The 72,089-nt window shown below is 35.0% G+C and overlaps 2 protein-coding genes across 3 annotated transcripts; one reads left to right on the top strand and one right to left on the bottom strand.

The window, feature by feature from the left end:
• Positions 1 to 12,749: 12,749 nt before the first annotated feature.
• Positions 12,750 to 16,692, bottom strand: LOC123527372 (uncharacterized). The gene is made up of 2 exons (XM_045306769.2): positions 16,603 to 16,692; positions 12,750 to 16,004 (listed from the first exon to the last, which is right to left on the bottom strand). Exons 1-2 carry the CDS (start codon positions 16,609 to 16,611, stop codon positions 15,123 to 15,125), a joined length of 891 nt encoding a protein of 296 aa, XP_045162704.2. The 5' UTR covers positions 16,612 to 16,692; the 3' UTR covers positions 12,750 to 15,122.
• A 4,403-nt stretch (positions 16,693 to 21,095) lies between these two features.
• On the top strand, positions 21,096 to 59,472 carry LOC123563772 (protein phosphatase 1 regulatory subunit 21-like). Of its 2 annotated transcripts, XM_053519980.1 has the most exons (21): positions 21,096 to 21,237; positions 23,990 to 24,058; positions 25,334 to 25,477; positions 25,809 to 25,910; positions 27,000 to 27,164; positions 35,591 to 35,649; positions 38,520 to 38,614; positions 38,850 to 39,052; positions 39,278 to 39,379; positions 39,824 to 39,912; positions 40,416 to 40,552; positions 42,236 to 42,328; positions 42,877 to 43,004; positions 43,885 to 44,052; positions 44,499 to 44,591; positions 45,221 to 45,322; positions 51,962 to 52,096; positions 53,113 to 53,259; positions 54,521 to 54,619; positions 55,115 to 55,279; positions 58,504 to 59,472. In XM_053519980.1, the coding sequence occupies exons 1-21, from the start codon at positions 21,187 to 21,189 to the stop codon at positions 58,528 to 58,530; spliced, it is 2,373 nt and encodes a 790-aa protein (XP_053375955.1). In that variant the 5' UTR covers positions 21,096 to 21,186; the 3' UTR covers positions 58,531 to 59,472. The 2 variants fall into 2 exon arrangements, with proteins under 2 accessions (XP_053375955.1, XP_053375964.1); XM_053519989.1 differs by lacking the exon at positions 27,000 to 27,164.
• The last annotated feature ends 12,617 nt before the right edge of the window (positions 59,473 to 72,089 follow it).

The following is a 72,089-nucleotide window of genomic DNA, read 5'->3' as shown; positions in this document are numbered from 1 at the left end:
ACCTTATAATGATGCTCCAGACCAAGTATGACAAAGATCCACCAAGCTGTTCATGAGACGCTGTATAAAGGCATTTCTAGTTTTAGCTCTAGCAGCCCCTAAAAGGTGTAACACAATGATAGCTCGCAGGTCAGTTTTCAGTTAATTAATCATTGTGTTTATTAGTCCCCTACTGGTTGAAAACCAGTTTCGGGGACTATAGGAATGCACTTTTCCGTCATTCCGTCCGTCCGTCCGCCCGTCTGTCCGTCCGGCCGTCCGTCCGCAATTTCGTGTCCAGTCTATAACTCTGTCATCCATGAAGGGATTTTAATATTACTTAGCACAAATGTTCCCCATGATGAGAAGACGTGTTATGCGCAAAACCTGGACCCCTAGCTCAAAGGTCAAGGTCACAATTGGAGGTCAAAGGTCAACAGGGCTTTTTTCCTGTCCGGTCCATAACTCTCCCATCCATGAAGAGATTTTAATATTACTTGGCACAAATGTTCCCCATGATGAGAGGATGTGTCATGCGCAAATCTCGGACCCCTAGCTTAAAGGTCAAGGTCACAATTGGAGGTCAAAGGTCAACAGGGCTTTTTTCCTGTCCGGTCCATAACTCTCCCATCCATGAAGAGATTTTAATATTACTTGGCACAAATGTTCCCCATGAGGAGACGACGTGTCATGCGCAAAACCTGGACCCCTAGCTTAAAGGTCAAGGTCACAATTGGAGGTCAAAGGTCAACAAGGCCTTTTTCCTGTCCGGTCCATAACTCTCCCATCTATGAAGGGATTTTAATATTACTTGGCACAAATGTACCTCATAATAAGACGATGTGTCATGCACAACTTTCAGACCCCTAGTTCAAAGGTCAAGGTCACACTTAGCAGTCAAATGTTAACATAGCATGAACAGGGTCTGTTTCGTGTCCGGTCCATAACTCTGACATTCATTAAGGGATTTTAATATCACTTAGCACAGGTGTTCCCCATGATGAGACGACGTGTCATGCGCAAATCCCGGATCCCTAGCTCAAAGGTCAAGGTCACAATTGGGGGTCAAAGGTCAACAGAGTTTTTTTTTCCTGTCCCGTCCATAACTCTGCCATCCATGAAGGGATTTTAATATTACTTGGCACAAATGTTCCCCATGATGAGACAACATGTCATGCGCAAAGCGCAGACCCTTAGCTCAAAGGTCAAGGTCACAATTGGAGGTCAAAGGTCAATAAGGTGTTTTCCCTGTCCGATCCGGAACTCTGTCATCCATCAAGGGATTACAATATTACTTGGCATAAATGTTTCCCATGGTGAGACGACGTGTCATGCGCAACACCCAGTACCCTAGCTTAAAGGTCAAGGTCACACTTTGAGATCAAAGGTCAAGAGGATTTTTTTCCTGTCCGGTCTATAACTTTGTCATGCAAAGCAGGATTTAGATATCAGTTGGCACAAAAATTCCCCTGGATGAGACAATATGTCATGCGCAAGAACCAGGTCCCTAGGTCTAAGGTCAAGGTCATATTTAGAGGTCAAAGGTCAAATTCAAGACTGACTTTGTAACGAACATTTCTTCTTCATGCATGGAGGGATTTTGATGTAACTTGGACCAAATGTTTACCACCATGAGGCAACCTTGTTTTTAGAATTACGTCCTTTGTTGTTACTATAAATAGATTTTATTGTAACTTTTTTATAACTGGCGGTAGAGAAAAATCGAGACCACTTTTCTGTGGTACAGCATGCATGTTACATCCAATTTTTAGGTGTATTTTGACCTATCTCTACCTGGTAAAGAGTTTCTTGTGGACTTATATTATATAGATTTTTTTTTTAAAGATTAATTTCCCTTTGTTGTTACTATAAATAACTTACATGACAACATTTTTATAATCAGCCAAAAAAATTCAATATGAAAACAACTGTGGGTTTTTATATATGCACATTTTAATCCAAGTGTGTTGTTATCACATATTGTATATGTAGTACAATATTGTTTATACATCATTGACAGATATCAGTTCATTATGTTATACTGCAGTAGAGAAAATTAGGTGCCTTCCAGTAGGGGACTTTGTATTGCATGGCAATACTTCATTCACTTGTTTTATCTATTATTGATTTTGGTAGATAATCCTGATAATTCTTACAAATGATACGCATTCTGTTTATATGCGTAGGTCATTGTTGGTATTTACTACTCAAGCAAATTTCGTAACATCGGAGTGTTTTATCCATTACGTTTTGGCCTAAATGACTTTGTTTACTATTATTACCGATCAGATATTGCGAAATTCTCAAAAGAAATTGATTTGGTCAGCCTTAATTACTTTATTTTTGTTTTCGATGGAATTTTCATTAATTGACCAGAAATGTTAATTACTTTGTTTACCTGTTCAGCATATTGTTGTTGTTTACAATTTATACAAAATGAATCACCGTTGAATGTTTTATCTATTAGATTTGACCCTAATTATTTTGTTTGTTTCGGTAACAGTCATTTATTTACGAAAATACACAATGGTGATTGATTCTACATCTGTTGTTTACTATTATATGAGTACAAAATGGACGTTTTGATTGACATGTTTTGAAATTGCTTCGAATATTTTGAAATACTTGTAAACATGTTATTGCGTTGTAGTTCGTAAAAAAGGTATAAATACTCAGAGAATTAAGAGAAGATAGGAGAATGGGGAGAGGAGGACTGAGTCAAGAAAAGAGAGGACGGAGTTAAGGAGAGAGAGACAGAATCAGGAAGTTAGAAATGTTTTACAAAAAAGGGATCGGATAATTGGAGTTCGGATCGGTTCAGATCAGCTCGGTTAAGTTCGATTTTTGGGCTCCGGTTTAAGAGCGGGTTAAAAATAACTGTGGAAGTTTTAGGACTGACTATTATGTTATAGAACTTTTGGACTGAAGAATAAAAATTAATTAAAAGTTTGATCTGGGAAAATACTATTTAAAAAGCTGATGTATTTATACCTGAATTGACTGTTAGTATAGTCGACGTCTGTATAACCTTGTAAATAAAACCGAGTGTGAAAAAACTGCTGACTTTCTCAATCTATGCAACCAGTGTGGTGTTTCAAAGGGGTTAAATGTCCCAGCTGAACAAAGTTGGCTGCAGGCCTAATAAAGATGCTACAAATCAAGTTTGATTAGAATACATGAGAAAAAAATCAATTAATCGATTTTTTTATTTACTATTTTTATTTATTTCTAAAATAGGCCAACTGATCCCGCTTTAACAAATGCATATTCGCTATTCATGAATCTTTGGACAATGACGTCACACCTATAAAAAAGTGAAGGTCAAGCAAAACATACAATTGTAATTATTTCAATATTTCTGTTTCATAAGCAAAGTTTGACCGTAGTCATATCACATAGATAAACTGTATGCAGCGTACCTTCATTTCAGAGTAATGAGATTCAGTCATTATATAGCATATATATAATAAAACAGATTTCAACTGAGTTCAATATTTGCATACCATACTAAAGAAAATATTCATATATAATAAATCAGTTAAATAATTTATAACAAATATATCAAAGCAAACAAGTACTCATTTTAATATGCAATCTGAATAAGTCACAAAAGCAAGAAACCTTTTCATGTACAGACGACAATTGTAACAAGGAAAATCTTTTAAAAAGCACTTCTCTACATAAAAGACTCTTATCACACCCTTAGTCATGTGATACGCAGACCGTATTCAGTTCTTTCTTTAATTTGATATATGTTGGTATTTGAACAGGTTTATCATATTTATTAAACTTACTTATCATTTTGAGATATATCAATATTCTTGCTAAATATACTGAGCCAAAGTTAGCTTTAAAACTGTAAACAGCGTCGTTTAGGATAAACGCTTTGTCTACATTTCACTCTGCGTAGCACAATCAACAGAGTGAAAGAAATTGACACTCTCGTCCAATCAGGCAGAGTGTTGCATAAATCTTCCATTTTGATAAATTATCTATAATGCGTTATTAAGTAGTTTGATTTGCAAACTGAAGTCACGTGGCTTAAGTAACGAAAACGAATTTAGACGGCGCCGCCGAAAAGAGGTTTTATGGATAAAAAGCGTTGAGTGCATGGTATAAAGGTTTATGATACATTCTACTTCATTTGCACGAACTCAGCCTGCTAAACTCTTGACCTATGGTCCTTATAAAACCTCTATCTTCATACGGTATACAATTCATGTGATTTTTTTTTTTTTTTTTTTTGAATAAGGATAAAACTGTAATTCATAGCATTTCCATACTTTCTTTAGTCAATTGCTTAGTAAGATATGCAGTACATCATGTTTCTCTAGTAAGTCTTACCTAATTATATTTGAAATTCAGTTGGTTCGGACTACCTATGGCTCGAATAAATTTGAGGATTTTTTTTCCGAGTAGTGAGTTTTGAGTTAAAAAGTGAGTTTTGAGTTTAAAAAAGTGAGTTTCGAGTTAGAAAAGTGAGTTTCGAGTTAAATTTTAAACTCGCCCCTGTGGGTTGGAAACCTTGCTTGTGGTGCAGAACTCTCGGGTGAGGAAGCCATCTATCTTGATGGTTGTGCTTGAAACAAATTAGAGGGCTGGTTCTTAACCATGATGAGGATGGGTCTTCTTAAACCAGTGGAATCTTCCTTTAATACCATGCATGGAGGGACAACCAACTGATGAGCCTGATCTCTTTAATACCATGCATGGAGGGACACCGCTTCTAACATGCATGGGGCAGGGAATCTTCCTTTATACCATGCATGGAGGGGCACCTGGATTCCTTATACCTGCTGGAGGCACCTGACCTTAATACCAGCATGGGGGACCTGAGTCTCTTGTACATGCATGGGGGCACTGGGGTCTTCTTAGTACCATGCATGGAGGGGCACCTGGTGTGTTCCTCTTGCATGGAGGGGCAGGGCCGTAGGAACAGGGTGGGGGCGCCCTTTTGACAACGAGTCAATTTTAGCTGTGCCCTGCAGTTTTGTAGTTGTTTTTGATGTTTTAACAACCAAAAAAATAAAAAATAAAAAACGTTGTTTAACATTTCATGGAACTGGGTTTGTTATATGTCGGCTGACTTTCAAAATGTGTGCCGCCCTCCCGCCCCCAATCTAAAAATGCTTCCTACGTGCCTAACGGGCACCTGGATTCTTCCTCTAGTACCAGAAAGGCTAGAAAATCATCAAATGACACATTTTCCTGTCAATGTTATGTTAATCAAAAACACAAAATATGTAACTGTCCAATGAAAACCTTAATGCATGAATATTTGTTCACCACCCGTAAGAAAATGCACCTACCTTCCAATGAAAATTTAACAGTGACTTAATGTTAATGAACATTTAGTGGAGACCAAATGCAATTGGTATTAGAAAACTTATTTTCCGTGAAAAGATCAAAAACCCAAAATTTTTATGCAGCTTCTTCAAGCCACGTCCTTTAACAAGTGCATGTACTTATTTCACATCTGCCAAATAAGTATTATTATTATTATACCATATTTATATAGCGCCCTTTTCATGATCAATTTCACGTTCAAAGGCGCTTTACATAGTTCAAATGCAGCCACACAGGGTGCATAATTCATCCTCTACTAGTACAGACACAGAGCGATCTGACCAGAGGGACAGAGTGAGACAAAGCCCCCACGACAGAGAGATCAGAAATCAGATACAGGCTTGTCCGGCTAACTTAGCCTAGCTCGTTGCGAATAGACAGCCTGGTTCTTTAACGTGCCCAGTGTATAGCACTGATACACGCAAGGATTGCCTGGGTTCCTGGCCAGTACACCTCTAGTTGGGTGGGAAACACTGAAAAGCGTTTCTGAAAATTCCCAAGTAGCTGCCGGGGATCGAATTCACCCAGATTTTCCCCTTTTCAATAAAAACATATGACAATGTACTCAGAATGTGAAACCTCTTATCTAATGCATTGTTTTATAAGAAGACTTATAATATTTTCTACATGTTCGCAAGCACATACAGTAATTGTGGTCTAAACTGAAGTAAAACTCTTAAAAAGAAACCTTGAAAAATTAAATAAATTCCTTGAAAAACAGTACAAACTATTATCTGATGAATTGTTCTTCCACCGCTATAAACCATTTACTAGTATCTACCTGGTACTAACAACATACCCGACCGCTTAGCTTAGTAGGTAGAGCGTTGGTCTACGGATCGCGGGGTCGTGAGTTCGATCCTCGGGCGGGACGTATGTTCTCCGTGACTATTTGATAAACGACATTGTGTCTGAAATTATTAGTCCTCCACCTCTGATTCATGTGGGGAAGTTGGCAGTTACTTGCGGAGAACAGGTTTGTACTGGTACAGAATCCAGGAACACTGGTTAGGTTAACTGCCCGCCGTTACATGACTGAAATACTGTTGAAAAACGGCGTTAACCCAAAACAAACAAACAACATACCGGTAACTATTGGTTTTTAAAGGTCCATTACTAAGGGAAAGTGAGTTGGCAATTTTTTTCATAGCCAGTGCATAGACTTCTGCAAGACACTAAATAATGAAGATTGGCAGGTCAAAATTTACAGAAGGTCTTTGGAACTCAAAGAAATGTATGTGTATTATGTTGAAATTTCAATGAATCGACAGAATGACCCCCAGGTCTTTTTAACTTTCTTCATACTTCATAGAAAAATAATTGTACATATACTGCGATTTATTTCGAATTTCTACATACCAACTTTCATTTTCCAATAAAATGAAATAGTTTCTGTGCTTTTTAAAAGAAATTAAAATGTTCACTTTCCTTAGTATTGGACCATTAACCGATATTTGCGCTAAGTTCAGTGATTTGAATATTACTTTCCTTTCTTTAAAACAATGCAAAAAAACACTTACATATCTTAAAGATGATTATCTCTAAGTGAACTGAAAAAATAAGGCAATTAATTTGGATGGCAAGATATGGGAACCACAAACTGTGGTTTGAAATGAAATGGTATGGTACGGCCTGAAATACATAGTTTGACGTGATATGCGTTCTAAATCCAGTTAGACCTCAGATTTTTCTGTTATTTCTCTTTTTTATGTTGTTACATTTGTGTATTTTTGGATATTTTGTTTGTTGGTTAGAACACGACAGATACGCTATGTTCATTTATAATACTTTTTAGCAATGAATTATAAAAGTTAATAGGTAAGGGTAGATTTCTTGGAAGCACAGCACCACAAACACAGCCTCAAAGCCACGCCTCAAAGCCACGCATTTGCAAAGTAAGCCCATAACAAATAGAAGCTGTAACGGAAAAAATATTACAGACAGGTTTCTTCAAAACTTCAACAAGTATAGAATGCTTAATGAGTTTACAATATATAACGATATAAAACAAGAGGGCCATGATGGCCCTATATATCGCTCACTGGAGTTGATCTGGCCTACTGACCTAGTTTTTGACCCCACATGACCAAGAGTTCAACTTGACCTAAAGATCATCAAGACAAACATTCTGACTAAATTTCATAAAGATTTGGTTACAACTGTGAGAGTGTTCACAAGCTTTTCCTTTGATTTGACCGATGACCTAGTTTTTGACCCCACATGAACCAGTTTCGAACTTGACCTATAGATTATCAAAACAAACAATCTGACTAATTCTCATGAGTTTCAAACTTAAATCGTGGTCTTAGAGTGTTGAAAAAAAATTCCTATGATCTGGCCTAGTGACCTAGTTTTTGACCCCATATGACCAAGATTCAAACTTTACCTAGAAATGATTAAGACAAACATTCTGACCCAGGTTAATAAAGATTGAGTCACAAATGTTCACAAGCTTTTCCTTTGATTTGACGAGGTGAGCTAGTTTTTGACCCCACATGACCCAGATTCAAACTTGACCTAGAAATCATCAAGCCAAACTTTCTAAATTTCATAAATATTGGGTACGACCGTGGCCTCTAGAGTGTTCACAAGCTTTTCCATTGGTTTGACCTACTGACCTAGTTTTTAATTCAACATGACCCAGTTTTCAACTTGACCTAGAGATCATCAAGACTAACATTCTGACCATTTTTCATAAAGATTGGGTCATAAATGTGGTCTCTTAGAGTGTTCACAAGCTTTTCAATTAATCTGAACTACTGACCTAGTTTTTCACCCAGTATGACCCAGATTCAAACTTGACCTAGAGATCATCAATACTAATATTCTGATCAAGTTTCATAAAGATTGGGGCACAAATGTGGTCTCTAGAGTGTCCGCAAGCTTTTCATTTGATCTGATTTAATGACCTAGTTTTTGACACCGTATAATCCAGTTTCGAACTTGACCTAGAGATCATCAAGACTAACATTCTGAACCAGTTTCATAAAGATTAGGTCACAAATGTGACCTGTAGAGTGTTCACAAGGCAAATGTTGACGGACGACGCACGACGGACGACGGACGCCGGACAATGACCGGTCACAATAGCTCACCTTGAGCACCTCGTGCTCTGGTGAGCTAAAAAATAAATAATTTTTTAACACGAATATCATTTAGTGCTGATTTGTGACGCATTTACACTTTTGACACAGCAATATATACCGTCATATTTTACGCGGATGCCAAGCATGTTCAAGCTAATAGAACTGTTTTGAAGCACTAATAAGACATTATTACATCATCTATCAAAACAAATCTTTTAACCCTTACACTGCTAAATTTCTATAATGAACTTGTCCATCTTTCAATTAGAACAATACCATTAACTGTTAAAAGGGATGTTTATCAAAAATATACTGGCTGAATGGCGAACAGTGCAGATCATGATTAGGCAGCACGAATATGCAGGCTGATCATGATCTACACTGGTCGCAAAGGCAGAATTAATCGTGTCCAGCCTGATACATGGCCGAGCAAGTTGGAGCACTTGATCAAAGTTGGACTGTACTATATTTCGCTGAACAATTATTAAGTTATATATAAATATTTATTGGTACATCTCAATATCAAAACTTTAAAACAGCAACATCTTAATTAAAGATACATGTTTTTTTTTCTTCAAAATCATGTAAATTACGCAAATGATTTGAATTCGCTCATCTGACTTTGACTGTTTTCACCTTAATTGTGTGCGACACGTTAATTCATAAATAGTTAGATCTGTAGGTTAGTGCCTTTAATACTTTTTCAATAAATGAGCCTGAAACACTGTTAAAACTAAATCGCTTTCTCAAAGGGACTAGACTCAAGATTTTGGCGTAAAATGATTTTCTATTAAAACTGAAGGTTTTGTCATAATACCACTTTTATAACATGAATGTTTATTTCCATTTTTTTAAAATCCACATGATGCTCTATATGCATTTGATCTTGGTCATGCAGTTTAATTAGGAAATAGAATATGGAAATTCATGTAAATAGTACTCTTTATAATATTATATTCAGATGATATAGAATATCAAACTCGGGGCTTAATTAGAAAATACAAAATGCTTAAGATATATAATAATTTTACTTGACGTTTTTCATTTGCCACAATTGTAAACACATCTTTTGAAATAAATTTCACAATATTGAATTATAAATAACACAGACTTCCTTTTGTAATAGATTCAAGCTATAACAATACATGTACAGATCAAAATGATCCAGATACAAATACACACAATAAATCACTATTGTGAGGCATGTTCTAATCTCTGACCTGGCTTGGCCTGGCCCGATGAGCCCAATTTCCGACTGAGCCGGGCCAGGCCAGGCCAGGCCAGGCCAGGCCATAGATTTCAATTTCGTGAAAGTGATTTCTATAGCATCTTTAAAATCTGACTTTTGGAATAAGTTTGGATATTTCAGACATTATATAAATACATATTGAACTCCCACTCTGTAAAATTATACACCTGGGAATAAGCCTGTAGCTAACATAACTATTATGTCTAATTTAAAGGTGATGCCTGATTAATTGTTATGACTATTATCAGGGGATCTCCACCTCAATTGACCCTTGACTGGTGGTTTGGTTTTCCCCAAATTGAATAACCTAACTAATTTTATTATTTTGTCTATTGAGGATTATTTAGTATTGTCCGAAATTATTGAACTAGCACTCAAGAATATATTTTGTATGCTTCCGTAAAAAAAATTGTGCCCAAACATAAATAAAAATATAAATATTGAAAACCAAATAAAATATAAACATTTCTTTACTGCCTGGTCGTACATGCAGATAAAGTTGTGCTGACAAAACGTTCAGCTACCAATCTCGGGACTGTAAGTTCGAAACACCTGTTTGACCATTTTCATTATCATTTTTTTTTAAATTTCCTCTGTAAACTTAGAATGCAGGAAAATTATCACTTATCGTGATTTATTGTTCATTTATTGAAAGAAATACACAAGTATTTGACATTCTTCTACATAGTAGATTATTACCATAAAATGTTGTAAGAATAAAACCAGTATCAGTAAAATGACATTATATTGATTTAATGAAAACAATCTGAACTGAAATCGAACCCACGGTAACATGTGTGAAAGTCGGAGAACTTATCACTACGCCACTGTGCCATTGGTAAACTTTGAATGTTATTTTGGTCAATTTAGATATTTTCAGGTTACAAATGTGATGTAAAATAAAGAGTGGCACCTGTCAATACTAACGGACAACAACTTTCAATTTCTAAAATAATGCTACCTCCGTTCTAGAACCTGGGATAGTATGGTGCGGGGAAGCGATATATAAATTTTGTAGTTTAGGTTATACACATACTGAATATTTTGTAAGATTGTTTTTATATTGATCTAAGTATGTGGAAAAAAATCATACAAAGTCTTGTGAAACAGGCTCAAGAGCATCTTTTAGCATGAAATATATCTCTTAGAAATAACATAAACACAATGCACCATTATTTTTTGTGCAAGAAAAATATCAATAATCTAAAATGCCAACACCCTGACAATGAGTTAGAGGTCCCACAATTAATGAATATTATTTTCATTACTCTTCCATAAATTGAACATCAGCTAATCCAAACACATTAAAAGTTCAACTGAACAGTTAAAAGGTCAGCTAAGGATAGTCGGGACACAACCTGTAATTACAAATCCCAAAGAGATGTGTTCTCAGTGCATGTAAATATTCAGTTATATTGCAGCAGGTAAACTTATCAATGAAATTAGCCATTAGTTTTAAAACTAAGTGTTAAAGTTGACTTTAAATAATTTGATTACAGAAAAAATGGGTAGTTATCATTTAGTTACACCATTTTCTTCAGTGCAAATCTGTATTTCAAATAAGATGAATGACGGCTAATTAATGATTCTCCAGAGGACTGGTTGACATGCAGCAAGTAAACAATGCAGGTTAATACTGCCTGCTATTGTAATTGTATATTTAGATTTTATGCCATTCATTTCTCTATGTATAATAAAATCTGGCCTGGCCTGGCCTGGCCTGGCCCGGCCCAGTCGAAAATAGAGCTCATCGGGCCAGGCCAGGCCAGGCCAGGCCGGGCCAGGCCAGGCCAGAGATTAGAACATGCCCAATTGTGATGACCTGTTGTCCCATAACTCTACATGGGCCAAGAATTTTACTGCTATAGTGATAAGGTTAATTGCTTCACAAGTAAGCAGGGCCCTAGTAGTTTCTACTAAGAAAACTGGGCAGAAAGAACATACTGATATGTAGAATATGTGCGTTCTTCTTTTTTTACTGTTTATTTGCCCATGCGCGTGCGCCCATGTGTCTATCCGTCAGACAGTCACACAATGTGAGTCCTACAATAAGTGAGGGAAATCAGTTGTGAGTTGACCGGCGCCTACAATTTTTGGAGAAGAAATTCTCAGAATTCTCATAACTTTTTGGTGCATGTGAATAAGATATACCTTTGCAAGACCGATAATGTTGCAACCGAAATACTTTTTTTGAAAAGAAAACATTAATGAAAGAAAAAAGTCTACAATTCGGTACTACATTTGATCCATTTCCTGTCTTTGTACAGTTTGATTACTACTTCAGTTAAGAAAACACGATTCCTTTTAACAAAAGTTTCAGAATGCTTACAATGAAAAACAAAAAGGGAAACTGGATTTTTGATTCGGAAAATCCAAGGTCTTCATTCACGCACAAAATGAGTGAAGTAATTTTTCTTCTAAGCAGTAAAAAAATCCATTAAAACGAAACTTGCTTCATAGAATCTGTAGTATACATTTCCATATTATATGAAATTGAAAAATGAAGAAAACGTTTAAAAGCTTATACAAATCGTAACTGTTTCTGCATTTTCGACCAGTGCAAAACAAGATTAGCCTGCACATCTGTGCAGGCTGATCATGGTCTGCAGTCCATTAATTTTCAGTGAACGTCACTTCGAATAATAAATGGTATCGACCAAATTGAAGGATGGACTAGTCCATTTAAGAAATTTAGCAGGGTAAAGGGTAATATACTTTTGGACTGCAATGGTATATTATTAAAAAATGTTACCACATTGATAATTATTTCAGTAAAGATAAAAATATTGAAACGGTACACATTCTTTTGAATCTAATACAATATGTTTTAACGTATCGCTTTGTTGTCCTACATTTTAGTGAGCTTTGTTTTAATCGCCGCCTCTGGTAATATTAGTGGCCAATGTCAGAAGCAGATACCATTTTTTGCACTTAAACACGGGGCTGTATTATCCCAATGTTAGTAATTTCATAGTCCGGCAGTGTTACTTGTGCACCTACATTGACTGTCTTTCAGGCATATTCTACGATGCTACATTCCTTTATAATATAATAATTATTATTATTTTCACAGATGACTCAAAAAAGAAAACAATAAGTGAAATGTTTATTTACATTTGTATTTTATTCTATTGTATGTTTGCAAAACATTTTGGAATTATACAACGAAATATATGTAAATGCATGCACAATAAACTACCAACTAAAAAGTAAATTAGGTTTACAAAAAAAAACCTTCTCGCTTTTAGCGCCATTTAAAAACCGCTGAAAAATGATGGAAAAATCGTTTAAGAAACAATCATAAATCTTAAATACATTCACATTATATGTACACATTTTAATTTACTGTGTGCGTGAGCACGGGTGGTAAACGCGCAATCCAGTTCCCGCTGGGAATACGCTTAAAATGGGTTGCGCAACGTCCGGTGCTAGTGTTGCGCGTAAAAAAAGACGAAATTTCGGTATAGGAAGTTGTCATTTTGCTTAGTATGAGACAAGAATAAATTTTCTCGAAAAAAGCAAAATGCTATTCGACACAAATATGATAATACATCATATGTGTAAAATATCTGGTTTGTAAGTTATGATTCGGCTCTATTATCATAAAAACTCGGGCGACAAGAAGCGTGAAAAAGTATGAAATCAACAAAAATGGACGTTTCTGACCTCATTTGCCTTACCTGAGGACATTTGATGCTTTTTATGATAACTCAACTATTACAAAGTAACGAATATCAAAATTATTTGCTTCAAATCCTGCTTACGGGGACATAATTGACAAAAAATAATCGGGAATGGGGTTGCGCACCGGGAATGGAGTTGCTCATATACATCATAATGTATATAATGTATACGCGCAACTCCATTCCCGGGGCGCAACCCCATTCCCGGTTATTTTTTGCCAATATTTCCCCCAAAAGCAACATTTCATTCAAGTGTATGTAATATTCATGACTGTTTAACACGTGTTTGATCATTAGAAGCGTCACATTTCCAGAAAGAAGGCACAAGAGTTAGAAAATTGACATTTTTCATTATTTCATGCTTTTTTGACAGTTCGAGCCAGCTGAGTTTTCGTGATAGCAGAGCTGATTCTTAAATAAATAACTTGGTATTTCACACATATGATCTTTATTCATTTTTGTGTCGAATAGCATTTTGCTTTTTTCGAAAACATTCGTAAATGTGTCATTATTTACAAAAACAAAAACCCACCTACCTCGATTTTGTATATATTGATGCGCAACTCCAGCACCGGAAGTCGCGCAACCCATTTTTAGCGTATTCCCTGTGGGAATTGGATTGCGCGTTTACCACCCGTGGTGAGTGCGTATGCACATGTGTTTTCAGAATGGCATGTCTTCATTCAGTGTGTAATAAAGGAATAGATAAAGAACTAAAGAAGCGAGCATGCTCAATATCAGATAAAAGTGGTCGGAATATCGTCAGTTAGCCCCACCCCCCACCCCCAAAGCGTAATATATGTACATATACAAACCACATTTATTACCAGTTTTTTGCGATATATTATGTTATGTGTGTAAAACGAATATTTTACTGTCTACCGTTAGTGTTGTCAATTACAAATTAAAAAAAAAATAACAATAGTCCAATATCGGCCAAATGTCGTTGACATTGATATCTATCCGATATACAAAAGATATGGATATGGTGATGGCTAGACATGGGTTTGCTGGCTGGACTGCATTTGATACTTGTAAAAATCAATGAAGAATCTCAGAAGGCTTACTTCACACACACACACACACACACACACACACACACATACACACACAAACAACAAAAAAAACACAAATACACAAGTATACATTGTCAATAAAGTTTTTGTCTTATGTCCAATTTTCGTAAAACATCTTAAATAGTTTTTGAGAGCAATTCACTTTTACCAGAAATAAAAGAATATGAAAAAAGTTGCTTAGAGAGAGCGCCAGTGTTTTTACTCGTCAATATCCATGATATCTATAGCTATCATTCTACATTTTTCAGCATGCCTTAAGTCGGTATCTTGTAGAAAAATCGCAGTTATATCATTAAAAGCTGCATTTTTAGATTTTATTTAGCTGATAATTATACTGTTAAATTTTATGAAAAGTACAGTATTGAAGTTCGTCATGCTAAATAATTCTTTAATCACATGTAAATTATAAATACATGTATAGGTAAAAAAGATAAAGATGATCCTGTACACAACGTGAGTAAGACTGAAGTAGAAAAAAAAACTTTGAAATAGTGAGGTAGTCATGTTATTTTCGGTAATTGCACTGATATAGAGTAAAATAAAAGCAAACTAAGTTCAAAGCATTGAATGTACAAAAAAATGTAGCTCATTTTCACCTGATGATGATGCTTCATATATGAAAACCAAGGCATTTTGTCTTGGTGGCCTAGATTCTGTATTCTACATATAAGTCATAAGCACCATGCGTAAAGGTTTTTCAGTTTCAATACGGTTTGAATACCACATGCCTACTGTCAAAATATCCATCGAAACGTTTAACATTTTCTTCTGCAGAAAAGAACTCTTCGGCCATTTCTTCGTATTTTTTCAAACACTCCTTGACATACATTTTGTCTTCATTGGCATATCTAAATAGGTACCTTTCTTCGATATCTAACCATTTCTTTACGTTAAATTCCGGATCTTTAGCAAGAACCCTCTCTCCGCGCGCGGCTAGCATGTCAATTATACTTTCATCGACAAAATCTTTGCCATTTTCAGGGTCTAGTTTCAACATTGGCACGCTCTTGTCCCTTTTACCATCTTCTAGTAGAGGATAGAAATATTCCGGATGATGGGGATTACCGGCGTAGTGATTATGAAGGGTATTATCCCATTCTATCTTTTCTGCTTCTATTTCTAACTGCCTCCAGTCGATCGAACCATCTCCAAACATGACAGCATACCCGAGCACTTCCCTGTGAGTGTATTTACTCAAATCGTGCCTCCTAACAAGGTCAGACATTTTGTCAGAAAACCTGACACCTATTTTCAGTAAAAGTTCATACGTGAGTCGTAACCATCTTCGGTGGGAAGTTGCCACCTTTAAATGTCCCGGTACTTTTATTTTCACCATTTCATCGTAAACACATTTTGATTCTTCATCTAGAATCTTGTCCTGTATGTCACCATTAACTGCACTGTTCACTTCAGAAACATCACCTCTTACTGTTTCTTCTGTTGGAGCGCCTATGCCGACCTTTCCTTTCAGCCAGTCTGCGATCATACAAAATAGAGCTGTCTGAAATACGCTGTATCTAACTTTCAGCAAGGGAACCTCGGACCGCTTGCTGAACTCGACCCCTTCTCTAGGCTCATACAGCAACTGCAAAAGTAAAACCACGGGTGAACAAAATGCATTTTGTAAGGTAAACATATTAACGATATAAATTAATGAAATTGTGAAATTATGATATATGTAGTTTGGCCCTTTAAAGACACCTTCAATATCAACGACTATATAAAGGAATAGCTGGATCGCGGATCGCGCCGCGCGGCCCCACTCTTTATTAAGCCAGGGGGAATAAACAAAATGCTACTGACCGACATTTTTAAAATAATACATATTTGTAGTAAAACTATGATAAAAGTGTTTGTTCAGAGAAGTAATTAAATGAAGTAAATGTGAATGTAACAGTAAATAAAATACGTAAATAATAGTAAATATTTCAATTAAAGCAATTTCACACTATAATGCCATTGCATATACATAATTACATGCACAAATTCCTGAAATATTTCTGTTAATCATGACATAACTATTCATGCCTTATATATATTGTTTCTAAAAAATATCTATTTAACATCTTTTATTAAAAAACATACATTATCTTTAACAAAAAAAAGTCAGTCCTATTTAAGCAAATCCGGAATGCGAAATAAAATATGATTATCATAATTATGATTTATAATTGTAAATGTACCGAATTCATATTTTTCTGTAAACCAGTTTAGAGATAATTAACTTTTCCCCCAAGTTACTGATGTATCGGTGATACTGACATCTGACTCCGGTACGGGATATTTATATATATATATATATATGTGCAAATAGAAACTAAAAATAGCCTTGAAAACGAAAGTAGGGAAATTCCTATTAGTCGGCGGACGTCCCGTGTCCAAATCCGCTGGGATACCCTAATAAATTTTTTTACCCGTAATCTAAGCAGAATAAGCTAGCAGTCATGGTTATCATTAGTAGCTATTAGTAGCTACAGAACATTAATGTTACTCTGTACGTACTACATAGTAACGCAAACATGTTTTGTACTTTTAATAATTGTTTAGGTAAGGCCTAAAAAAATTCGTTGTTTCCGGTAACATGCTAAAAAAAATAGGGTAGGTAGGTCGGAGTTTATTAACAATAGCGCCAACAATATTACACCAGTTTTGTATCACATGTGGCAGTAACGTACATAGGATACAGTATGGGCCCATGAGCCATATACACTTAAATATATTACAATTATAATGTTTTCTTAGAAAAAATATGCCAAAAAGTGATTTTGATTTCTTTCTACCTCTGTGACAATGAGTCATCATTTTGAATTTATTGCCCCTGTGACAATGAGCCACAGGGCTAAAAAAAATTCTTGACTAAGTACTGTATTTGTCTGGATGGTCCAGTCATAGTATGTCGTCTTGAATTTTGACATTAAATACTTTTTCTTACACCAAATAAATACTAAAGTATTGACTTACTGTATTAAGGAGTTCAATGGCCAGTATTATGTAAGTATTTTTACTGTCCCCACGGAAAGTACTTTTCTACAGATAAACCTACATATTATGAATAAAAAAAAATATTGTCATGTTGTTATCAATGATGTAACCTGACTGGAAAAAGAAAATAATGTGTTATTGTTGTTGTTGTTGTGGTTGTTTTTGTGTTAATTAAGAAGCTCAAAACGTGACTTACTTTATTATCTTTTTCTCATTAATGAGCAGAAACATTATGTTTGTGATTCAAGACTTTTCTTTGATCATGAAACAGTCATGTTTTGTCATAATTTTAGCATGTTTTAAAACTTCACTTTACTGTCAATTTTATAAATCAGAGCATTGTTGGTAAAAGTACATTTAAAAAAAAAAAAAAAAAAAAAATAGGGACAAAAGTACCCGTTACATTAAGTTATATCCCCATTAAAAATATGTATTATTGTGTGCTTTTAAATGTAACTTTTATTACCACTCTTTAATACGAAAGCATTTAGAAGGCGAAATATTTCTTTAATTGCGATGTATGTCTTAGTTTTACAGAAAAAAAATTACATTTGACAGAATTTGATATCAAATATTTTAACAAAGTGAAGGCCTAAGACTGTGTGTATCTCACGAAATTCTAACGTAGACAAAGGGAGGTAATAATAAGTTTGCAAACTTGCATTTCTTGTGAATTTGAAACTGACTTGTTAATACATTTTTTCGTATAGTAATATCCTTCCAAGAAAAAGTAGTTTGATCAAATTTATACTTGTGCTATTGTGGTGGGGGCAACCAGGAGCTCCAGTGAACGTGTAATTTATGTATTAAGCGTGAAATGAACAGAAATAGATGTAGGTCTGATTTTAACATTTCGAATAAATCCATTAAATGACCAAAATCTGATTAAAACTACGGTGTTCCGTTAGGGCCAGCGCTTGCTCAATGTGAACGTGAAGCGCGAAGGTACGATGGCGAAGCGCGACAGTACGATGACGAAGCGCGACAGTACGACGGTGACAACACGACAATGCGATGCCGAAGCGTACTGTCACGCTTCACCATCGTGCTGTCGCGTTTCATTATCTTTTCTCTGTTTACTTATGGGCCGACTTTAATTAAACTCTGTATTGTATAGTATTGTCAACTCTGATCAAATAATTGGAACTCTTTTCGGCACGGGTATTATTGAAATGAATATCACCAGACCTGATGTTACTCAAATGAAAATTCCCCGGCAGAGCGTCACTCAAATGAATATCATCTGGCATGATGATATAAAAAAATATACCCTAATGTATCATTCCAAAATAGGCTCCGTTGATCTATGGCTTTTTTACATTGTTTACTTGTGGGATAATTAAAACGAATATCACCCAACCGAGTGTTATTTATGAACAAAATAACATTGTATTCAATATTAACCTCTCTGTGGAAATATAAATGATATTGTATTTACATGTAATTAATTGTTTTGTGAGAAAATGTTGTTTTATCAGCTCATAAATTTCAAGTCATGAAACGTTAAAAGTATATATTGTCAGCTAAAGATAATAAAAATACACTGTTATATATGCTTTTGGGTACATTTTATGCAAAAGTGTGAATAAGGTCTAGAATACAGTTGTTTGTTTCCGCTTATTCGACCGACCTTGTCTTTTTTCCACTGACCCTATAAAGTTTTAATTGAAGAAACGTATTGGATAAAAATGTAGATTTATGTTAAACAAGATTATTAGTAGGTAAATCCAAAGCACGTCCCTCCGTCTGACCGTACATTTCTATACATTAAAGTCGGCCCTTAAGTAAACAGAGAAAAGTTGGTGAAGCGCGACAGTACAATGGCGAAGCGCGACAGTACGATGGTGGCCCTACAATGGTGAAACACGACAGTGCAATGGCGAAGCGTGACAGTACGATGGCGAAGCGTGACAGTCAGTGACACTGACTGTCGCGCTTCGCCATCGTACAGTAGCGCTTCGCCATCGTACTTAGCGCTTCGCCATCGCACTGTCATGTTGTCACCATCGTACTGTCGCGCATCGCCATCGCCATTCGCCATCGTACCGTCGTACCTTCGCATTTCGCGTTCACAGGGAGCAGACGCTGGCCCTAACTGAACACCGTAAAAAACCGCCTCAAATATTGACTTAATGAGGCCTTACGTGCAATTATGTATGAAATTTAATACAATATGAAGTGATAAAATGAAAAGCTTAGTTATGATGACAGTATGACAAATATAAATTACACATTCAAGTTGTAGTATCAATCAATTATTTGCCTATTTTTGAGAATCACGGGAAATTCTGATGATATGAAAACTGAAGTGTTTTGAAAGATGTATTTTCCTTATAATATACATGTAGGCCTATTAGACCTCTCTTTTTCATTGCACAATTTTATTTAGCAACGTAATGATCTCACTTAATCAAAATAATGATGTTACTGGAATCACAAGCGGGTTTTTATGTACTGTTTACAAGTAAATGAAAAGTTGAAACCCCGCTGTATTTTCAGTTATATACATGGTGTAGCTCAATCATTCAGAAGGATATGTAGGCCCCACTATGGCGTCATATTTTATACACGGAAAGTTCGTATCCAGTTCATTTGCTGGTCTGTTACTAATGTAGGCCTATTTATATACACTGTGTCAAGTATTCAAACTTCAAAGGTAACTGGCACATGAATATGACCGGATGTAAGGACACAGACTATTAGCCGCTTTCAAGAAAAAAAATCACACAATGGTATAAATGGGTTAGCCTTATTTTTTGACAAAATTGGGCCTAATGTATGCCAAAAAATGTGTTGTTCTTTTAAATATATAACCGTATATATAGTTCTTCAACATAGATTAAAAGGATGGTCACTTTGTCACTACCAAATTAAATCACGAGCAGTCTATGAATAAAAATTCCAAATCTTTCTTCTTTCCTTTCTGTCAGTCTTTTATTTCACATACTACGTTTCACTAGTCTGTACGTTTCACATGTGTCAGTATGTATTTGTACCATCCTATCGAAATCTGCATTCTCCTATAGCATACTTGATAAAATTGGTGGCGAAAGAAGAAGTGAAAAGGAGTAATTTCAGAGGGTTGTATTTTGTTTTTGATGAAAGGGTGAATGAGGTCGCCCAGTGGCAACGAAACTAAAAGTCGTGAATTCGAGCCCCCACTCCTCCCAGCTAAAATTATTAATATTGGGATAAGAGTCCTGTGTATGGCTGCCGCTGTTTACATCTGGCAGGCTTAAGAATCGGGAATGCATCTGGAGTAGGTGTTAAAGTTTATTTTAGCGTACACTAAAATTAACAATTAACATTTTGCAGTTGCGTAGGAGCGACTAACTAAAGCTACCCAGATTTTCCCTGAAAATTTTTAAAACAACAAAAAGTTCTCCACCCTTAGTGACATCACATCAAATCCATATCAAATCCATATCAGTACGTCTAATGCTCTCCCATTTTTTTGGCCTTTATCTACTTTTTTCCGAGAAAAATCAGTTATGGGTGTTTAAAAGTTGGGGGACCAAACCATATGCTCCCCCCCACCCCTCCCCGCCACAAAAAGAAAGTTCAAAGCTTAAATTTTTTATATAAAAGCTAACACCTATTTTCTTTATTTCCTGTTATAGAGACATAGTTCTTTATGTAAGTCTCTGAAAATTTATATTCTAGAAAATCGAGATTTAGCGGTGTTCAATCTTACGCTATCAAAAGTATTTAACACGATTAGATGATATAACACCAACCCGGAAGCAGTGGAATGTGATTTCCGGCGGTTTTTGTTTTGTTAAGAAATGTCAAGTTCTGAAGAAAAATACCGAAAACTAGCCACAGAATATGCAAAAGTATATTTCTAAATCCATTAGATAACATATATCTTTCGTACTTCCCTGCTGACAAATGTGTATAAAGTCTGAACTTTCCAATAACTAACCACAAATTTAAAAGACATTTAGCTCCTCCCACCTAGTAATTACCAATTTTATGTATTAATCAGAAAAGTCTTGCTGGTTTTTTCTCAAATCTGTAGTGTTTCATAGAAATAATTGATGTGAAAGACATATTGATCATAACAGTTCGGCTTACTCATTTGGTTTATCGGGATGACATTTTATGATCTGATATTTTATAGTTGTCATCCCTTTACGCCTTATCTGATAGGAAAATGAAGACATTAAAAAAGAAAATATACTGGTCAGACTTACTTGCTCTAATAAATCAGGGCGTCTGCTGGGATTTTAAAAGTTGGAGCCACCAGTTTAGCCAAGTTCAAAATTTTAGAGCCACGTTGGAGCCAATCCATTTTTTTGAAGCCGTGGTCTGTTTTGTATGCATAAAGAAGGGATATGTGTATAAAATAAACAACATAATACTTGTTACACTTACTATCTATGTAAATGTCATATCTTTTGTGTTTTATATTTTCTTATAACAAATAAATAAATAACAATTTTAAGTCTTTTTATCAATGATGATACAAAATTAAATTAGCATGCTTATTAACAACACAATCTCATATTCATCATATATCAACTTTCAACTATCAACAGACTCTTTTAAACAGAAAGATGTGCGTTTATAGGGATTTTTCGAGAGCTCTTAAAAGGGCAGGGTACTGTTAAAAATGGGACAGGGTGCATTTTGCGCATTGCACACCTTTGTCTACAACAAACAAAATGTATATTTCCATGGTTTTTGGTTATAAATGTCTCTTTTGTAAGTTAGGCCTAAAAAAGAAATTCTTTGTTTCCGGTAACATGCTAAAAAAAATTAGGGTAAGTAGGTCGGAAAATTTTTTTTTTGGAATTTTTTTTTTTGTTAAGGGAGACTTTTCGGAAATTATTTTTGTGTCAAAAAATGATTTCAAATAAGGGGGTTATGCCTTTTGAGCATCAGTAAGTTGATTTCTAACATCACTGGCCATGTTTAAAGCATAAAAAGTGCAGTTTTGCAACTTTTTGTTATAAAGTTGAAAAAAATATTCTCCAAGGCATTTACTATGATTTAGGGTCTGGCCAAAAATTTAGGGTAGGTCGGGATACCGTAAACAAACAATTTTTTTTACACCTTACTGCATTGTTTACTACATGGTGTGCAATACAATCTTTAAGCAGAACCTAACATTTTATGATATTTCTAATAAAGAAAACTTTCAAGACAAAAAAAAATGACTGCAATCATAAATCAGACAGTATGTATTTATTAATCATAAGCATGTTATATAAACAAACAGGAATAATGTTCTGTTTCTTTGTTTTTCATTTGAATTCATAGCAAGTTTCTTCTAGTGCAAGTCTGAATACATTTTCAATAAATGTCATTATACTTTCATCATATTACTGAACATACCGTTGAAGTGTGCAGATTTATGACCTCCGGGACCACCCCCGAATCGTGAGTGCGTAGTAGTCACAGGTATACACAATTTTTCAACTTCAAGGTAAGTTTATTTACAATTTTCGCTGTTTCGGTAAAGGGAAACTACTCTCCGCACTAATTGTCTAAGCTAAAATTTAAGATTGCGTTACATTCCGTAAAAGGTAGAGTGTTTGTTCGTTGTTGATTTTTTCCTTATAGTTACAATTTTAATTTCATATAAATTTAACATTATTTTGCTGAAAGAAATATAAAAATCATAGTCTATAGATATTACGATACTAAGTAATTAAATATTGAGTATCAACTCCAACCAAGATCAAACTGTGAACAACAAAACTAACACAAGGTGTCGTGCTAAAATTACAAAATACGGCGGAAATTGAAAGAAAAGTTTGAAATTATTTAAAAATGTCGGATAATTACCGCAATTTCCGTAAATATTATCTGATTAAGTTAATCTCGTACAAAGAACCGAAAAATTCATCGACAAAACAGTGTGGAAAACAGCCATTTAAAACAAATGGGTCGCCGCTCATTGATCAATAAAATTGGTTTGGTCATCGATAATTGAATCAATTAAAATAAACATCAACGGATACTTCAAACATTTCCATTGAAAACGTGCTTTCTTTAATAATTGATCGCATCCGTCTCCCCCGCTCCAGTTAACTCGCACACACATGTCACAATATTATGTAATATACACACCTGTCAAAACATGCGTCATTGCATCACCTGATTACTTGCTATCGGTTTTATCTACCCGGGAGAATATCCGAGAGGCGCAAAACGGGAACCACGCTTCCGGATAAAATACACAATAACAACGTGGGGGAAAAAATGAAAATATATGTGGAGCCAAAATGTTTCGCCACTCGAGCTTTTTTTGAGCCACTTTAGTCAAAGTTTGAGCCAGTGGCTCCAAATGCGATAGGCAGCGGACGCCCTGATAAATTAAACATTAATATTCATGTAGAAACTTCAAATGGGTTGAATACCACTCATAATTTTTTAATGCTTGTTCTTTTCTAATCACACTTACCATGCAAACATTCTTTTAGTCTATTCTCACCTTAGCTGATGTTGGACCCATTAATCTTTTCAAACTGTTTTTCACCTTGACTAAAAAGTTGATGCACACCCCGTGTCTATAACACTCGAGAGAGGAGTTGACATTATTTTATAGATAGATAGATAAATTTCATGTTTTTCTCACAGCTAAAAGCCCAGATACCTGTACTGAAGAAAGCATATTTAGATGAACAAGCTGCTCACAATGAGTTAAAGGTTGGTACTGTTTAGGCTAACTTTGTTTTAAGTAATTTGATGGTTGTGGTAGTTAAAATGTGCAGAAGTAAAAATAGTATTAGGTACTTGGCTGTTAATTTAAACTAATCTGTTATTAAGACTTAAAGTTATGATACAGTAACAGATAATATGGCAATCTTTTGTTAACAGAAGATACCAGCACTGTGGGAGTGACATAATCTCATTTTTCAGTCTCCATAGTAAATACAAAAAATGTATATAAAGGTCAGTTGTGGATCTGACCATCAAAATTTAAACATCTGTTGAACAGCCAATATATATTGTGTTATTAAGTCTTCCTTAAGTATATAACAGCTGAATTCATGAACTTTTTAGCTCACCTGAGCACTAAGTGCTGAAGGTGAGCTATTGTGATCGCCCTGTGTCCGTCATCAACAGTTTGACTGTTAACACTCTAGAGGTCACAATTTTAGCCTAATCTTAATGAAACTTGGTCAGAATGTTACCCTCCATAAAAGTCTTGGATAAATTTGATATTGGGTCATCTGGAGTAAAAAACTAGGTCACCAGGTCAAATCAAAGGAAAAGCTTGTTAACACTATAGGCCACATTTATGACAATATCTCTATGAAACTTAGTCAGAATGTTATTCTTGGTGATCTTTAGGTCAAGTTCGAATCTGGGTCATGTGGGATCAAAAACTAGGACACCAGGTCAAATCAAAGGAAAAGCTAGTTAAAACTCTAGAGGCTACATTTATGACCGTATCTTAATGAAACTTGGTCAGAATGTTAATCTTGGATATCTTTAGGTCAAGTTCCAATCTGGGTCAGGTGGGGTGAAAAAATTGGTCACCAGGTCAAATCAAAGGTAGAACTTGTTAATTTTAAGTTTGAAACTCATGTGAATTGATCAGAATGTTTTATCATGATGACCTCTAGGTCAAGTTCGAATCTGGGTCATGTGGGGTCAAAAACTAGGTCACCAGGTCAAATCAAAGGAAAAGCTTGTAAAGTCTCTAGAGGCCACATTTATGACTGTATCTTCATGGAACTTGGTCAGAATGTTAATCTTGGTGATCTTTAGGTCAAGTTCGAATCTGGGTCATGTGAGGTCAAAAACTAGGTCACCACTCAAATCATTGGAAAAGCTTGTTTACACTGTACAGGCCACATTTATAAACCTATCTTCATGAAACTTTGTCAGAATGTTTATCTTGATGATTTCAAGGCCAAGTTTAACAGGTGAGCGATATAGGGTCATCATGACCCTCTTGTTTATGTCTTGTTGCAGAATGAATTCAAGGAGCGAGAGCAAACTGTAAGAAAGTTTGAACAGGAAGTTGACAGTTTAAGTTTCCGCAACCAGCAACTGTCATCAAGATGTAGCTTCTTACAAGACGAGCTTGAAGCTGCAGACTCAAAGAAAAAACATAAGGTATTTAACAATTAATTTTTTATGAACATATGATTTTAATGTTTTAAGCCTGTTCGAATGAGTATCTTGAAAGTATTTTTCTAGTTTAGGGTTGTCAGTAACTTTGACACATTATTGATTCTGCCTTATATTTGCATCAGACTCATTATAATTGTTTACCATGATATTATAGAATTAGGAAAATTTGATAGAAATCTTTGTCATCAAAAAGGAATTTCTAAAGTTCTTGCGAAAGTAAATACTGCCCTTAATTTTAATACAGATGAGTAGATTACATGAAGCTTATATGTAATATCTTATATCAAAGGTACAGTATTAAATTGTTTTACAGCATAAAGAGAGCCCTTCCCACCATGCAGCGCCAGTGTCACCGGGAATATTTAGTGAGGAACTACAAAATAAGATTGAGGAAAATGCACGCTTACACCAGCAGGTACTTGTTTATATAGTTACAATATGAATCAGTTTTGATATATATGTATAAGCAAGAGCATTTATAAACCTTCTAATGAAATGAAGTTTTGCAGTAATGAAGCAGAGTAAAGTCAGTGCAATAACTTAATTCATTATAAGGTATGTAAATGATCTGTAAGTTGGTAATAGTCAATAATTTAACAAGTAAATCTTCAGGTAACTGTTAGCAGCCCCCATTTTTGCCAACTAAACGTCAACTAATAGGAACTGCATATAAGTGGTATAATAAATAATGAATGAGTCAAAAATTCGAAAATCTTTGGTTGTTGATGGGATGTTTAGACGGGTGCGACACCTTATGTACCAGTCACATGTAGTTCAACTATAAATGTTGCTTTGTTCTTCCTTTTGTGTTCACTCTGCTGAATAATGGCTTAATTTAAACTTTATGTGTTAACATTGATTTAATTGAAAGTTCACACAACTTTACGAGTGTATATCAAAATCCCCTTGATCAAAATCCCCTCCACTGAAAAATGACAGGGTGTTACAAAATCCCCTTCATACTTTTGCAGGGGGTATCATAATCCCCTCTGTGATTAACATTATAGATATATAGATATCAGTGCTCCAAATTATATTATGTTTGCTGAAGGCATTGTATTTACATGCTTTATGCAACAGACTTTGAAGTTGTATATAGTTGTATTTGAACTTGATGAAATAAGTAAAAATCGCAGAGGGGATTATGATACCCCCTGCAAAAGTATGAAGGGGATTTTGTAACACCCTGTCATTTTTCAGTGTAGGGGATTTTGATTGTCTCCCAACTTGAGTTAGCATAACAATTGTGGAGATTACAGCCATGTTTCGGTTTCATCAACCTTGAGGTCTCAGGTTTATGAGCTAGATGTTGTATCTATAGCTTCTGTCTGAATTTCCCTTCTGTAGCAGTCTGCTATCAATAATATTTTTAAGCAAAACTCAAAATTGTTTTTAATATTGTATGTCAGATTTACAAAAGCAGTTTGCCCTTTCCAGTGAAATGAAATAAGCCTGTCTCTGCTTTATTGATAAATCTAGACTTGCATGAACTATGATGTTTCAGCTTAGCGAAGGTGAAGCTAAATATTCTGCCGAGCTAGACGAACTGAAACAGAAACTGAAACATTTCGAGCGACAGTGTGACCAGCATGAAGCTGTCCTCAATGCTACAGTACAGAAAAATAAGACACAGATTGATAAGCTACAAGAGGAGAAAGCTATGCTTGAGGTCTGACTATGTCTTCTTGTACACTCTAAATGTGGTACAATATCATGTACTTGTCCATCTGTCTGTCTGTCTGTATGTCCAAGGAATGATTTGGTCAGGGACAAAAAAAGCCTCAATCGCTGAGGGATTAATGTCATGCAGATCTTTATATTCTTCAACATTCAGGGTGCATGTGCTTCGATTTGAGGAGGCCATTTCAAGGGTTTAAAGTGAAAGAAAATTATCTACTTCTTTTATACACTTTTAGATCTCTTTTGCTCTTGCCGCTCGATCTGCAAGATTTGTGGTTTTACCTAGGTCCCGTGATAGGCACAGGGTAAAACGCAGACCACAAAGGGAAAGAGGAGTGCAGACCAGTTGAGTTATATAGGGGATCTGCAAAATGCAGACCACAAAGAATATAATAGGTATTGGAAAACGCAGACCACATAGAATGTGTGAAAATTTGGAAATAGCTGTTATGACACTTGTGTTTTATAAGTGGACATGATATGATGACATTGGAATGTCAGTTAATTATAAGTTATTGTGAATTTGTAGAGCTTCATTGAATATATAGACTCATTTTTTTGTTGTTATTTTTTTACAAAATTTATCTGCATACATTATTAAAATTCAAGATAGTCTAATAATCATTTGGGAGACTTTTATAATATCAGAAGTCGAATCTTTAACTAAGATACTAAAATATCAATAGTTGAATATTAAATATATAATTTATGCAATTTCTCAAAACTTGTATAATTTATTAACTGTCCATATTTTGTGCAAGATAACAATAAGTCATGTAGCGAGTCTGTGAATAAGATTACGGATAAAGTTGATAATTTAGAGATAGCTCTTGCCCAAGCACACAGTCAAATCTCACAGTTACAAAGAGAAAAATCAGACATGCAAAACACTGTTAACTATGTGCAGTCGCAGACCATGCGAAATAATTTGGTATTTTCCGGAATAGAGGAAGTGGGCAATGAGAAACCGGAGGAGTCTGAAGAAATTTTACGTACATTCTTAGTTGAAAAAATGAAACTTGCGCAGACTCTAGTAAATACGTTAAATATTGAACGAGTTCATCGTACTGGAGATAAGCCTACAAACCCACCTGGAACAAAATATCCAAAGTACCGTAACATTATTGCGAAATTTACGTATTTCAAGGATAGAGAGATGGTGCGACGTGCAAGTCCGGTATTGAAAAAAACTGGTTTTTATGTAAATGAGCAATTCCCTAAAGATGTGGCAGACCGCCGTAGGGCTTTTCTGCCGAAATTACGCGAGGCGCGCACTGCCGGCAAGAAGGCCTGGTTAAGTTACGATACGCTCTACATAGATGGTGTACCCGTGCGGCCGAAAGAACCATTTGACAGCAGTGATAAGGGGGACAAGACCAGAAATGTGAGTGTCGCCAGGGACAAGTCTAGGTAGGGGATTTCGGAGGCTGATCTCAAAGTACTTTCTTGGAACATTAATGATTTAACGAGACCAAAAATCAGCGATCTTGACTTTGTAAATAATATTTGTGAAAATGACGTGATTTTTTTGTATGAATCCTGGACAAATGAGCACTCACAGTTAGACATAAATGGTTATAAGTGTTTTAATTTCTATAGGAAATTCCAACATAAGAACTCAAAACGTTGTAGCGGTGGAATTGTTTTATATATAAAAGAGACATTAAGCAAAGGTATTTCTATTGTAAAAAATCATTATGATACTATTATATGGGTAAAACTTGATAAACATTTTTTTAGTTTAGATGCTGATATTTTTCTTTCTGGTGTATATATTTGGGTGGAAAATTCACCTGCTTATAATTTCATAAATATAGACTTATTTGAGTTGTTGCAACAGGATATAAACCATTTTCAAACACATGGTAAAGTACTATTGACAGGTGATTGGAATGCACGTGTTGGGACAAGGAGAGATTATATAGTATGTGATCAGGTCACGGATTTTATAGACGATGACAGTTATATACCCGATTTTCAGTGTGAGCGAAAATCAAATGATACTGTTACTAACTCGCATGGATTAAAATTGATTGATTTATGTAAATCTATGTCATTACGAATTGCAAACGGTAGACTGGCAAATGACCTTGACGGGTCATTTACTTTTGTTAACAGTCAAGGATCAAGTACCATAGATTATTTGCTATTAAATGATCAACACTTTTATTGCATTGATAACTTCAATGTCGAACCATTATGTGAATGGTCAGATCATTGTGCATTGTCATTTACCATTTTGTGTAATTATGTCACACAAGCTGAAAAGTCGCCTTATGAAAAAACGACTATTAAATGGTCAGATGATAACAAAGCTGCTTTTAGGAGAAATATAATCGGAAGTTTACCGATTTTGAATAATGTTGTTTATGAATGTAATAGTAATAGTGACAGTGAAACTATAAATTGCTGTATTGAACTATTTACAGAGGTAATAAATGATGCTGCAAAGCCACTTTTTTGTAAGGTAACTACTGTCGATCCAGTTAAATCACGGGTTGATAATAAAATATGCAAAAAGGCTGAATGGTTTGATAACGACTGTCGTCAAGCTAAATGTGAATATTTTGATGCTCTTACATTATTTAATAGAATCAAAACAGATGAAAATAGGTTAAATATGGTTAGACTGAAATCGATTTATAAACGTTTAGTCAAAATGAAGAGAAAAAAGTTTGAATATGGTAAAGTGAAAGAATTAGAAAATTTACGTCATTCAAAACCAAGGGATTTTTGGAGACTGTTTCGCAAAAATAAAAAGAAATCAAATAATTCCATCTCTGTAGATGATTTTTATAAATATTTTTCAGGCTTACAAAATGATATACAAAATGTTGTTAATAATGAAGCTGAGCGCTTTTGTTCGGAAAATAATTTCGAAGACAACGCTTGTAGATTCGAGGAATTAGATAGTCCAATTACTGTATTAGAAATTGAATATGTTATTAAAAGGTTGAAAAGAAATAAAGCTCATGGTAATGATAATCTGATAAATGAATACTTCATAGAGTGTTTTGATATCTTGTCATCTCATTTAGTTGATATATTCAATGCTGTATTGAGTTCTGGACATTTTCCTGTGGAATGGTCCAGGGGTATAATTGTGCCTGTATTTAAAAAGAACGATCCCTGCGATGTTCAGAATTACAGAGGCGTAACGCTTGTGAGTTGTTTATCAAAAATATTCACTGGAATTTTAAATAAGCGTATTAGCGACTGGGTAGAAATTAATGATATTTTGAGCGATGTGCAGTTTGGATTTCGCAAGGGTCGTTCCACTGTTGATGCTGCGTTTGTGTTAAATGCTATTATACAGAAGATTTTAAACGAAAAAAATCGTTTGTATTGTTGTATGGTAGATATGAAAAGGGCGTTTGACTCTGTTTATTTAAATGGTCTTTGGCTAAAGTTGTTTAAATTAGGCATTGACGGAAAATTACTAAGAATTGTTAGAGATATGTATTCACAAGTAAAGGTTTGTGTTAAAGGTTGTAGTTCCTATTCTGAGTATTTTGAATGTGCTGTAGGATTAAAACAAGGGGAGGTAATGTCTCCTTTGCTGTTTTCATTATTTGTTGATGATCTTGAACTGTTTTTACAACAACAGCCCGACAGTGGCTTAAGCTTAGATGATATCACATTTATACTTATGTTGTTTGCAGATGACATGGTCATTTTAGGAGATACTGTGGTCGATTTGCAAAATAGTCTAGATCTTTTAAGTACATACTGTAACAAATGGGGACTTGAAGTAAATACTCTAAAGACAAAGATTATGGTTTTTAGAAAGCGGGGTCCAGTTAAAAATAATGAAAAGTGGTATTACAATAATCAGGAACTGGATATTGTTGATAATTTTAATTACCTTGGGATAGTTTTTAATTATACAGGTACTTTTGTGTTAAATCAAGAAACATTGGCTGGTAAAGGGCTCAAAGCTTTAAATGTTTTAATGAATAATATTAAAGGTTTAAGTTTAAAACCCAGTGTTATATGTCAGTTATTTGATGCTTTTGTTGGTTCTACTCTTAATTATGGTTGTGAAATATGGGGGTTTGGAAAATCGAAAGAAATTGAACGTATTCACCTTAAGTTCTGCAAATCTTTACTGAATGTCAAAACATCGTCTAGCAATATAGGTGTATATGGAGAACTAGGGCGTTACCCGTTATATATAAATAGATATGTACGAATAATAAAGTACTGGGGTAAAATTGTTTCATCTTCAAATATTTTATTAGTCAAATTGAATGAATGTTTTCTTGTTAGTAAAACTAATAGAAATAACTGGGCTTATCAGGTGAAATGTCTTTTAGACAATTTTGGCTTTTCCTATGTATGGAATAATCCAACGTTGGTAGACTTAGATAAGTTCCACCTAGCCTTTAAAGAACGTGTAATAGATACTTTTAAGCAGAATTGGTGCCAACGTATGAACGATTGTGGAACATTAGATATGTACAAAAATTTTAAAACTAGTTTTCTATTTGAAAAATATTTAGATTTATTACCGTTTAAATACAGGAGTGCTTTAGCTAGGTTAAGACTATCCTCGCATAAATTAGCAATTGAAACAGGTCGTTACTCTAGAAATAGAACAGATAGAAATCTGCGTTACTGCATATTTTGTCAGAACAGAGATATAGAAGACGAATACCATTTTATCATAGTGTGCCCATTGTATGAGAATATAAGAAAAACATATTTAAAATCATATTATTACAGAAGGCCAAATGTAATGAAATTTATTGAACTTCTCAATAGTGATAAACAAGTTATTATTAAAAATTTGTCTAAATTCATTTATCATGCATTTATACTGAGAAAATCTTTATTGTAAATAGTGGTATACTTTTAGCTCTACGTATCCAGATGATACTTCCATGTATAATTGTTAAATGTATAAGACTCATCCTCCATAACAATCTATGTTACATGTAAATTCAATTATTTCATTCAAAAATGCTTACGCTTTTTGTTATTTGTATAAAATCACATGACAATATTTTGATGTATGTGTATATATTGTATGTATGACAAAAAACTGTACAGTTTACGTCAATAAAATATTCTGTCTGTCTGTCTGTCTGTCTGTCTGTCTGTCCATAATCACAAAGAAAAGAAACACAAATTGTAAATATAGACATACATTTAATTTAGTAATAAATTATGAATAAACTTTCCATGACCACAAGTTTAAAAAAAAAAATTATATCTATTATACATCTAATTTAACAATAATTACACCTTCAGTGAACTGCAAAAAAACACACATTAATTCTAAAATGAATAATAATTTTCTCAATCTGTACATGAATTTAGTATCTAAAATAATAATAAATATTGTTGGTATTAAGGAAAAAGCAATGGCATAAGCATAGTGCTCTTTGAAGCTGAATTCTGCAAATATTATTTTGAAGAATCATTTGTTTGAAATTTGAAAAGATATATATTTCAGTATATTTTGTCTGAAGACACATCTTTGCATGGCTCAACTCATAGGTTTTATGACCTCAAAAGTAAACTGTAATTGTTGATCTGTTTCATGGTTAACTGACAGAAACTGTGGTACTTAGTCTGCTTTTAAAATATTTGTTTTAAATTTAAATTTATGATTAATTTGAGAAAAATACCAGTCTAAAGTCTAAAGCTGCATCAACACATTACAATGACTGCATTTATAATATTGACTGAACATAACATGATAAAATTTAATAAATAAGGTATATGAAAAAAAGATTTGAAATTAAAAGGCTTAGGCTGATTAAATCATTGACATATTAGTTGCATCTGATTATAGTTTTTAAGCCTCCAATCAAAGAGTTCTGTTGTTACAAAATGTTCAAATAAACAAATACAAGATAGAAAGATTATCTAATCTACTAACTGATTAGAGGTGCTATTTCTCATTTATTCATTATTGAATAATCCAGGAAGTCTACTGAATAATGCTTTTCATAATGTATTAATTTATCCCCTGTAACAATCTAGCATTGTTTAATTTTTTAATCAACATCTACAACTGATGACAGCTTTATCACTTACTGGAGTGCTAAAAGGATTAAAATATTGAACTAACAACATATTTGTTGTCACATCTTGATGTTTTATTCATAACGTGTATTAGAAAAAATATCAGCTTTGATACATTTTAGCAATCCAGTTTAGTTTAAAAAGAAATACACTAGTATTTTGTGAAAGTTTTACCTTTGTAGCTATATAATACAACTATATTTATAAATTATAACATTTTGGGTACATTTTAACTTATTACTTGGGTATGTCTTAAAAGGCCTAGATGGGCTACTATATAAGTGCCCACCCACCTCCAATCCAATAAACAACTCCCGTCTTATCTGCTGCTTATCAGCAATTATGCAACAGTATAATTTCTTTGTACTAACAAACAGTATCTGCCAATATATCTCATGCTTTATAACACGGAAATGCACATTGGGTTTTCAATCTTATAAACTCTTGATGCACTTTTTATTTGGTTTTACTCATACTTGTACAATATAGTATGTACACATAGGTGAGACTCAATAATTAAAAAATTACATATTTAAAACTTGAAAGACACTGATTTATCTAATCTATTTATTTCATAATCTAATTCAACTGTCCCAGCCTTTTGAGTAGTAAGCTGGATGATTGTGTGACCAATTAACACCTACAGTCAGCGTGCTAGAATTTAATCCCCTTATCTACATGTTAATAAGACTGTGGATCATGAAGCCTTTTTTGATGTGTCATGCTGCTTACTGACCAATCACAAAAGTAGGAGGGTCACAAACATGCAAATGTACTGACAATTTACTGTATAAGATGATAATAAATAAATTATTTATGTTTTATTTGTTTGTTGGAACATTGCTTCTATCAGCTATGTAAATGAACACAATTTTCTTGCGGAGAAGGGGTACGCACATGGAACTTTATTAGGGCAAAGGAATCTTTAAGAGCTTATAAACTCACAATCCAAGAAAACATGCATTAAAGGCTTACTTTTTTATTTTTCAAGTAGAGTTGAAAAACAAGAATATTATATAACTGTTTATAGATCCTTTTTCAGATTTGTTTAATGGATACCATCAGATCTATTTATCAAAATGAAACTGAAGATGATAATGCATTTATTGTTAAGACTTGCATCATCAAAAGTAAGTCTTTCCTTATCTGCCAAAGTTAAATGTGAAATCAAAGAACAACAGAAAGTGCAAAATTTGTCATTGAATTTCAAGTGAATGTGGCCATCAGTGGATGATGGATTTCCTGGTATTTTGTGAAACTGCATTGAAAGTTGACAGACACTATGATATATAGGTCATGAGTACCTTATGTACTGGTGAGGTGATTGCAGAATTTTCCATATATATAATGATTTCTACATGAGAGTAACAGCTTACTTATTCTTATGTAGTGACATAGAATCTAAGGCAAAACCCTTTATGTGGCCAGGGTACTGGCTTGCCTAGGATAAAACTTAGCAAACACATTAGTTCTATACACTAGAAATACGGTCAAATTGCCAGATTTTCTTGTATCCGCCTGTTGTCCCCCCAGTTTGTTTAAATGTCTAAATGTTTGTAATGTATTTTGGGAACAGTTTGTAATTAAACCTTCAACATTTAAAGATCTTTGGTTCTTTTTATGTCTTTTCAATCCATTTTGATATGTTTTTGCAGTGCTTGTTGACTTTTGTGACAAGGTTTTTTATTTTTTTCTTCAAATCGCTCCTCGCCCGTTCCAAAAGTAGGTGAAATCCAAAAACAAATATTTTTATTTTTATTTCGCTCGCTCGCTCCTAAATTTTTTAGAAGAAATCAGGTGACCAAGAAATTAATTTGGTGTGGCCTAACAAAAAAAAAAAGAGTTTCTTTATTCAATGAAGTTCTACAAAGTCACAATAATTTGTAACTAACTGAATTTCCAATGTCATCATATCATGTCCACTTATAAAACACAAGTGTCATAACAGCTATTTCCAAATTTTCACACATTCTATGTGGTCTGCGTTTTCCAATACCTAGTATATTCTTTGTGGTCTGCATTTTGCAGATCCCCTATATAACTCAACTGGTCTGCACTCCTCTTTCCCTTTGTGGTCTGCATTTTACACCTTCCCGGTGTGATACTGTTTTAAGAGGCACCTTTGTGTCTGCACCATTGCAGGTGCAAAGTCACCATGAAACAAGATCAAAATGAATGATTGCCTTTATAAAATGTGTGTAGCTGACTAGGGATAATTATGGTCATTATCATTGGTGCCTGACGTAAGGTAATACACCTTGTACAGTTCCTCTGGCATTTTGAGGTAAACTTATTGCATGATTTACAGTGTTGCAATGCCTTTTACATAATAAATCAGTAAATGATGTCTTTACAAATATAAAAACTGTAAATGCATTACAGGTGAAACTACAAACAATAGAAACTGAAATTAAGAACTACAAAAGTAGAACAGAAAAGGCGTAAGTATAAATATATATAAGCCCCTTAATGAAATATTCAAGTACAGTTTAAATTCATACCTTCATGCTTGCAGAACTTGAACACATCTTCAATCAAACAATGTCAGTCCCTACAAAAGCTGTGCACATTTCAGAATGCTGACCTTAAGAAATTGAAAGTCATGCATTGAAAAACCATTGAACCATAGAGTGAAAAAACATTGAAAGCCATTGAGTCACCTCCTCTCAAGTCTGGCATGTCCAGTATTTAATGTGTATCACACCTTTTCACAGAGAAAGAACTTGTTGACAATAATTAACACCTATAATTGCAGCTGTGCTTTTATGATGAGTAATTTTTTATATAATGAGGAGAATTATCCTGGTTTATGGCTATTATAATTGTTCATGTTGCATTGTAAAGTTGGCTAAATGATGATTTAATAGCTCATAATTGATCAATTTGTTAATTATTCAGTTAGATTTTATTTAATTGCAGATTGTAATTGATTCATTTTTAGCTCACATGAGTACAAAGTGCTCAAGGTGAGCTTTTGTGATCGCCCTGTGTCCATCATCAGTCGTCCGTTGACATCAACAATGTGACTGTTAACACTCTAGAGGTCACAATTTTGGCTCAATCTTAATGAAACGTGGTCAGAATGTTACCCTCAATAAAATCTTGGACGAGTTCGATATTGGGTCATCTGGGGTCAAAAACTAGGTCACAAGGTCAAATCAAAAGAAAAGCTTGTTAACACTCTAGAGGTCACAATTTTGGCCCAATCTTAATGAAACTTGGTCAGAAAGTTACCCTCAATAAAATCTTGGATGAGTTTGATATTGGGTCATTTGGGGTCAAAAACTAGGTCACCAGGTCAAATCAAAGGAAAAGCTTGTTAACACTCTAGAAGTCACAATTTTGGCCCAGTATTAATGAAACTTGGTCAGAATGTTACCCTTAATGAAATCTTGGAGGAGTTCGATATTGGGTCATTTGGGGCTAAAAACTAGGTCACCAGGTCAAATCAAAGAAAAAGCTTGTTAACACTCTAGAGGTCACAATTTTGGCCCAATTTTAATGAAACTTGGTCAGAATGTTACTCTCAATAAAGTCTTAGACAAGTTCGATATTGGGTCATCCAGGGTCAAAAACTAGGTCACCAGGACAAATCATAGGAAAAGCTTGTTAACACTGTAGAGGCCACATTTATGACTGTATCTTCATGAAACTTGGTCAGAATGTTAATCTTGATGATCTCAAGGTCCAGTTTGAATGTGGGTCATGTAGGATTAAAAACTAGGTCACCAGGTCAAATCAAAGGAAAAGCTAGTTAACACTGTAGAGGCCACATTTATGACCATATCTTAATGAAACTTGTTCAGAATGTTAATCTTGATGATCTATGGGTCAAGTTTGAATCTGGGTCAGGTAGGGTCAAAAACTAGGTCACCAGGTCAAATCAAAGGAAAAGCTTGTTAACACTCTAGAGGTCACAATTTTGGCCCAATCTTAATGAAACTTGGTCAGAAAGTTACCCTCAATAAAATCTTGCACGAGTTTGATATTGGATCATTTGGGGTCAAAAACTAGGTCACTAGGTCAAATCAAAGGAAAAGCTTGTTAACACACTAGAAGTCTTAATTTTGGCCCAATCTTAATGAAACTTGGTCAGAATGTTACCCTCAATGAAATCTTGGATGAGTTCGATATTGGGTCATCTAGGATCAAAAACTAGGTCACCAGGTCAAATCAAAGAAAGAGCTTGTTAACACTCTAGAGGTCACAATTTTGGCCCAATTTTAATGAAACTTGGTCAGAATGTTACTCTCAATAAAATCTTAGATAAGCTTGATATTGGGTCATCCGGGGTCAAAAACTAGGTCACCAGGTCAAATCATAGGAAAAGCTTGTTAACACTGTAGAGGCCCGATTATGATTATATCTTCATGAAACTTGGTCAGAATGTTAATCTTGATGATCTCAAGGTCCGGTTTGAATCTGGGTCATGTAGGATGAAAAACTAGGTCACCAGGTCAAATCAAAGGAAAAGCTAGTTAACACTGTAGAGGCCACATTTATGACCATATCTTAATAAAACTTGTTCAGAATGGTAATCTTGATGATCTATAGGTCAAGTTTGAATCTGGGTCAGGTAGGGTCAAAAACTAGGTCACTAGGTCAAATCAAAGGAAAAACTTATTAACATTCTGGAGGCCACATTTACAACTGTATCTTCATGAAACTTAGTCCGAATATTAATCTTGATGATCTTTAGGTCAAGTTTGAATCTGGGTCATGTGGGGTCAAAAACTAGGTCACCAGGTGAAATCAAAGGAAAAGCTAGTTAACACTTTAGAGGCTACATTTATGACCATAATCTTAATGAAACTTGGTCAGAATGTTAATCTTGATAATCTTTAGGTCAATAGGTCAGGTGAGCGATACAGGGCCTTCATGACCCTCTTGTTCAGTTAATTATAAAGTATTAACAATGAATGTATTTTTCTGCTTTATCTGACATTTTCTGAAATAATTGATGTCAGATTCTATGTCATATTTGAAAAGATGTCTTGAATGCCTGATTATTGGACTATGAATGTAAAAAATGAGTTGAAATACAAATTGTAAATAACTAAGAAACCGATTTGACTAAAACTTGCCTTGTTGTCCAACATAACATCCATATCGGGGAGATTTAATCACTCCAGTTGTAGCTTAAGTTTCTTCAGTTGTCCTAGTTCAGTATTGAGCATTGAAATAGTCTAGTGTGCTCTCTCCTCTGACAGCTCTTGTTTTCCAGTGAAAAGCAGAACACCTGAGTAAATCATGAAAGAATTTTAGGTTAAAAGATTTAACAAGAGATGTCAAAAATACTATTCTATTTCAGAGAGACTTTGCTAGGAACTGTTGAGAATGACCTCAAAGACCAACTCAACCTTGCCAACAAAATTATAGCTGACAAACTACCTTTTGTTGACACAAGTAAGCTTTCTTACACAGTAATGAGTGGTTTTTGTTTAACAAAAATAAGGGCTTGTAAATAAAAAAATGTTCAAATTCCTTCTTATTGAGAACTGTAACAAACATAGCAAAAAATTGAAAAGAAGTACTGAATGTGTAATTTTGATTAAATGGAAAAAGATTCTCGGCTTTGACATATTGGGTACAATCAGCAGTTTTAGCTGCTTATAAAATGGTCCTGCTTATTATTTTCCAGAAAATCCTGCATTGAATGGTTTAAATTTACCGACCCATGATAGGCGACATCAGCTCAGATCTCGTGAACTAGTGAACCAGTCTGCTAATTTGTTAGGGGAGGTAATCCAAGCACTGTCAAATTTCTATACATATACAGAACAGAGGTCACAGATTTATCCTGCAGACGGAAAAGTGGAACCAATAAGTCCAGTAAATATTCAGGTATAAAAATGTTTAAAACATAACTTGTTCTCACTTGGGATGAAACATTTGAATATCTGTAAAGTGCATATGACATTGAGAAAACAAGAAGTGAATAATAAGAAACATCAGTCTTACACATTGTTGCAGCTTATTTTTAAAGATACTGTCAAAAATTCCTGACTGCAAAGCAGCATTCTGTATATGTTTCAAAATGTTTTAGAATTTTATCATTTTTTGTTACAGTTTTGCAAGTTGCTGCACGAGAATTTATCTCATTTACGGCCAGTAGAACAGTCATTAAAGGAGTTCCTCACATCATTCAAGGAGGATGCTTTAACTACATTGGTAAGTATGCAGTGACCTACAGAAGTTCTCTTCATATACTTGTCTTTCTGTCTGTTTGTCTCTGTACATTAGTCTAAATAAAAAAACTGCTGGCTTCAGCATTGATGGCCCCAGCACCATGGTTTTCTGGTGCGATTCATTTAGTCCCTAGTCATTTTACTGCCTATTTTCTTTAGTTTGAATGTGTGAAACTAGATGATTTGCAGCCTCGGGCGATCATTGCTTTACTGTACTTGGCTGTTCATGAGGATGTCTCTATCTGGTTTTCTGCTAGCTTGTTTATCTACCATGCTGCTGATCTGTCACAGATACATGTACTTTATTAACACATTATATCATTGAAACAAATGAAGTACATTATTATTGTCTATCTTTGACTTGTATGTTGTTTGCAAAACACTACAATAATGCTAATGAGTAATTGAGTATATATTTATGTTTTAGGAAACTGCCACAGGACTGCAACCATTTGCTAGAAATGTGAAGAAAATGGTAGCATATATGAACAAAATATTGCCTTATCAATTGTCTAGGTTAGTAATAATACAAGATTCTGTGAAATCAATGGCATGAAATGTTGCGATTTTGCTCTTTTGCAAAATAGCTATTTTCTGGGGATACCAGTCTGTAAATTTCAACTTTTGATCATTACATGAAAAGGTTAACTCTTACCCTGCTATTTTTATAATGAACTTGTCAGTCTTTACAATTTGGACAGTACTATTAACTGTTAATAGGGAGTACTTACCAAAAAGATACTGACTGAATGGCAAACAGTACAGATCATGATCAGAGTGCACTGATGTGCAGGCTGCTCATGATCTACACTGGTGGCAAAGGCAAAATCAGTTGTGTCCAGCATGGTAAGGGTTAACTCTGAAAAATGTTGCTTACCATGAAATCGCTGAATGAAGGGTTGTTCCTAATCCGTATTCACAAACTTATGAAATGACATATGAATAAATAAGATAGTTCTGTTTGATGGATATAGAACCATGAATGTGAGCAAATATGTTTTTCATGTTGATTATTTCAGTCTAGAGGAGGAGTGTGCAGTATCATCATGTACATCAATGTTAGAATCCAAAAACATGGAACTACACAGATCACTGAAGAAACTAAATGCAGTATTCAATAAATTAGATACAATCACTAGTCTTCTAGCTGCTCAAAGTAAGTTCTGCAGCAAAGGTTATCAGACTTTTCTTAGAATAAAATCTGATCATATGTCAAATTGTGCTCAGAAAGGTCATTTGAGATTCAGACAATTATGGGAAATTTAAACTTTTTCTTTCTGATCTTTACTTTAGTTTTAAAAGTTAAATTAGATCAGTTTGTTTAATTTTAACTATAAAATCAACAGGATTAACTTGTACCTCTTTTAGTCAAAGGTGTTTGAGTTGGTGAAAATGAGTTTTAAAGGTGGATAATCAGATTTTGGCCATGTAACGGATTTGTTCGAAACTTTAGCATCTGATCATTTACACTCATTTATGTTCACTTAACACTTAATACAAATTAGATTTTCACTGGATGTATTTTTAAAATTGCATTTTCCTATCCTGGTTGCCCAACAAAGATAAAGTTGTTTTATCATAAGTATAAATTTGATAAACATACTTTGCCTAAGGAAGTGTATAAATATTAGACATATTGTAATATATTTGTAAAATATTTGAATTAAAAATTATGTATTTAGATGGAATTCATTAGAAACGCAAGTTTGAAAAATTATTATTACCTCCCTTTGCCTATCTTGGTTGCGCAACCAAGATAGATTGGAAATAAATGAATTCAGAAGCTACACACAGCTTTAAAACTTGCATTTTGGTTCAGATTGTTCAATAGTTAATATGTCTATCAAATGCAAATGTAAAACTAGACATTGTATCGAAATAAAAAGAAATACCCAGCTTTTTATATACTTTCATATTAAAGGGGAGTAATTACAAAATTTTATAAAAATAATAAAATATACATTTCAAATAGGAATCTAACTCTATGTAATCGGTCTTTTTGTTCCTTAAATAATTCTCTACCAAAATATACAAAAAGTAAAAAATGTCATTAAATGTTGATTAAATGTGATTGACCACCTTTAAGTGGCCCGCCCGCTTAGCTCAGTAGGGAGAGCGTTGGTCTACGGATCGCGGTGTCGTGAGTTCGATCCTCGGGCTGGGCGTATGTTCTCCGTGACTATTTGATAAACGACATTGTGTCTGAAATCATTAGTCCTCCACCTCTGATTCATGTGGGGAAGTTGGCAGTTACTTGCGGAGAACAGGTTTGTACTGGTACAGAATCCAGGAACACTGGTTAGGTTAACTGCCCGCCGTTACATAACTGAAATACTGTTGAAAAACGGCGTTAAACCCAAAACAAACAAACAAAACCTTTAAGTGTGTGTAAATAAAGTTGTTATTGCTGTAAGAAAATGTTTAAGATATATAAACATAATTTGCTGGTTTGATCGTCATCAGGGATAGCCTGAAAGTGGTATCTTGTATGAACTGTAGCTATAAAGTGTTTGTTTGAGTGAACAAGAGTCTGTCAAAGTTTATATATATTTATCGAAATGATTGCAGGGAACAACATACGTATTGAGGCCTCAGTGGTTCCCTTTCTTAGAGTTACTTGCCACTCGCCTGTTTGGGTGTGGGTGTGAGCCTTATACAGGTCAGCATGTGAGGAAGCTTTTAGCTGTCTTGCAGAAAGCTGTTGATGAAAGGTTCGGAAGGGGTAGCTGTCATACCTGCTGTCTTCATTAAACATTGAAACTTGAAAGTTTTTATATTACCTAAATTGTGTTTGTTTGACTTACAGCCATATTAGCAAACAACATATGTATATCTTCAGGTACTAAATCCTGTGCACACAGCCCCACAAATCATCCACGTATGTTCTCCATTTTGTGTAATTATTTGACTGATCTTCACGAGGTTGTAAGAGGTAAGGTTTTATCAGTTATTAATCTTCTAAACTGATGAGAAAAGTATACAGTCAAACTTAGTTATCTCAACCTTGACAGGACCAGCAAATTTTGTTGGAGTTATTGGTAGCTCGAGCCATCGAATAAAGTAGATTATATAGGGATTTGGCCGGGACCTGATGATGGGTTCGAGCAAAGATGCTGTTCGAATGATCCAAGTTCGAGCAAGCTAAGTTTGACTGTATATATGTATGAATTAGTTTTAACTTAAAACGGTTGAAAAGAAGAGAAGTTAGATGTATTATAAGTTTTGGAAACAGCAAAAGTAAAATTTTTTTTTTTTTATCAAAATACTTCAAAACTATTCAGGAATTTTCTTTGAGTAAAAAAAAAAAATAGATATGAGGGAAAATATTTCTAAATAATACATATTTTACACCATTTATAGTTTCAAAATGTTTCAGAAATACATATTTTTTTGTGATTTTAGCCCATTATAGGGGTTTGTTGCTTATTGCATTCTCTTCCCTACATTGTGTTTATATATTTGTTACTTGAAATTTTACAGAAGTATCAAAGCATTACAATGCTAAAGTATCATTAGAACACCAGATGCCAACAGCTACTCAACGATTGAAAACAACAGATGAATGTGTTGTATCTTCTCTCATATCTCTAGTCACCTCCACTGGAAAGGTGTGTTATTATCTCATATATTCACTTTCACTGGAAACATGTGTTATTTTCTCATATATTTACCTCCACTGGAAAGGTGTGTTATTATCTCATATATTCACTTTCACTGGAAACATGTGTTATTATCTCATATATTCACTTTCACTGGAAAGGTGTGTTATTATCTCATATATTCCCTTTCACTGGAAACGTGTTATTATCTCATATATTTACCTCCACTGGAAAGGTGTGTTATTATCTCAGATATTTACCTTCACTGGAATGGTGTGTTGTTATGTCATATATTTACCTCCACTGGAAAGGTGTGTTATTTTCTCAGATATTTACCTTCACTGGAGATGTGTGTATATCTTTTACATTCACCTCAACTGGAAGGTGTGTTAATATCTTATATCATTAGTTATCTCAACTGGAAAGGTTGTTACTATCCTATATATTTACCTGCATTGGAAAGGTGTGTTAATATCTTACATTTCTAGCCATATCCACTGGAAAGGGTTGTTAATACATTGTATATTATATCTCTAGTCACATCCAATGGAAAGGTGTGTTAATATCTTACATCTCTAGTCACCTCCACTGGAAAGGTGTGTTAATATGTCATCTCCAATGGAAAGGTGTTTCAATATCTCATCTCTCTAGATACTTCCAACATAAATCACTTAAACTATTGATAATAATTTCCTGAGATAATGTATCAAAGGACATTTATCTCACATCTCTGCTATATGAGAGAAAGTTGACATTTACTAATAAAGGAAAGTAAAATTAAGAATGTCTAGAATTAACTGTAGAAAAATTGCACCAAGCTCGAGACAAACATGTAAAACAGATAAGTAGAACTCAGAAGTTTTTATAATGTAATATTCATTTGTTTCAGTTTTCAACATTCTTGTCTGGTAACAAGGAATTTTTCAGCCAACGTGCCGGATACCGTACAAGAGGAAGTAGTATAGGTGTAGATCCTGGTACCCAGTCTGTACGCTCAAACCCAGCTACAGTCAACTTTAGACAAAAAGCAGCACAATATATAGCATTATTATCAAAGGTGGTAGTCCAGTGTTTATTTGGTTCAATTTTCTTGAACAGTCTTAATGTATATACTTATCAAGTTAATGAATTGTCTATATCCAGTTTTCAAGTATGTCAGATTCTTAGGAGCTGTGAAGTCATTTATAATACTTGGGGAACTGATTTTTGTGGACTTCTTAGCTGTGTATTTCCACTGGATTAAATCCCAAATAAAATTTATAAGTCTCATTTATTTTGTTACCTGTGAATGCATGACTCTTTGAAATATTCATTTTTGCTGAATCTAAGAAGTTTTACACGAAATTAAAAGATGTCATTGGAATTTTCTTTATGTGTCTGTCATATTTATCTTCAAATTATAACTTTGAAAGGCAGTTGTCAGGGAATTCTTATTCATTTCTTTTCTTACAAATCCACACATCCTATTGCTTGAATGAACAAGTTGTATATTTATTTTGACAGCCATGTCCTGAGTCAGTTCCCCACCATGTTGCAGTACAGAACAGGAAAGTTTTACTCAGTTCTGCAGAAAGTCGAGAAGGACTTGCTAAACAAGTAAGTACACTTTTCACTGATCCAGTGAATATTTTTCAATGAATTTTGCTTGCAATCTTAGATAAACTCTTACCAGAAAAAATTGTCTTCAGGTTTAAGATTTAAACAATAAAGTCCTCCATGACTTAAAAAAGCTTGAAAAGGATCCGAGTGAGACAAATGTAAGCCATGAAAAACTTAGAAAAACTGAACTGAATGTTTCTTAAGTTTGTGAATAGTGATCTTTACAATTTTTTCTTATACAATGACATTGAAATGTTTTACTATCACCTCAGTTACCAGTTACAGCAGGTTGGTAATTTTATTAAACTGCCTGCCCATAGCTGAAACAATGTTCATGGATTTCCTTATCTGCCATCGGGAGCTAGAAAGTTGCTATATGACATAAAATTGTGTTAGTGTGACAAACAAGACAGCAGGACAAACATCATGTTAGCAAGTATCTCAAAAATATAGATATCCTCTAGAAAAGGTGAAAATATTATTCTCTCTATAGACAAAATTCTTAATAACCAGTGATACCTTGATCTTACACTGAGGTTTACTTTATAATGGTAAAACTGTATTTGTAAAATATGACCCCGAGTTATTTTGTATGTGTTGATGATAAATGTGAGTTTTCTCTCTAGATTGAGACATTCCAGCAGAAAGTGAGCAAACTTGAGCAAGAAAAAGAACATTGGATGCTGGAACAACAACTTATGAAAATCAAGTTTGAAAATGAAACAGAGGTACAGTCAAAACTTCTTGATCCTTTCATTGGTAAAAAAATTGTCTTCATTTTAGCAAAACAAAAACAGAACAATAGCAAATGTTGTTGTGTAGGGTGAAAGAACCAAATCTAGTATTAACTTGTGATTAAACATGTATTTGGGCAAGCCAATATTACCCGCTAATTCACTTAAGTTATTCAAATAATATAATTGTAACACAGCCATTCCACAAGTTGACTTTTAGAAAATTAAAACAACTTCCTTAGTTATTCTTTTGCATCAGTCAGCTATAGTTTCTTCACATCTTTTTTAGCTCACCTGAGCAATGCTGTTCAGGTGAGTTTTTCTGATTGCTTGATGTCCGTCGTCTGTCGTCCGTCAACATTTAGCTTGTATATGCGATACAGGCTGTATTTTTCAACTGATCTTCATGAATTTTGGTCAGAATGATAACCTTGATGAAATCTAGGCCGAGTTTGAAAATGGGTCATCTGTGGTCAAAAACTAGGTCACTAGGTCAAATCAAGGAAAAACCTTGTGTATGCAATAGAGGCTGTATTTTTCAATTGATCTTCATGAAATTTTGTCAGAATGATTACCATGATGAAATCTAGGCCAAGTTCGAAAATGGGTCACCTGGGGTCAAAAACTAGGTCACTAGGTCAAATCAAGGAAAAACCTTGTGTATGCGATGGAGGCTGTATTTTTCATTTTATCTTCATGAATTTTGGTCAGAATGATTACCTTGATGAAATCTAGGCCAAGTTCGAAAATGGGTTATCTGGGGTTAAAAAGTAGGTCACTAGGTCAAATCAAAGAAAAACCTTTTGTATGCGATAAAGGCTGTATTTTTCAACTATCTTCATGAAATTTTGTCAGAATGATTACCTTGATGAAATCTAGGCCAAGTTTGAAAATGGTTTATCTGGGGTCAAAAACTAGGTCACTAGGTCAAATCAAAGAAAAACCTTGTGTATGCGATAGAGGCTGTATTTTTCAATTGATCTTCATGACATTTGGTCAGAATGATTGCCTTGATGAAATCTAGGTCAAGTTTGAATATGGGTCATCGGGGATTAAAAACTAGGTTACTAGGTCAAATCAAATAAAAACCTTGTGTATGCAATAGGGGCTGCATTTTACACCGGATCTTCATGAAATTTAATCAGAATGTTTGTCTATATGAAATCTAGGTGGAATTTGAATATGGGTCATCTGGGTTAAAAAACTAGGTCACCATGTCAAATTAAAGAAAAACCTTGTGTACGCAATAGGGGCTGCATTTTACACTGGATATTCATAAAATATATTCAGAATGATTGCCTTGACGAAATCTAGGTCAGGTTAGAATATGGGTCATCTGTGGTCAAAAACTAGGTCTCTAGGTCAAATCAAAGAAAAACCTTGTGTATGCAATAGAGACTGTATTTTTCAATTGATCTTCATGAAATTTGGTCAGAATGCTAGCCTTGATGAAATAAAGGTCAGGTTTGAATATGGGTCATCTGGAGTCAAAAACTAGGTCGCTAGGATTTATCAAAGAAAAACATTTTGTATGCGATAGAGGCTGTATTTTTCAATCGAGGTTGATGAAATTTAGTCAGAATGATTGCCTTGATCAAATCTAGGTCAAATTGGAATGTAGGTCATCTTTAAGAAAAGGAAAGATAGCATTTGTGACCCAAACTAACTCTTTGAGAAGGACTGCTACAGAAAAGCAACAGGAATTAGAGCAGTTGGACCTTAAACTTGACCATAAACTTGACTCACTAAAACAAAAAGAGTAAACAGCTGTTAGAACTTGAACTTTACTCTTGAAAAAGAAAAAAAAACAACTGAAGTCTTATTTTGCAAATAGTTTGAAATAAAAGTCTTTGTATGCCAATAAAATGAGTGTATCATTGCATTTATTTCGAGTTTCGTATGTTTGGATTGCATCATGGAAAACCAGGCAATGTCATGGAAAAGTCATGGAATTCTTGTATCCAAGATCTGTACGAACCCTGATCTTAGCTCAAAAACTAGGTCACTAGGTCAAATTGAAGAAAATGCTTGTTTACACTTAAGAGACCACATTTTTGATCCAATCTTAATGAAAATTAGTCAGAATATTTGTTTCCATGAAATCACTATGTCAAACATGTTTACACTGTTATGGTGTGTTTATCAGGTGAGCGGCCTAGGGCCATCTTGGCCCTCTTGTATTTAGTGCAGTTTTTTAGCTCCACTATCCGGAGAATAGCCTTAGGGGTGCTATTCTACTCACCCCAGCGTCCGTGTCAGCCTGAGCTTTCTTGGTTAAAGTTTTTCTGCAACCTTTGTTTTTCTTTGTTACTATTGCTTATATCTTACTGTAACTTCACATAAACATTGTCCAGCATACAAACAAAACATGTGGAGGGGCTGGGCCCATTATACATAAGGTCAAGGTCACAAAGGTGTTATACTTAGGTTATTTTTAAAGGTTTATGTTTTTCGGCAACCTTTGTTTTTCTGTCATATCTTTGTTACTATTGCTTATACTCTTACTGTAACTTCACATAAACATTGTCCAGCATACAAGCAAAGTATGTGCAGGGGCTGGGCCCATTATACCCAAGGTCAAGGTCACCAAGTTGTTATACTTTGAATTATTTTCATGTTTCGAAAGCTTCATTTATAGACATCTCTTTGGTACTTTAAAAGATAATTACTTGATATTAAAAATATTTCTTTATAATCATCATCTGCATATGTGGTTACAATCCCCATAACTCTAATTGTATTTTTGAGAGAATTATGCCCCTTTCATACTTTAATAAAGTTTTTGGCAATCTTTGCTTTCTGGATATTACTTTAGTACAATATAAGATAATGACTTGAAACTTAAAATGTTCTTTATCATCATCATCTGCATGTGTGGTAACAATCCCCATAACTCTTGATTTGTATTTTTGACCAAAGTATGCCCCTTTCATACTTAATTTTTTGACAAACTTCGTTTTCTTGACATAACTTTGGTACAATATATATTGAGACATAAATTCATTTTACTGTCAAATCACTGAATATTGGAGTGCACTGTCTTATGAACAGCTCTTGTTTCATTAACTTGTGAAACACTGACCTCAGTTGAATAAAAATTATGCATTTTAGAAACAATATTTAGTCTGTATTTCTTATAAATTGTCTAGAGGAATGCTACTTCTTCAGCATCAAATTTATACATTATAATGAAAATCAAGATTTGGGTTTCTTGAATGCTAGGGCCGGTTGTAACTGTAACAAAGTAGATATTCTAATTTCTCAGTTTTCACATTGAAACTAATATATGATTACCATCCGCAACGTTAGTCTGACCCGGGCTTTCAAAGGCACTTACATATACTTATAGCAGGAATGTAACTTTTCAGCATCTGTTTTTACTCACAGTTTGATATAAATATCCCATAGAGAGGTTACAGGAGTAAAGATTGGTATTATTTGCCTATCTGCAGTTGTAAATGCATGCGCAGAATATTGAATTATGATATGTCCATTATCATAACCATTGTGGCATTTTGAGCCTTTTTAAACACAAATATGTTTTTTTTATATGCAGCTTAAACAATAAACAGTTCAGATATGAATACATTTTTACCTAACTAAAAACTGTGGGGAAGCCCCTTTAAAATACACACATTGCAATGACACAGTTTTGTACAATGTTCAGTGAACTGAAAATAAGGATGTAAAGTCAAAAATGGTTTATCAAAAGATATCTATGAAGCTCAGTGAAGCTTTACACACTACTTTACACACAGGTATTTCCTCTTATTTGTCAGTGAAAATCAAGTATGTAATAGAAAACCATTTTAAAATGTAAGATGATTTGTCAGTTAACAAAATTCCTGCCCTTAAATTTCCTTTTTCCTGATAAAAACCAGCAATATTCTAATACCTTACATCATAATAATAGATCTAAAAATGTTACATTGCAACATCACTAACCAGTGTATTAAAGCTATTGAAACTGTCCAATTTTCTCAAGTTTAAATACTTGAAACTTTAATACGAAGTGTAGAGTTTGCTTCCTTGCAATTATAAAGATAAAAAAACCATTTAGGATGTTAGACATCAGTTTTGTATCTCTTTATATTACCCACTTATCTCCCCAACTACCCTACAGAAGCACACTTCTAAAATAACACCTTAACCATATGCCCATTTTATAAACAGTGCCCTAAAAAACATAATTTTGTTATTATTACAATTTCTTTTTTGTCCAGAACTTTTTGTTTCCTGATTCACTGTGTGGAAGATTTTTCTCCGGTGGTAACCACAATCAGAAAATGTTTGCAATGTATCATATGTGAATTAATCCTGATATGCTATAATTAATAACAAGCAATATCATATAGTTACAGACCAGCTGTGTCCAGCATGTGCTGTAAAAGCACATATTTTCGCTGGGTTAAAATTTCAGGATGTTTGCAAGGTTGAATATTCGCAAAATTGTAAAAATGGTATCTTACTTGAGTTAGCATTAGCATTATACTGATGGTGAATATTTATGCAAGGATTAATTTTTGTGAGATGTAGGGCCTTGCGAATATAGCGAAAATTAAACCCGCGTGAAAATGTCTGCTTTTACAGTGTTCTTAGAACATACATCAGCTCTTGTTTTCTTTCTGGCTAAGACAGAAACGGTCAAACCATATATGAAATAAAATACAGATACATGTTCATGTGAAAGGTACACAAGTTCATCAGATAATATGACTGAATGATCTGAAAAAATCTTGACCAGAAGGAGCAGCTCTTCAGTTTTCTTCTAGTGATTTCAGTTTTAAATTAAGTAGAAACAATAATGATTGTTGTACCCGCCGACAACAAAGTTGTAAGTGGGGGGTATACTGGTTTCAGGTTGTCTGTCTGCCTGTCCGTCTGTCTGTCTGTCCGTCTGTCCGTAGACGCAATCTTGTGCGAACCATCTCTCCTTATCCCCTTGACAGAATTTAATGAAACTTCACACAAGTGATCAGTACCAACAGTAGTTGTGCATGGGGCATGTTAGGTTCTTTTAGAAAAAGAATTTGCAGAGTTATGGGACTTTGTTTTTTTGTTACTATACTATATACATAGACACAATCTTGTGCGCACCATCTCTCCTCATCCCCTTGATACAATTTAATGAAACTTCACACAAGTGATCAGTACCAACACTAGTTGTGCATGGGGCATGTTAGGTTCTTTCAGAAAAAAAATTTGCAGGGTTATGGGACTTTGTTTTTTTGTTACTATACTATATACATAGACACAATCTTGTGCGCACCATCTCTCCTCATCCACTTGACACAATTTAATGAAACTTCACACAAGTGATCAGTAACAACAGTAGTTGTGCATGGGGCATGTTAGGTTCTTTCAGAAAAAAATTTTGCAGAGTTATGGGACTTTGTTTTTTTGTTACTATACTATATACATAGACACAATCTTGTGCGCACCATCTCTCCTCATCCCCTTGACACAGTTTAATGAAACTTCACACAAGTGATCAGTAACAACAGTAGTTGTGCATGGGGCATGTTAGGTTCTTTCAGCGACAAAAATTGCAGAGTTACTGTATGGGACTTTGTTTCTTGTTAACATACTATGTACATACAGTCTGCATATGCCATCTTGTGCGTGCCTAATCTACCAAACCCTTACACACAATTTAATGAAACTTCACACAAGTGATCAGTACTAACCCTAGTTGTGCATGGTGCATGTTACATTCTTTTAGATAAATATTCTGCATAGTTATGGGACTTTGTTTTTTGTTACTATACTGTATACATACAGTCTATATACATACAGTCCACATAATTATGCAATCTTGTGTGCGTCAAATTGCAATGTACTGTGTCAGTGCATGCGGGGGGTACATTCATCACCTTTAGTGATAGCTCTAGTTTAAAAAAATATATAATATTTTCGTAGTCTTGCATTGTCTTTACTGTATCAGAATTGAACATTTTAGCTCACCCTGAACATTGTGATCACTCACTATCTGTCCGTCTTTCACACTTTTCTTCAAACGACATCTCCTCTGAAACTGTGTTATGGAAGTTGAAGTTTGGCTTGGATGTTCCTTTAGTGGTTTTCTTCCAGAATTGTTCAAACGTTCCTCTTAGTTGCACATAGGAGCCACCAGAAATCTTAAAACTATATCTGCTCCTAAATGGCTAATCCGATTTTGAAATAATTTCTCTCAAACAGACCTTAAGTGACCCTTTTCCAAATTATTTTGATTTTTCTGAAAACTTGGCCACCAGGGGTATGTGGTCACTTTTCTTTGTAATATATATAGTGGAAACTTAAAAAAAATCATTTTATACGAAACTACCGGCCTGATTTTAAATAATATCACACAAATGGTCCTAAACCAAGATTGTTCAAATTATTCCCATTTGTCAAAGAACATGGCCGACACAGGCCTTGGTCACTTTTCCCAATATATATATATTGTATATTCTTGTATGAAATTGTTGGCCCAGTCTTAGAATAATTTTACGCAAATGGTCCTTGTTTGATGCTCTACCAAGACTGTATTTGTCAAAAAACATGGCAGCAAGGAGGTGTGGTCACTTTTCCCTATATGTGTATAACGTAACTCAAGTGAGTGATCTAGAGCCCTCTTGTTGTTTTTGTCAGAAAAATAAGAAGTTAGAGAAAGAACTGGAGAATAGTAGTCATGTAGAACAGATCACATCTATACAGGACAATATAGAAACACCAGTCCCAGTGCGGAAAGGAACAGATTCAGATAAACGTCTTGATGTTACCATGGTAAGTGTGTGGTGATTATGTTTCCATGGTAAATATATGTTGAATATGTTAGCATGATACATTTTTGATCATTGTGTCATGTTCATTATGTCACCAAGGTAATTTTTTGTTGTTTATGTTACCATGGTAAGCGCATGTTCATTATGCTGCAGTAGTAAGTCTGTGTGCACATGCTGCTGCAGTGGTATATATGCATTCATTATGTTACCATGATAAGCATATGTTCATTAAGACACCATGGTGTTTGTTCATTATGTTACTTTGGTTAGTATATGTCATGGTAAGTCCTTGTTCGTTATGTTACCATGGCAAGTGTGTTTTCATTATGTTACCATGGTAATTGCATACACATTGATTACATGTATATTGCTGTTGTAGTTGTGTGTTCATTATGTAAGTCAAGTACATGCATGTTGTGATGTTACCATGTACTTATTTCATTAGTCAAAAGTATACAGTGTAAAGTAAGCACAGGGTTTTCACAGTGGTGTTTGCTAATCTTTTATATGAACCGTGCCATGAGAAAACCAACATAGTGCATCTGTGCAGTCTGGTCAGGATCCATGCTGTTCGCTTTCAAAGCCTGTTGTAATTAGAGAAACTGTTAGCGAACAGCATGGATCCTGACTGGACAGTGCGGATACGCAGGCTGGTCTGGATCCATGCTGGTCGCAAACACACTATGTTGGTTTTCTCATGGTGCGGTTCATATGTCTATGAAATTAAAAAATGTTGCATTTATCAACTGTATCTGAAACCAAGGACTTGCTGAATTTAAATTTAGGAAGTAATAGTAAGAATAAACCAGTTTAGCAGTAAGTGCACCCTCAGTCAAAAAACTGCTTAGACCCCTGAAAAACTGCTGGGAGATCTTGAAAAACTTTATTGTACAGAGGGAATCTGTCTTTCTCTTTTTATATGTTGTACTATATTTTATATTTATACTCCTAAAAGATTTACCAGGTTAATTATTCAAGTTAACTATGAAAATTTGAACCATTCTTGTTTTATTTCAGTTGGGAAAGGTTGAGATGTCTACAAAGCCGACCGGTGTTGTTGATACAAGAGAGATGTTGATTAAGAACCATTTCTCCACCAGAATCAACGAGCTTACACAGCAACTACAGTTATCTGATAGCAAATGTGTCAGCTTCCATGCTGAAGTGAGTTCTGTTTATCTAGTCTAATTCCTGTTCTGGCAGTTTTCATGCTGGAATGAATTCTTTCTTTAATCCCTTAAAGGGTGGTTTAAGTCGGCCAATAGCTATTCGTAGCTAATGTTGTAATGTTGACACCTGACTATAAATAAAAATTTGTATCTTGTATTGTGTAGTATTCACACTGTCAGTCTATATAGGAGTGTACCAGTATTTGTTATTCCATTTCTTCATCCAAAATGCTATATTTGTCACTTTTAAATAATTTGAAGGATTTCAGCGAAACTTTACATTAATGGTAAACAGGTTTATCTCTAAGGTCAAGGTCACAGACAAGGCTAACCATCCCAGAGTCAAGGACACTGTTTTTAGAGGATCCATCACTTACTGTTTTATAGGACTTTGTAAAATTTATTGTCTGAAGTGTTTTCTTCCAGACTAAGAGTGGAGATATTAAAATTGTTACTGCTTGGAGCTATGCCGTGTGAATTTGAGTTCAAATTATTGTGGTATAACTAAACAAACCTTTTAAATGAATTAATGATTTTTATGCCCCTGGCAACTACTGATGCGGAAGGCATATAGTGATTGTCCTGTCTGTTCATTCGTTCGTCCGTCCGTACGAGGTTAACCAAATGGGACCGTTTCGTCTAGCATCAATACCACTTACTAGAATGACTTGATACTAATGCAGATGTAACCTGTGATCATTTTGACTTTGACCTTGACCGTGAACTTGACCTCGTGTTGGACTTAGGTTGCTTTGTAGCGACAAGGATGCCACCGGGGGCATCAAGCATTTATTGAACGCAGCTTCTTGTTTATAACAAAGTTCATAAATGCATAAGTGTTTTGCCATAACTATTTGCATGCTTTCTTTTGATTGTTCATATTCTAAGAGTAGAAAAAGTGAATAGGGTATTATATGCAACAGTTGACTGCTAACAAACATATCGTGAACACTGATGTTTAATATGACAATAATAGTTGTTACAAAAGAAATGAATTGTGTTTGTTTTTTCTGATAGTAGTAATGATGGAAATTTCGTTTCATTTCAGCAATTCTTTGTTCAGTCTACAATTTTATTTTGTGGCATATTAATTGAAGTAATGTGTATAGGGAGTTTTTATATTTTTTATTACAAAGCAACTGAATCCTCTTTCGATAGAAATGCAGGCATCTTTCCCAGTAGATTATATACTTTTCTTTTGCTCTGATAATACTCGGCTTAAAGTTTAGGTTTATATGTCGTGAAATTTGTTGCAGGTTCGAGCCTTACACAAGCAGTTACAGATGGGAGAGAGGGCCAAGAAACAAGCGGAAGATGAACTTAAAGCCATGTCACAAACCTATGCTCAACTCAAGGTGTCTCTTTCTCTTTGTAAAGCACCCACTAAATAAAAAAAAGAACTGTTCACCTGAACATTTGTTTGCTTTTTTACCTTAAACAAGGTGACCTTGCACTTGATTTGAGTATCTGAACGAAGTGGTGATGATGGGGTGTAATAGACTTCAGTATATGTCTCCATTTTGTCATGAATGTACACCATAATTCAGCTTAGTTTTGTTTGTTTCTTTAACAAAACTTTTGTATGCTTGAGTTAAAAGTCTGTCTGTAGAAGAGATGATGTTTTATTTTCCTGATGGAAGATTGTAGAATCTATTTGCTACTTCTCTGAAATTATCTGAATTGATTTAAGTGTTTCTTAATGCGGTTGCTGAACTAGCATCAGGTGCAAGACTTGACCCCTTTGCCTTTTAACACAGCTTTGTTCTAAAATATTATTTAATACGTCAGTTTCATAATTATTTATATTTTTATAACCTCCAGAAGAGCATAGATATATTTGATATATTCAGGATGAGCTATCAACTACCAGCAAGAACTATGAGAGTCAGTTGAGTATGATGAGTGACCACCTGGCTGGCATGAATGAAAAACTTACCCAGCAGAAAGATGAAATAGATGAACTCAAGTCACAGATTTCGAACGCAAAATCTTCATCGTCATCATCACACTCGAAGGTAAACTTTACCAGTCTTACATATACTGATGTTATCCATTCAGGATGATGATTGTGCAAAAAATTTACTTTGGTAGGGAATGAAATAAAATTTTCAATAAGTAATGCAAAAGAACGAAGTAGAATTTGGAAATATTTAACTGATAAAGTTTTAAAACACTGCCTTTATAAGAAGAGATAATGATCCGCGCCATGAGAAAACCAACATAGTGCGTTTGCGACCAGCATGGATCCAGACCAGCCTACGTGTCAGCACAGTCTAGTCAGGATCCATGCTGGTCGCTTCCAAAGTCTATTGCAATTAGAGAAACAGTTAGCAAAAAATAATTTCAAACACTAAACAGGTTAGTGTTTATTCTTGCATAAAACCTTTGTTTTTTGCCGATTTCGGTCATGCACAAACAGGGAAAAAACGTGTACAAACAAGGAGATTCTCTTGAGCTTGGTTGTTGGTGAACGTTTTGAATATGCTGTTGCGGGTCCAACATAAGCAAATTATGGATCCCGAATCAATTTTGGCGGAAGCCAAAAGGTCCGAGATTTATGAAATCTTTTCATCTGCATTTTTATTAAAAATATCATTTTTCAACCTAACTTTACTTTAACTTGTAATAAGTGCTACCTCGCTTGATACGCGCCTGCATTGACGTTCCGTATTATGTTATTGTATTATTACGCGTATTTGACTCAAAGTTTACACGCCGCGATTTAATCTATGAAAATGATTTCGTTTTCCAAATTAATTTGAGTCGAGAAAGTTGACATGCTAACTTTAAATCTTACACTTAAACTTTTAAAAAATGTTTGTGTTTACTTTACACATCTATGCAGTCTACTGATGTAGTGATGGTGTGTAATGTAAAGCATAAACATGACGAAGCGTTAAGTTTGAAGGATTTTTCCATAGTTAATGAACATTTGATGAACAGAAGGTATTTATTATATATTTTTCAGTTTGTTTGTAGATCTCACCAACCATGTTTGAGTTTATAAATCCAATCTAAGTTGATTATATCGATGTTGGAAAAATTCAAATTTTTGTGTTTATCAAACTTTGATCGCGATGGGGTGGGGTGCAAAGCAAAATTTTATACGTTATAGGCCTAGAGATTTCATTTTTAACGATATGAAGAATATAGGTATCGATACCAATTTCTATTAAACGATAATGTTTACATTTAAAAAGCGTAAGGGACAGACTATTAATTTAAACCAAGCAGAATTGTGTTCTGTCGGCACCTCGCCTGCAAATTGTGTAATGACAGGATGCCGTGTACCAGTATGCCCTATTCTCATAATTCCGAGCCTCTAAAGCTAAAGTTCCTACCGATATATTGGAAAAAGGGGGAGTCATACTTATTTTACATTATATTTAATATTAAAGAAATTACCACATCAAGAATGTCCGTTCGACATGTATAAAATATGCACTGTTTCTGTAGGCCCCGGAAATGCATAAATAAAACATGTGTCCATAACAACTTCGATCTGCTAATGTCAGCTGAATAGTCCTGTTTTTTTCCGATATTTCCAGCACTTTAGTTGTGTTTTATGCAAGAATAGCGATAACATACGTTTGTTTCGTGAAACACCATCTGCAGAATCCCTCGGGCTATGTTGGTGCACGAGCCCCAACCAATCCCTTGGGATTCTGCAGATGTTGTTACACAAAAAAACGTGCGTTAACCCTACATTAGTAAGCATTTATCAAATTAAATTGGTCGCACGGCTGTGCCGCACCAGATCAATTTAATTTGATAAATGCCTACTAATAAACACTAACCTATGTAAAGTTTTTGTGTTACATTTGATGATTAAGTACTGGTTGGCGACCCAGATTCGGACAATTTTACAACCTTTTCAGCTGTCATATTTTCATTTTTAATGCAAAATCCATGAAATGTTACCTGGATCAAGTTCAGTTCTTCGGTGACGCAAAACGCCAATTTGTTTGTATATAAAAATAAACTGAACACGTCACTGAGGCCCGAAAGAGGGTACGTAAATCTAACTCTTTTAGCGTGTTGCAGGACCCAGAAATTGGACAGTAGGAAAACGCTAATTATCATCATTTTCGTCTCGCAGAATCACGTTTAGGTCGGTGTTAATGATAAAAAGACATGTTTACCTTGTTTGCATTCAAGTATTACTGGTACTGATGATAAACCCGAACAGAAAATGAGGTTTTTTACCTGTAACTTTTTTATTTCTGCAAATTGAAATCAATGGTCGGTATCAGAATAAAGCTTAACCTTTGCTGAAAACTTTACATAATTCAAATTTATATTTAGTAAGCAAACTCACACGAAGTAAGGGCATGAAAGGGGTATGTAAAAAGGGGACTGTATGAACGTTGACTGATGATAAATTCGAACACGTTGTCATTTACAAAATTTTCTTGGTATTATTATATTGAAACTTTCCCAAAAAAGCTGCAACAGTCATTCCTGATCAAGTAATGAAAAGTTAACAAATGTCAGGCCTTCATGTTTCGACAGTGAGCATGCGCAAAAAAACACCCTCTTCCCCAGTAATTTTGGATAAATATTTTTTATACAAATTTATGTAAGTCATTTATTTATACAGAATATTTACCAATTTTGTTTTTGTTTACACCAGTTGGTGTTGGAAGTGGAAACTATTAGATGGTGTGTTCAATTTTATAAATAACTGATTGCAATAGAATATTTCCAAGGTGGTCGACTTTATCATCTGTCCCGGTTTATCATCAGTACCAGTAATGTTTGATATAAGGCTGTCAAAAGTTTAAAATATCCGGCTGGCCTATATACGACACAAAATTTAAGGTAAAACAATTTGGTTTAAACGCATTGAACTCGTGTTATTATCGGGAAAACCTCGACACTTGTTTTAAAACACGCAATTTTCTCGTCTGCATTTAGCAGATTGAAGATGAGTATCCCTTGAATGATGTTGGGGCCTCAAAACAAGTATGCGCATGCGTACTGAAAGCACATGCAGCTTCCCCCAGCGAGAGCTGTCACAACATTTCGTGAACAAATGTAAATATTCAAATTTTGTAAGTTTTACTTACCGATTTGCAATTATTGCAGATGATGTTGCACATAATGCAAGCGTCTTTGTACTTGTCAACAAATGATCAAATATAACACAAAACTAAGCGTTTACGCGACTGTCCGATTTCCTGGGTCGTCCGAAATTCTGGGTCGCCAACCAGTACAGTATAATTGTTCTTCTTTTCAGTTTTCCTTAAAGAAATCCAGGAAATGAAAGCTGTATGGTAGAGGTCAGACAATTGTATGCCACTAAAACAACAAAGGACTCCTTTCTGTCAAACTATAAACAGATAATAATTATATGTTGTTTTATCTTTTCTCAGGGCCCTGTGCTTAATAGACTGTTTTTCTTATCATCACTCACATTTTGAATTACCCTTGATTGTGCCCCAGTAGTTAAATTTTCTGTTAATGTGAATAATTATCAAGCACATTGTGGTAATTGGCTTAAAGGGATAATCAGGTGCTTTTTTTCATGAAATACATTAAAATTGTAAGGTTCGACTCACTCCTTCTGTTAAAGAAGTTTGAAGCAATAGAAAGTGGCTATGAAAATGACGCCTCACAATATTGGAATTCATAAAAATAATGTGACAAATTGTCAAGAGTTGGTCTGTCAGTATTCATATATCTGATTATATGGTACAGACAAGTAAAATTCGTATAGAAATATGGTAGATATTAGTTCAAAGCAATTTCTGGCTAATGCGTTAACACTTGTTATTGCTTGATTTAGAGATTTTAGGTAAAAATGAATGAATATAAAAAGAATTTCATTTGTTTAATTGCTTTCACACAGATTTAAAATGCTGGTGTAGTTCATGGTAAATTAATTAGTAAGTAGTATTTTCTGAGCGTAATTTCAAGTGTCCCAGCTGTTGTTAACCCGGTTGTTCCTTCTTGTTGTAGAGTTAGTGTATAAATAGAATGTTTAATTGGACATTTTCTTTGTAAATGTATATCCTTAATTACGGTAATAAAATCTGTTAACTTTGGATGCTGGGTAGTAAGGTTAACAGGATTGTGCAATAGATTTAAATACATGTATGTGTTTATTTTTAAAAAATGTATATACAGACATATAATTGTAAACTAAAGATTTATTCACATGTGTTTTGCATTATGATGACGATGTTGTGATTAAAATTAAACTCTATTCATTCTGAAGTTTCTGTATAAATGTATACGCCCCATCACAGCCCTCACCAACTGCACCCTTCCCACCATCGGAGGAATAGATGTTATATTTATTGTTTAGCTCATGTTGAACAGTGTGTTAGAAACAATGTTTGATCAGAACCCAAAGATTTACATTTGTCTGTTTATATGCCACCACATTTATGTGGGGGCATATAGCATTGCTTCTGTCCGTATGTATGTCCGTAATCCTGAAATCTAGTGTATCCAACTCCTTCCAACTATAAGACTGATATGCTTCAAACGTTCAAAGATGAACAAGCTTGATGTGCAGATGGCCTTAAAGGTGGGATTGTTTTCTATGATTATTTTTACTGCAGTTGTGGCCCTTTGATGATTTTGCTATATAGAATATAGAGTAAAATCTTGTGTCCATCTCCCATACTATTAGCCTGATTTGCTTCAAACTTAAACAGAGGATCAAGCTTGATGAAGGAAAGAATTTCTGCTGTGACTATTTTTACTGATGTTATTGCCCTTTGACATTTTTGCTATACAGAAATTGAGAAAATTTTTGTGTCCAATTCCTCAAACACTAATGAAATGAAATGCTTGAATGTTTCACAGATGAGGGACCTTCTTGCTCCAGATGACCATTAATAGTGGACTTTTTCAATTGCTATTTTTCTAGAATTATGGCCCTTTCTTAATTTCACAAAAAGGCAATGGCGGAAAAAAAAGGTGTTTTGAAGTCGTACACTTTTTGAAGGAATGAGTTCAATGTAGCTCAGATCTTGTCTGAACACGATTTGCTTCAAACTTTTAGTCGAACATCCTTCATGTGAAGATGGTCGATCTTTACTAAAATCTTTGCTATTTAGAGGGCATCCGTGTCCAATGGACACAATTCTAGTTAAGGTATCTGATCCACAAATAGATACAATTTCGACGCCTGGTGAGCCCATGTACTGGTGTCATTTGAAAGAGTTGTGTCTGCTGAATAAGAACAATACATAAGATGACCTTAGAAATATACAGGAATCACTACAGTGCTGTTTTTGACTGCAAAATGGTAAAACTTGCCCTGTCATAACCGGATTTCTGTTGAAGTATCATTGAAACCACTATAAGGTAAAAGAATATAACTTCTGTAACATACTTTTATCCCCGCCAATGAAATCGGGAGCGGGTATTGAAATGGCATTGTTCGTGCGCCCGTCTGTCTATATGTATGTAGTTTAAGTTTATTCAAATTAAGGGTCCATCCGCCCTTTCAGGCACAGTATAGCAGTTTTAGCTATATAGAGTATGACCCCCGGCATGTCACCAGGCATGCCGTTAAAGATAAATTTTTGAAGCCAAAGTGGTAAGAATTTACCTCTACGCAATTTCCGTAGAGTATATGCCAAAGAAAAATAATTTTGAAGCCAAAAGTGAATCACTGTCACGGCCAATGAGACCTAAACGAGACCCGTAAAGAGACGTGGTTGCAAGAAGGCGTTTGTTGTTGCTGGAATCCGCTGCTGCTCCTCCACTGTGGGTGTTGTGCCCCTCCCCGCTCACCCCCATGTTAAGCGTGGAGTTTAAGCAGCTCGGGGGCTTCTCTGCATGTCGTCTGTATTCTGCAGGCCGTCTGAACAGCAAGCCGTCAGCCAAGTACATAGCTCCTTTTCACAAACAGTCCCTCTTAAGGCCACTCCCGCCAGCTTCAGTCAGGACATTGACAGAAAAAATGCCAATGACCTAGTTCTGTCAATGCCTTGTGCCTTCTCGAGACGTGCACTCACTGGCATGTTGGAGAAGTACGTCCGTCTGCAGCCATTTCTCAGCAAAGAAGTATATTTTTTTATAGCTCTTTGTTCTCAGTAACTAGCAAGTAGAATTTCATGAAACTTAAAATAAACATGAACCAACATACTACAATGATGCCCGTCAAGTTTTTTTTTTTTTTTTTTTTTGATTGGTCAATTTCCCTTCGTGTTATTGCCCTTGATTTAATGAAAAATGCCCAAAAATGTCCGTCCGCAGCCATTTCTCAGTAACTAGCAGGTAGAATTTCACGAAACTTGACATAAACATGAACCAATATACTGCGATGATGCCCGTCAAGTTGTTTTGGATTGGTCAATTTCCCTTCGAGTTATTGCCCTTGATTTAATAAAAAATCAACGTCTGCAGCCATTTCTCAGTAACAAGCTGTTAGAAATTCATGAAACTTGAAACAAATATGAACCAACGTACTTCGATGGTGCCGGTCATTTTTTTTAATTGGTCAATTTTCCTTAGAGTTATTGCCCTTTAGTTGTTTAAAAATCTACAGATTTGTACATAACAAACCAACCAATTGTTAGAATTTCATTAAACTTCTTTCATTCTTTTCCATGATTATCTATTATAAACATGTAAAGTTGTGTACCAATACCTGGTCACCACCTTGCCTTGGTCACACCCCTCCTCCATCCCCCCAAAAAAATCGTTCCTTTTTTTTTCAACCATGAATATTTATCAACATGCAAAGTTGTACCGGTCCCCACCTCACTCCTCCACCCAGTCATGCCAACCACCCCGATCATGCATCCTCCACCCCATTTTTGTTTTGTTTTCATTTTTAATATTCTATCCCCCCCCCCCCCCCCCCCCCCCCCCCCCCCCACACACACACACACACTCATACTCATACTCGCACAAAACATTCATTTTCTGTTAAACTGATTTTGACTAATGAAATTATTTGCTTCTTAGTAACATCTTTAACTTTTTGCCGGATATATATTTTTTGCCATTCCTCCCCACAAACCCTTTCGGCGGGGGATACAAATTCATCGAATTTGCTTGTTGTCTTTAAATTTATACTTCCTTTTTCAGTAGACAATACCGTTTTAAATGATTCCAAAATTATATGAGCTTAGAGGAAATATTGTCCTACCATTTTTTTCTCCTCAGATTGTTTCTTAGGTTTCTATGTATATCCAAACACATCCCCCAAAACTGAATAACAAGAGGGCCAAGATGGCCCTAGGTCTCTCACCTTAGAAACACACCATAACAGTGTAAACATGTTTGACCTAGGAATTTCATGGAAACAAATATTCTGGCCAATTTTCATTAGAATTGGACCAAAAATGTGGTCTCTTGAGTTTAAACAAGTATTCTATTTGATATGACCTAGTGACCTAGTTCTTGATGCCAGATGACCCATATTCAAATTGGACTTAGATTTCATCAAGACAATCATTCTGACCAAACTTTATGAAGATCAATGGAAAAATACAGCTTCTATCAGATACACAGGGTTTTTCTTTGAGTTGATCTAGTGACCTAATTTTTGACCACAGATGACCCATATTCAAACTTGACCTAGATTTCATCAAGGCAATCATACTGACCAAATTCATGAAGATCAATTGAAAAATACAGCCTCTATCACATACACAAGGTTTTTCTTTGATTTGACCTAGTGACCTAGTTTTTGACCCTAGATGACATATATTCCAATCTGCCCTATATTTTATCAAGGCAATCATTCTGACTAAAATTCATGAAGATCAATTGAAAAATACAACCTCTATCGCATACACAAGGTTTTTCTTTGATTTGACCCCAGATGACCCATTTTCGAACTTGGCCTAGATTTCATCAAGGTAATCATTCTGACCAAAATTCATGAAGATCAATTAAAAAATACGGCCTCTATCACATACACAAGGTTTTTCCTTGATTTGACCTAGTGACCTAGTTTTTGACCCCAGATGACCCATTTTCGAACTCGGCCCTGATTTCATCAAGGTTATCATTCTGACAAACATTCATGAAGATCAATTAAAAAATACAGCCTCTATCGCATACACAAGGTTTTTCCTTGATTTGATCTAGTGACCTAGTTTTTGACCCCAGATGACCCATTTTCAAATTCGGACTAGATTTTATCAAGGTAATTATTCTGACCAAAATTCATGAAGATCAATTGAAAAATACAGCCTCTATCGCATACACAAGGGTTTTCCTTGATTTGACCTGGTGACCTAGTTTTTGAACCCAGATGACCCATTTTCAAATTCTGCCTAGATTTCATCAAGGTTATCATTCGGGCAAAAATTCATGAAGATCAATTGAAAAATACAGCCTCTATCGCATACACAAGGTTTTTCCTTGATTTGACCTAGTGACCTAGTTTTTGATCCCAGATGACCCATTTTCGAACTCGGCCTAGATTTCATCAAGGTAATCATTCTGACTAAATTTCATGAAGCTCAGTTGAAAAATACAGCCTCTATCGCATACACAAGCTAAATATTGACGGACGACAGACGACGGACCCCGGACATCGAGCGATCAGAAAAATTCACCTGAGCATTGCTCAGGTGAGCTAAAAACCAAAAAGGGCAAATGCTTGTAATACTTCCTTTTAAAAATCAAAACGTTGTAAATACTAGAGGATGGATTGTCTTGAAATGTATTATTGATTCTGTCAGGTTCGAGATCAGCAATGTCCCTTTTCTGTTGGGACTGTTAATAAACTAGTAAATGTCTTTTTCGGTTGTTTTTTACAACCATTTTGTAACCATTTCCTTGCCAAATGTGTTTGTCCATTGTGAATTTAATGACTAAATATCAACAATATAGACTATCATGACCAGACTGCACAGATGTGCATGTAGACACATACACACAATTACAAACATTCAACTATTGGGCAAATATTGATAAAACTATAATAACATAGGGAACAGAACTGAAACATATTTTTAAGGTCACAACTACAGCAGGGACGATCGGACTTTTAAGGAATACACATATAACTGATGACCGTGTTGCAAATTAAAATAGACTGTAATAGCCAAATCATTTGAGCATGAACTATTTTGTTTTTGTTCTAAAATAGTAATAACTTTTACAGACTTACCGAGAGCTAAGTAATATTCTGGTAGCATGGTACACTTAGATGCGAAAATTTTGGGCACGGACGGTCTTACATGTAGCGAGTCGCAATATTGCACTTCCCTTTTGAGCAAAATTTGGGTGGCTATTTTATAAATTGCGTGCATGTTTTGTGCTTTTAATTAATGGCAAGATCAGGATTCTCATACAAGAATAAAGAAAGTTATCAAAGGTTTACATCATCCATGAAAAATAGCGTGCCAAAATCATCAATTTTGCACCTTTTGAACAGTCTACAATGATCCCGCTGCAAGAACACTGTCCAATTTTACTGCATTTCTTAATTTAATAGTCCTTACTGAACGTCAGGACATAAACGGAATGGGGACCCATCCAGCTCGTTTTTTCGGAAAATAACGAAAATGTTCCCCGAGTATCAATCAACAAGCACAGAACCCTTCCGTGAATTGAATTTTTCCGCGAAATGGTGTCTCATTGATCATACAAAGCTACCAGCAGTTAGTTTTCCAACTGACATCAGAATTCTACATGTATCGGCTGTATAAATTTTCTAAAGAATTAATAATCATTATCTCTCACCTTAATTTACAGACATCCAAAATCACGATGTTCTCTTTATAACAAATATTGAGGCCAAAATTCGAATATGTACCCTGCTAGCTCTGTTCGGCAATGTAATAGATTCGTTTCTCAATAAATTTCCAAGTATCATAAATCATTGGAAAAGTGTTTTACTTCTTTTGATTATCAAAAGCATCTGTCAAGTTCTATTATTCTATTTCACTTCTTTGTGGTGATTAAAAATAACAAATATCCGAGCTTTTATTTCCCTTAAATTCTGACTTTTGTTAGTACAGCTAATTTATTTGTGAATTCCATTGATGTAAAATCTTCAATGAAAAACCCGTCATCCAGCGATAAGAACACTGTCTCATATATAAAGCCTGCTTAGTTTATTGGTCAGTGGACACATCGTCTGCTAGTGATTATACTACACTATAATCTTCTGCACTCAATTAAAGCGCGCAGTGAAGCGTGGATTTCAGTTGTTCTATGTGCTGCCATTTGAGAACTATTTTCTTTCGGCGGAGTATGAAATCTGTGGTGGTTATCAAGAAATAGATTAAGCCGAAATTCGTATATGTATTATTGTCGTTCCACTGGACGGAATTGTCTTCGACAATTCGACAATCCGTCCAAAAACTACCGAAATGTACACGAGTGGAACAGCCCCTGTGGCACATTACAAATTCTGTTTCCATAACTAAAGCTCTCTGCATGGCATGAAAGTGTTTGTCTGTATAAATAGGCCGCGTGTGATCCTAGGTACATGTGTTTTATCGCCTGATTGTTTTGACTTGTTATCTCGTACACTTCTAATGCCCTGGGTTTTGTAGCCATATACATTGCAATCATTCTACATGGTTACCTTTTCTTTCGTATTCTAGTCACATTGTATTTTGAATGCTTTTATACACAAAGATATGTTTTCCTCACAAAAGTGACTCGCACCTGCAACGAACGTATAAACTTTCTTTTCTTCGATATTGCACTGATATTTTATTGAAAAGATTATGTAACTGTGACACAAAATATGATGCAGAACAAAATGCAATTGCTTCATTTGAGTAGTATATTACACTATATAAGCAGCAAATTTATTATAAATAAAATATGATCGGAATATTAACCCTTACCCTGCTATATTTCTATAATGGACTGGTCCGTCTTTCAGTTTGGACAGTACCACTTATTACTCAAAGGGGTTTTCACTGAAAATTTACTGACTGAATAGCGAACAGTGCAGACCATGATCAGACTGCACGGATGTGCAGGCTGATCTTGGTCTGGACTGGTCGCAAAGGCAGAATCATCTGCCGCCAGCAGGCTAAGGGTTAATTACAGGATTTGCTAAAATTAATCTAGATGATCGATGGACATCGTGGTCGAGTGGTTACTTGTTTGCAAACATTAAGGAAGCGGATCGGTTAACGACAACCAAAAATTCCTTTGATGTCCGATTAGGAACTTCCCGACTACAGGTTACGTATATACATTATACCAATTTAGTTTCTTCGTTATTTCATATAAACAATGAAATTTTGAGATTTCATTTTCAGTTGAGATGTTCTGTTACGTGTAAGAAAATAATCTGTTCTAAAACAATACCCCCCTTTGGCTGTTTACGCGTATATAGACATTTTCTCAATGAATAAAACTGAATCTGGAAATTCATAATGAAATGGTCTACACCTTGGCACTGACATCGAAGATCGAAAATCGAAATTGAAGTTTTAGCCTGCTTTAAACTTCAAGCCAGCTCGAAGATCGAAATTCAACATCAAATATCAATTTCGTGGTAGCTTTGAACTTCTAGCCAGCTCGAAGATCGAAATTCAAATTTTCAACCCCAGCTCGAAAATTCAACTTTTTGAAAATCTGAATTTCGATCTTCGAGCTGGCTCGAAAATCAACCCCAGCTCGAAATTCACTTTTTTCAGAATCTGAATTTCGATCTTCGAGCTAGCTCGAAATTCAACCCCAGCTCGAAATTCAACTTTTTTAAAATCTGAATTTTGATCTTCGAGCTGGCTCGAAATTGAATCTCAGCTCGATATTCAACTTTTTGAAAATTTGAATTTTGATCTTCGAGCCAGCTCGAAATTCAACCCCAGCTCGAAATTCAACTTTTCTAAAATCTGAATTTCCATCTTCGAGCTGGCTCGAAATTCGCCCCCACTCCCCACCCTTCGAGCTGGCTCGAAATTCGCCCCCCCCCCTCCCCACCCCTCAAATAACAGGCCTTGGCCCCTTCCCCTCTTGTTAAAAAACCCTGTAAATACCGTCGGACTCCTAGCCCGGAGGTCGCGAGTTCGAATCCCGTCCGCGTAATTTGATCATGACATTCGCAACCCCCTTTTTCGGCGCAAGTACTGTCTATTTGCCAACATTAGTAAAGTTGTGGGGCGATAATTGGCGGGGCGGTGGTATACGAGCGAGAAAATAATTAAAACTACTGGTATCTGTTTTATCTTTTTAATCATGGAAATTTCTAATAAATACGCTCTAATTACATGTTCAATATTGGTCAGGCGCGTATCTGGGCATACGCCTATACGCCTGTGCATACAATTCAAATTCGACACAAACTGTCAGCGAGAACATAACGAACATATAAAGGAACACAGTGGGAACCGCACAGGAACGGCCGGTGGCAACACCTTCGAACGATAAATGTGTATTTTTCTTCTTTCTAAATTACACATTGCTTACAAAGCTGGGCATACTGATACTGCTTCATTGCTGTATATCATACTTACCTTCTTTGCAGTTTGCAGTTCATATGATCAGTTGCATCTGGATTATTGTGATCTATAGCGTAAAAGTGAACAAACCTTATATAGGGAGTACGGACATATCATTTGATGTCGAACATATATTGTGAATCGTTTTAAGTTTCGTATATTTTAAATGAATTCGTAATGTCATATGATCTTAATTACATATGTGTATATTGTGCATCCGTTTAGTTGAAGTTTTCTATACATGTAGAAGACATTTCGCATAGATATGTCTCACAAGAACTAAAAATTCTGTCTGTCTAAGTGACAAACTTAAGTAGAAACAAGCAAAAAATGAAAGTAAAGCAAGTGTTTTAATGCCATGGAAAACAATTATGTAGGTAAACCCTAAACAGTTTCAGAGGTTTAGTATAAAATCATCACCTGTAATTTTTACAAGTACTTCTTTATGTCTCAAAAGAACTGTCCAGCTTTTAACCGTGTTTAATGTTGGGAGGAAGACCCCGGATGTCTCCTTCGGACATAACTTTAGGCCATGAACAGCCATAAATTGTTCAGAAAGCCAACCTGATGTATGAACTGCTACCTGGATAAAGCCATAAATTGTTCAGAATGCCAACCTGATGGTTTCCTCACAATGAAAAATGAAAAAAAAAAAGACACCTCGTGCGAGGTTTCGAACATACAAAGATACAAGCGGATACAAGCTTTGAAAATATGAACAGTTACTACATATAGTGAGGTAAACATAAAGTAACACGTTTATCGGTATTAACAGTACTATATGCCCTAGGTTTAAAATAAGACGTAATGCATGTACACGGGAGGGGATCCAACATATGTATTCCCAAATGGGCACCGCTTAAAATCATATGTTGTGCTTCCGGTAGTACATATGTGGTAAACATTTCGCAGAAAAATACGTGAGATTTTTATTTGTGATTGAATATTGTGAATATGACATTGTTTTGCCAAAAAATTGCGATGCAGTGCAAGCGAGTGTACATTACCTAGCATGTAAGTGCATTTACCTTACCTGTATTTGTAGAAATGACGGAGAAAAACGTATCCTCCGTGAAGCGGTATAACTGAAAAATAGCAACATTTTTATCAACAGGTGGAAAAATGTTGTTTAATTGCCCTGCGCCTGCTTAATTCTGCCAATCTGCCCTCGCAACCTTCCGTATGCTAAACCCCATCCAGAAGAAAAAATATTTCGCGATGACTTTGCTAGAAAAATATTTTTTGGCGAAAAACCGAATGGGATACATATGTTGTGCATGGGCTACATATGTGATGCATTAGACTTTTTTTGAGCTCCACAGATCTTGAGCTTAAATTGTACCTGGATAAAGAAACGAACAGAAAATACGTGCCAAGTATATGTCACATCCAAAAATTATATACATTTGTATGAAATGGATAACTTATAAACGAGCACAGCTTTAAGCTTATACGAGATGTTGTAGAACATTTCCACTCAGGAGTCAACGCATCTTTCCTACATCCGAAGGCATTAATGTGTTGCTTATGTGTGTTGACCTGTGAATGTCGGAAATATGCATGTTCAGTTTAGTGTGTAGTATATTAGTTGCCGATACGGTCTGCGTAATTATATGTTCTTGAACCTAGTGTTCTTTTCATGATTGCTTGACCCGTTCATGCGCGCCTCTATCTTCGGTGGTATTTTGCATCGTTTACTGTGGAAATTGTCTGTCCGTGAACTGAGTTAAAAAGCAAAATATCTGTCTCGGGCAACGGACTCAAAATAAAATGTAATAAATACTTTACGGTCAGGGTGTTTTAGGAGGTATTTTGGTTTGCCCGATACACAACTACTGGCCCAGCCTCTCCACTACATGTACATATGATTGTGGACCTGGCACTTACTTATGTAAAACTACGTTGTTACATGTATACCGCAACTCAACATTCTAGACCTAACATAGTTTGTGGAAATATAGGTCATATAATCAGAACATAGCTGCGTCTGGTAGGTACCTCAATCAAATTAAGGGCCCAGGACATATTTCATAATTTAATGACCATGCTCAGTTATAATCACACATGCCTTGCAATATATCCTACCTCCTATATTGCCACAAACTATTTAGGTCTAGCTTGAGAAGTTACTGTGTAATTCAACACAAGTTAGTGCCAGGTCCACAATATCTTATGTATTGGAGAGGCCGGGCCAATAGTTCTGTATCGGTCAAACCAAAATTACCTCCTGAATTGAAATCCCAGACCCAAACGTATTTATTACATTTTATTTTCGAGTCCGTTGCTCGAGACACAGGTATTTGGCTCTATAACTCAGTTCACGTACATGATTCAAAGACACACAATTTCCACAGTTGAAGATGCAAAATACCTCCGAAGATATACAGAGGCGCACATGAACGAGTAAAACAAACACGAAAAGAACACTATAGTCCAATACATATAATTACGCAGACCGTATCGGCAGCTAATATGCTATACACCAAACTATACATGCATATTTCCGACATTCATAGGTCAACACACATAAGCAACATATAATTAAACCCCTTCGGATTTAGGAGAGATGCGTTGATTCCTTAGTGGAAATGTTCTACAGCATCATAATTACGTAAGCTTAAAGCTGTGCTCGTTTCTAATATGTTATCCCTTTAATATACATGTATATAATTTTTGAAATAATGTGATATATACTTGGCACGTATTTCCAGTTCGTTTCTTTATCCAGGTACCATTTAAGCTCAAGATCTGTGGAGTTCTAAAATGTCTAATGCACCACATATGTAGCCCATGCACAACATATGTGTCACATTCGGTTTTTCGCCCAAAAACATTTTTATAGCAAAGTGATCACCATAATTTTCTTTTTCTGGGTGGGGTTTTGCATATGAAAGGTTTCGAGGGCAAAATGTAAGCAAGTGCAGGGCAATTACAACATATTTCAATCTGTTAATAAAAACGTTGCTAATTTTCAGTCATACCGCTTCACGGAGGATAAGTTTTGCTCTGTCATTTCTACAAATACAGGTAAGGTAGATGCACTTATGTGCTGGTTAATGTATACTCGGTTGCACTGCATCGCGATTTTTTGGCAAAACAATGTCATTTCCGGAAAATTTAATCACAAATAAAAACCTCACCTGTTTTTCTGCGAAATGTTTACCACATATGTACTACCGGAAGCACAACATATGAATTTAAGCGGTGCCCATTTGGGAATACATATGTTGGATCCCCTCCCGTGTAGTTGCGATACTCAGTCAAAAGCGAGATTCTGTTGTGCATGCAAGTTTCTACGGCAACTACCGAGCGCTCGTTTCTACAAACATACCTACATATCACTTTGCCCATTGAACATCGGTATACTCAATTTGGGCATGTCGGAATCCGTTGGCACAAAGGATCACCCGCCTGACTGCTATTCAAGTATCAATAGGATGCAATAAAACAGAGCAGTGGGAGAATAAAAATGAGTAAGAAAAACACGACTGCTTACGTGATATCGAAGACTTTATTAATGGTTGTAATAACATCTATCAATCTATATCCAGATCTGAATACAGAAGTACTTTTAGCAATTTGCGCAGTTTAAATTTGCATTTGCCAAAATTAGATGTTTAAAGACTAAAAAATGTTAAGTTTCCCGTGAGAAAACTTGAAACGTTTGCAATGTGTGCATAGAACTTGCCAAAATGTTGATGCATTAAATTAAACACTGACGAAGATTTCAAATACGATTACAACAAAAGTAAAAAAAACAACACCTAGTATAGCTTTAAAGTGCGAGGTATCAAAAACTTACCAAAATGCGGATGCAGACACACTGCATTAATTAATGAGGAAGATTTCAATTACGATAAAAACAAAACAAAAAACTAGTATACCTTTAATGTGCTAGGTAACGTTCCATTCATTGCCTATGTAATCTTGACGTTGCGGAGGATATTAAATGAATAATAAATATTAAATAGATAAATAATCAAAGTGACAGCTTTGCACACGGTTCGAATATTCGATGTTTTCACGTGTGTAGCAGTTAGATGCAGTTACCCAAACTGCCAAAGTGTTAGGCCCCTTTGGCGTGAGCGGGTCTTGGCAGTTGTACAATAAAATATATCATAGAATGACACAGTGTTTCAGTGACACAAATATTTTGAAACATAACCATATATCTACTGTTATTATTGATGTCTAACGTACGAAAACAGGGAGTATATTGTGTAGAGCAATTCACAGAACTCTGATTCTTCAACGTTCTAAGTCTCAGCCGTGCTAGAGCGATACACAATTTCATGGTCAAGTTAATTAGAACTCTTCATTGTAAATAAAGTATACGAAAAATGGTTGTATTCCTCAAAATATCCTGGGCTGCTCGAGTTGCAGTTGCAGTTTTTGCTTTTAGACAATGTCACGATCCCTGCCATTAAGCATG

The sequence above is a fragment of the Mercenaria mercenaria genome, chromosome 1 (genome assembly GCF_021730395.1).
Source record: "Mercenaria mercenaria strain notata chromosome 1, MADL_Memer_1, whole genome shotgun sequence".
In the NCBI taxonomy this organism is placed as follows: Eukaryota; Metazoa; Mollusca; class Bivalvia; order Venerida; family Veneridae; genus Mercenaria; species Mercenaria mercenaria.
The sequence above is the reverse complement of the archived record's forward strand: the minus strand, read 5'-3'. Positions and strand labels throughout refer to the sequence as shown.

Bases quoted from the DNA above. Each gene is read 5' to 3' on its own strand.
- LOC123563772 (XM_053519980.1), top strand. From the start codon at position 21,187: ATGTCAAGTTCTGAAGAAAAATACCGAAAACTAGCCACAGAATATGCA. The intron at 25,911-26,999 runs GTACTTGTTTAT...ATGATGTTTCAG, and splicing joins ATGCACGCTTACACCAGCAG to CTTAGCGAAGGTGAAGCTAA. The intron at 43,005-43,884 runs GTGTGTTATTAT...CATTTGTTTCAG, and splicing joins TAGTCACCTCCACTGGAAAG to TTTTCAACATTCTTGTCTGG.